Source organism: Telmatherina bonti (assembly GCF_933228915.1).
Source record: "Telmatherina bonti genome assembly, chromosome: 1".
Classification (NCBI taxonomy): Eukaryota; Metazoa; Chordata; class Actinopteri; order Atheriniformes; family Telmatherinidae; genus Telmatherina; species Telmatherina bonti.
The window spans coordinates 34,090,104-34,149,819 of record NC_136619.1 but is presented as its reverse complement, the minus strand read 5'-3'; the positions used below and the strand labels follow the sequence as shown (position 1 = coordinate 34,149,819).

General features: G+C 37.7%; 3 protein-coding genes across 3 annotated transcripts in view; 2 read left to right on the top strand and 1 right to left on the bottom strand.

Annotated features, from left to right (window-relative positions):
• Nucleotides 1–551: 551 nt before the first annotated feature.
• coro2ba (coronin, actin binding protein, 2Ba) lies at nt 552–16,448 on the top strand. Its single transcript, XM_079243630.1, has 12 exons — nt 552–644; nt 4,131–4,331; nt 9,950–10,066; nt 10,754–10,903; nt 11,112–11,276; nt 12,324–12,440; nt 12,535–12,639; nt 13,509–13,605; nt 13,991–14,103; nt 14,590–14,680; nt 14,946–15,085; nt 16,051–16,448. Exons 2-12 carry the CDS (start codon nt 4,131–4,133, stop codon nt 16,183–16,185), a joined length of 1,431 nt encoding a protein of 476 aa, XP_079099756.1. The 5' UTR covers nt 552–644; the 3' UTR covers nt 16,186–16,448.
• Nucleotides 16,449–17,934: 1,486 nt separating this feature from the next.
• On the bottom strand, nt 17,935–24,782 carry anp32a (acidic (leucine-rich) nuclear phosphoprotein 32 family, member A). Its single transcript, XM_079240470.1, has 7 exons — nt 24,276–24,782; nt 21,675–21,824; nt 21,466–21,588; nt 21,165–21,363; nt 20,944–21,053; nt 20,770–20,824; nt 17,935–19,545 (listed from the first exon to the last, which is right to left on the bottom strand). The coding sequence occupies exons 1-7, from the start codon at nt 24,327–24,329 to the stop codon at nt 19,478–19,480; spliced, it is 759 nt and encodes a 252-aa protein (XP_079096596.1). The 5' UTR covers nt 24,330–24,782; the 3' UTR covers nt 17,935–19,477.
• A 29,344-nt stretch (nt 24,783–54,126) lies between these two features.
• glceb (glucuronic acid epimerase b) overlaps nt 54,127–59,716 on the top strand; it is a 57,765-nt gene continuing 52,175 nt past the window's right edge. Inside the window, exon 1 of the mRNA XM_079256042.1 lies at nt 54,127–54,271. The gene's annotated coding sequence lies outside the window, so the exon portion shown is untranslated. The remainder of the gene's footprint in view (nt 54,272–59,716) is intronic.

The following is a 59,716-nucleotide window of genomic DNA, read 5'->3' as shown; positions in this document are numbered from 1 at the left end:
ACTTATTTTGTAGTGTTGAAAATGTTTTCCACTCGCCTTTCCCACAGCTGCAGCTGCCAATGAGGTTCATGCAGACATCCACCTGGAGTGTACCTGCCTTTATGTAAATATAAAATAAGCAGGTTTGCTCTCAGTGCAAGCAAAGCATTAGACTGTAGAGTTATAGTTCAGAGATTTGCAGAGAGAGAAGAATGTGAGGTCTGAAAAACTATGAGTGGTCCTGGGTATCAGCCAGGAAAGGCCTTGTGATGCCAAACAAGCAGTGGGTGGGAGAGGAAAGAGGATGAATGGCTACTACTCCAATACTTCTGCTCTGCTTGAGCTGGAGATCGAACTGCAAAAGAGATGCAGAGAGCTGACTGAGTGGCAGGATGAGAGAGAGGGGTAAGAGGAGGAGGAGGTGGGGGGTGATGGCCCTGCAGCTATCAGTTCTAGTAGGAGGAGAAGAGGGTGGGAAGAGTGAGTTTAAAGGGGAGGAGGGAGAAAAACATGAGAGAGAAGGAGGCAGAGCAGACACAGACCGCCTGCTTACATTCGAAAGGGAAGGAAGAGAAGAGATCCTGGCAGCTCATTTAGAAAGGAGGGTGGATGTTTGTAGTTTGAAGAGGCTGCAGGGATTCTGTCAGTGTAAGGACGCCGGTAAGGTAAGGTGACAGTTTCAGAAGTAACATCTACTAGATCTTATAGGAATCCAACTTTGCATAAAAGTCCTGTGGTGAAAATATTCTAAAGCAGAAACTGCCTGCTAAGTTAGGAAGGCCTCAGACTGTCCAATAAGAGAGGGGCTCATGCTCACAACCCACAAGTCTTATGATGAGTTGGATGCAAACTCATCTCTTCTTTGGGTGTTTGTGTACGTGCATGCCTTTGCTCATGATCTCTGTGTGTGTGCTGTTGTGCTGCAAACCCTCGTGAGATAGGAAAGACACGCTCAGACAGAAATGCTCTCTGTGCCAGAAAGCAGTGACCAATGAATGAGCATCCTTGTAAAGAGAGCTCAAAGCAGGCGAGTTTCCTCTGTCCGTCTCCTCTAACTGTCCCTGAGGCCACTTTCTGCTGCTCTTCTGTTCTTCATTAATTCTATAACAAGCTGACATTATGCTGCTCATACAAACAAGGCTTCAGAGAAGGTCATGCACTGCTTACTGGATATATCATCATCTGGATATTATACTTGCTGTTCGGCGCTTTTTACAATTGTGATGCAGTGTTTATGCTGGGTATTGCCAGACTTTACTCAAATAATGTGTGTCATTTATTCTTTTATTTTTTGGATACCTTATTTAAACAATATCTTCTTTTGTTTGTCTGTTTTGTTTGTTTGTGTGAAACTGACAGCAATGCGGGCTTGTAAGCCGGCAGCTGCACAATCAGAATACACCTGGGAGGGATTTCTACAAGAGCAAAGGATGATGGGATGATAAGAGCACAGGATGATGAGAAAACCGGGTTTCTTTATATATATATATATATATATATATATATATATATATATATATATATATATATATATATATATATATATATATATATATATATATATATATATATATATATATATATATGATGATGAGAAAACCGGGTTTCTTTATATATATATATATATATATATATATATATATATATATATATATAGATAGATATATAGATATATATATAGATATATATGTGTGTGTATATATATATATATATATATATATATATATATATATATATATATATATATATATATATATATATATATATATATATATGTATATATATATATATATATATATATGTATATATATATATATATATATATATATATATATATATATATATATATATATATATATATATATATATATATAGATATATATATATATAGATAGATATATAGATATATATATAGATATATATGTGTGTGTATATATATATATATATATATATATATATATATATATATAGATATATATATATATATATATATATATATATATATATATATATATATATATAGATATATATATAGATATATATATAGATATATATGTGTGTGTGTATATATATATATATATATATATATATATATATATATATATATATAGATATAGATATATAGATATATATATATATATATATATATATATATATATATATATATATATAGATATAGATATAGATATATATATATATATATAGATATATATAGATATATCTATATATATATATATATATATATATATATACACATATATATCTATATATGTATAAAGAAACATAGAAATATATACATATAAAATCAATATATTTACTTATATATACATTATTGCATGCTGGTTGTTTAACCAGTTTTTAAAGAGCCTAGAGCATATCCCAGCAGGTCGTGATCGTATCGTCATCCTACATGCTTTTTTTGTAAAGTATTCATGTCATGATTTTATGAAAACTTCAGGTACTGTGATAATTAAATATTCTGTTTTTATTCTTTACAAATATTCAGGTGTTCACTGGAAAGTGGTGTAACAGGGGAATAGACAGAGACATATGACATGCAGCAAAGAAGCAGATATTGCAAAGGCTTGCTGCCATTGACCTTTGACCTCCACAAAGTAAAGCTAAACATGTTTAAGAAAGAAATGAAAAAATACCATTTGAAACCAGTTAAGTACAGCAAGAAGAACTTGTGCAAACTCATACAATGCACATGTTTTTTGACAAGATTAAAATGAAGACAAAGCCTAAGTTTTGTCTTGATATGTGATTTTGAATAGTTTATTTAGTTGTTCCACAAAAAAAACTAATACTTTTATCATTAAAGGATCATTAAATGTAGAATACAAGAGTTAAATTTTTATGAACATTTTCATTATCAGAATAATCGCAATCTATAAGTTGCAGTGAGAACAATGAGATCAGTCAGTCTCGTGTAGACAGTTGATGCCATCACTCTAGTCTGATTTGAGACAGGGAAACACAACAAGGGTATGGTCAGAGGATGTTTCTATTTGCATGTGAAGGCCACTCCCACCGCCTCCCGTCCTTATCTGTAGAACAATGCTGAATAGAGGATAGCCTGATGTCACTGCTACCACTGATCTGACAAGAGTCATAAATCCTCTCCCCACAGTTCCTGTCGTGTACCAATATAGTCTCCATCATTAGTTTCACTGAAAATATGCTCATAAACACATCCTGTTCCAGAGAATTGCTCAAAAAGTGGTTGCATTCATTGCCAAGACATTCCCACAGCTTCTGTCCTTTTGGGGCAGAGGTCATTAGACATCCACGTCCTGCGGCTGTAGGCAGCTAATACCAAAAATCAAGAGCTCCACATGAGCATTCCTGTGGCGAAGTAACCAACAAAGAAAGAAGCATCCTGAGTCAAGCAAAACCCTCTTCTCTTTTGTTGCGTATGGTAGCTACAAACAATGGATGCTTTTCTTTTCTGCAAGATCCAATACAATGACATGCATTTAGGAATTTTGCAATCTGTTGTGTTTGTCAAAATCTTTTTTTTTTTTTTTTTTTTTGTGATTAGCGTGTTTGGAGGCGGTGTCTGTATTACTGCTTTTCCTGCCTGACACATTAAACACAGCCTCTAAGGCAATGTGAAAATTTTGTTTTCACCCTTCAAAAGTCTCACACCCATCACCAGTTTGGATGATTTCCCACTACAGCATGTGTGACTGTTATCATGTCTGCACAGATGGGACAACCCACCCTGTGACGGCGGGTACAGAGGATGTGAATGAAACATTAGATCTCACTGATTCTTTCTTTATAATCATTATAATAAGAATACAGAGTATATTAACTGATGATACTTGGAGAAAGACAGTTTATTAGCACACATTGTTACAAGTAATTATTTCAGTGATCATACCAGCAGATGACAAGCTTTGCTCTAACTCAGCAGCATTACACAGTTATTAACACTTAAATTTTTTTAATTGACAATTTTACCAAGAAACCAACTTCTAAAATCCAATGCTTAGCATTTTTCCTCTGATATATGTCCTTAAGTGTTTTGGAAAAAAGCCAGGGAATTAAGTAAATATCTGTGGCATTAGCTGTTATTTTTCATGGTCTGTCAAACAACTTGTACATACCAAGTATTTATCTTTGATGTGTTGTCTCTCCCTCAGATGTCATGGCGTCCGACCTACCGAAGCTCCAAGTTTCGAAATGTTTATGGCAAAGTAGCCAACAGGGAGAACTGCTACGACGGCATCCCCATCACTAAGAACGTCCATGACAACCACTTCTGTGCCGTCAACTCCAAGTTCCTCGCGGTCGTCACAGAAAGCGCTGGAGGGGGCTCCTTCATTGTTCTACCTGTATCCCAGGTAACTGAGATCACTGTTTTGTCATGACACATGTTGCAGATTGCTGCGGATGTTTGCTTATATTTCAACTTTATTGTTTTTCTGTTATATTTCGTAAATATGTTCTGTTTCCTTCGATTAAGCACATTTTTAAATTATATATTAACAAGTCATGATTCTATTTTTTTTATACTAAATTATATTTTTGTGCCTCTTTTGGATCATCAGTAGAACAAAGTATAATTCTAGGGAAAGTAAGTCTGAAATTTATGTTGACCAGCCTTTATTGGCTGTGTGTGTGTGGCCTCTTGAAGAGACACTATGCCAAGGTGCTTGAAAAGCCCTTTGCTGCCAAGCAGGGTGGAGAGAAGCTGTTATCTGGCAGATTTCTCAGCAGTTTGCTGTCTGAAGCAGCTTCAGCTGCATTTCACTTTACATCATCCAAAGCTTGGGTGCACAGTCCGAGAAAGCACTTGTAACTGTGTTTGTGCATGCATGCTTTGTGCCATTTAAATGTCTTTTTTAGCTTTAAAATCAGACAATAATGTTCTCAGATCAATAAACTGTGTTGCCGTCTGTTATCATTATGCTGCAAGTAAATATTTCCAAATATTATCAAGCAACTGCTTCAATTACTGAGGAGGCTTTCATCCTTTAATGCAGTTGGAGATGTTTGTTGGGCTGGGAGTTTGGTTACAGCACGCAAATCTGAAGGAACCAAGACATAAGACAGTTGACTTGTCTTGTCTGAGTCTCGTCCTCATGACAGATAACATGCTTTCCATGTCGCTGTTTCTGAGATCCATTTGGCTTGGAGCTGTTGAGTTTAAAGTGGCTCTATACATAATAATGTGAAAATCACACCTACTGGCATTATGTTGATTTATTCAAGGTTGTTTGATCAGATAAAAGTAAAAAGCCATATTATGTGGTACTATGAAGAAAAAGAGATGATTCATACTAATGCATGTAAAGTGAGGGTATGTATTTTTTTTAGGTTCAGTTTTAAAGAGGATGGTCTTCATGACTCAGACTTAATATGAAGAAAATTGGATTTTGGTAGATTTTTGCTCTTTAATCATTAAAAGGGTGATTATGGGAGGGTCAAAGTATCTTTATTTGTTATTTCAAGAAACAAAGCAATCTGACTAAAATTATTAATAAGTTGAATTCAACCACATTAACTTTAATCCTATTTAAAGACTCATAACCTCCTAAGACTACTGTATTGATCTGGTCTTCTCAACATATTGCACTTCCTTGCATTTCCTTGAGTTTCTGCTGAGCTGACAAGTTCAGAAATCACATTTTATCATCTTTAACAGGAGAGCAAAAAGAAGCTGCTGGTTGCAACTTTCACTGGTCGACACAGCAAATCAGTAAATCTCACATTAAGACAGACATTTCAACATTTGTTTTATAGAGCCCAATGTTACATTTCATAGCACCAGTATTATGAGGAAATTATGACTTCAAGGAGTGTTGTCACCCATTTTATGATGCTGAAAATTAAAAGGTTTTTCAGTTATGAATTCTTCTGAAATAAGGTTTATATATTTAAATTGTTTTTATGGCTATGGTTTATTCATAGTCCATTTACTTAATGAAAAATGAGGATTGTATTGGCTGTGGAATAAAAGGCAGATTATGCAAAGTAAACCGAGCAGTAAAAAGTGAAGTCTATATTGAGCTTAGCAAAGGAAATCCCTTTGAACAGATACATGATTATGTAAAAGGAAAAGTTTCAACTTGAGACATTAACATTTTGAGGCATTTTGAGGTATTAAAAGACAGCAATAAAGAAAATCTAAATTCTTTTGTCATGAGTTTCAAGTTTAAAATAAGCTCCTGCCTCTCTAGCTGGTAAACAAACACAACTGAGCTGGGTTTGGCTAATGTTGTGGTAAAAGCCTGTCTGACATATTATGATGACAGGTGGCGAGACAGCCATATGTTCACACGCAGACAAAACCACAGGCGAGTGGATGAACTACCGCTGGCGCCACCTGGCACACTGACTGGCTCAGAAGATGAAACACAAGGTTGCCAAAAATCTCTTCCCATCCTCGAAACAAAGGGAAACAGCCCAGTGGGTGTGGTACTTTTACATCAGCGCTCCAACTGCTACTGCTATTACTGTCGTTGCTATTACTGTCGTTGCTATAACCAGCTGTTAATGTGGTGCAGACTGGTTGACTTGTAAAGTGTGAGAATTACATCTACTGTTTTCTTAATATGACTGCAAGTGAATACTTGATTTGATTCAACTAAACATTTGTTGACATTCTTTTTAACATTTACAGCCATTGGTGGTGCCAGAAATTATATTATTTGGGTGGTCTTGCTGAGGCCATTATTCTAGTAAGAGTGGCACAAAAATGTTTGTCTATTGTTTTTTCCTAAGTGGCCATTAGCTTTTGGTCATAATTGTTTATTTTTGTGGTCAATCTTATTTAAGTAAAGATGCTTACCATAGAGGTAAACCATGTTTATGTGACTGATCTAATGAGTCAAAAACTGTTTCTAAACCCGTTTTTAATGCTTCATCTGATTGTTTCTTTGCTTAAAAACTTTATATGCAGATTTGTTGTTATTGTTCTATTAAAGAGTGTTAAGAATGACAGGCATTCAGTGATAAAAGTGAGCATAGAAATTACTTTAAGCACAGTTGTAAATGTATGGATTGTGGCCAAAATTCTTCCAGATATAAACATGTTTTAATACGTGAGTGGATCCAGTGACTCCAGGCGTAGCAACAACAGCACTTTCGGTAACAACTTCAAACTGTCTCATTTTATGTGTCTTTTGTGGTATTATTTATCCTAAATGGTGTTATAGCAGTTACCAAACGAAGCTGGTACTGGAAATTTAAAACCTTTTGGGGTTGTTTGTCCATTTAGAGACACTATAGTAAAAATGGTGCCACTGATACGGCAACTTCTATGTATGTGGACCCATGGCAAGTAGATGTGAAAAGCTCATAACTAGAAAAGTGATTACATAAACTGAAAAAACACAAGGTTTTATTATGTATTATTTTTATTATTCTTGATACACACTGTACTCTCAGGTGAATGATTGATAGAATAAGAGTTTCAAGATTCAACTCCAGTTACATGAGTAGACCTCTAAGAGAGTTTACTATTGGTCGAGAATGGTGGCTAGAAAGGTAGAGTCAAGGGGTGACCATGGGTGGGAGTGGAGCCTATTCAGCTACCATCATACATTAGGCATGATGCACCCTGAACACTGTTTGTCTGTCCATCGCTGGCACAGAACATTGTATGCTATGTAATTACATAATGAACATTTAGGTACTCGTTACTGTGATGTAGAATGACTTCCTGTGTATTTTTTGTTTGGCTATAGAGCTAGTATAGAACAGAAATGTCCAACACAGAGAGGACAGAGTTCATAGTCATGAAAGAGGACATCATTTTGTTATAGTACTGGAAATCTCTCACTCTGAGGTTACTGTAAACAAGGTCATACTGTCCAGTGAAAAGCACAGCGCAGTGATTCGGTTACAGCGACTTGACTGAGTGTTGCAAGCAGAGGAGATGTGCATAAAACAGCATTAGCTGCAAGATTTACGTATTAATGTAAGATCAGTCACAACCGTATGACGGTTTGTCAATTCAGCTTCATAAGCATGAATCAGCATGTGAAATATTTAATGTATTTAGGTGTGGCAGGCCATGTGGAAGGCTGTTTAGCTGAACATAAACGTCCTGTATAATATATAGTTTTATTCAACATACAGAAAGACTAATGTTTAACAGCATCTGGTCTTTAAAGAAAAAACTGGCAATCATGGCAGCACAGAAAAGACAATATAAGCTGTTCACTTCCTGTTTTGTCTTTCTGATAATATTTCACAGTAGAGAGCGATGAACCATATTGTATTTGCTTGCTGTCAGAAGTGACTGTGGGAGACTGGAACCACAAAGCAGCAAGTGGTGATACATGGTAGTAAAGATTTATTGGAAATTACAGATCAATAAAAGTTGGTTGCAATCAGGTTGCAGTGCCTGTGTGTATTGGAAATGTTCACTGTATGTGCGTCACTGGGAACGTTCATCTGTGCAACAGCCTCAGGAAATAATGTAGTCTTGTTTTGTTTTCCTGTCAGATAATATGCTGGTTGGTGATGGACAGTTTACAATTACTTTTTTTCATTCATTTCCATTAAATTCTTCTGAATTAATTACGATTCTCATTATGAATTTGATTTCCTCAAACTACCTCCCTGACCTTGTGAACTCTGTAGTTCCCAACAGATATTATTTCTCTGTGCAGGTAATTAGTTTCACCTAAATTAAGAGTCCCTTGGAGGCACGGTCATTAACAGTCAGTAATGTTTTGAGGCCACATTTAAAACCTGCCAGTCACTGTAACATTTATGAAAAGAAAAAGTTGACTCTGTCATCAGAGCCCACGGTTTTTGTTTGTTTTGGGGTTTTTTGTTTGTTTGTTTTTATATTTACCACTGAAGTCTAAAAGGATGACGTTCATTCTTGTTATTAAAACGTAAATATGAGGTTCCATGTAAATGAGGAGAAAACCAGTTGTTTAGCAAAGTTTATGGACAATTTTAACAGATTCCATTAAATCTCATTTTGTTGACTCTGTGGCCTGTTGTAATGAAATAATGAAGAATATCTGAGTTAATTGAATGGCTGTCTTGCTGAGTCACTTTGTCCCCCACCACCATCATTTTTTTTCCTTTTTGCTCTTCTCTCAAATTGCCTGAATTGATATTCTACTTGACAGATGTCATGTTTTGACAGAAAGCAACTTCAATTGTGGTTTTGGCTTTTGTCCATGGGGCTTGTTAGATAAACCTTCACTGTTTTGGCTCTGTGGTACTTTGACACTTAAACATTTTTCTTTTGGCAGCTGAAAGTCAGTTTGCTTACTTCATGTTGATTTATCCAAATCTTATTTATTATTTATGTACATTGCTGCATAAGGGGTACAAACTGAGGCTTAGATTTACCGTCTGAAAGCTGCTTTAATTAATTTATCCTTGGCAAGGCCTTCTGACTCTATCTTAGCGTTTTGTCTTCTGCAGCTATAAAATTACTTTAATACTGATGTTTATTTTTCTTTTTAGTGGTTGATGTTTGCCCTCTTCAATAAATAATACATTGTCAAAAGTAAAGTGTGATTCAGGGTTCACAAAGGACAGAGCATGCATTATGTGGTATAACCTGATGCAGCTGAATAAATCTCAGAGGAAATAGAAAAGAGGTCAGTGGACTGAAGAGGCATCAAACATTGTTGACGTCATGGCTGACTCTGAGAGCTGCCTGTCATCCGTTACTATGAGCCACTGCCCCTCTGTGGACCCGCTACGTTATTGCAGTAATGTGCTTCAGACATCCCAGCACAATAACCAGGTGTGTTATTGTTCAGGGTGTATCAAGCCATCTCACTGAGTCATTTCAAGCAAAGAACAGATTTCATTATTGTTGGTCCTTGGGCATGAATATAAATTATTCAATATTATTTTGTGCAATATATTCTATTTTTCTCTTTCTGTTGGAAGATGTTTCCATTTCTTTCACCTCCATATTGTACATTTTATATCACAGAGAGTGAACGTACACTCATGCATTCATCTGACTATTTTTCAGTCTGGCCGTCTTGACTCTCATCAACCGAAAGTGTGCGGTCACCAAGGCAATGTGCTGGATATCAAGTGGAACCCCTTCTTTGAAAACATCGTAGCCTCCTGCTCTGAAGACACCTCTGTGAGTGACCCATGACCTTTTTACGCCTGTAATCTATAGCTTGATGACTTTGAAGAAAGTGTGTGTAACAGACATTGTTAGACACTGAGGATGACAGCCAGTGGCCCTGATGGAGGATATATTGCTACTTTAAAATGATCACAGGGTCACTGGATACGCGCTTGTGATTGGATTTCTGCTTGCAGCGGCTCTATTTACAGCAGTAATGAGGCGGGGCCATAAAATGGCAAATTACAGATGTGTAATATCTTCTGCAAAAGACTTGGACATTAGATGTAGTATCAAATCAAAGTCACTGGTTCTCTTTATTCTCTTGATGCATTGCTTGTGCAAAGTCCGACTGGACATATTTTCCAAGACATGCACATGTTGCATTACTCTACTAAGCTCAGTAAAGCCATGATGGCAGTGTGTTTGTCTGTTTAGTACTTTCACTTGTTGAAGGATAATCTCATCTGGTCTAACACAGAGCCTCTAGCCATAGCTGTAATCCATTCTAATCCTAATGTAATGGGTTACATTGATAGCTTGTGCTATTTTAGATCGGATGGATCTCCAGTTGTCTGGTCATCATAATGGTTTTAGAAAAAAAACAAGCAGTGACTCCTGACAAAATGACAACAGTTCATTAGTTACACAGAATGCCAACCTGTTTTCATTGACATATAGTGGCTCTGAATGTGACAGGTCCGAGTATGGGAGATCCCGGAAGGAGGTTTGAGACGCAACATGACGGAGGCGGTGCTAGAACTCTACGGTCACAGCAGACGTGTGGGTCTGATTGAGTGGCACCCCACCAGCAGTGGCATCCTCTTCAGTGCCGGCTACGACTATAAGGTACCTCATCAATCAGACATGAGTTACCACTGGAAATGCAACACCAGTATGATTTAACTTACGTTAAACTGCTTAACTACAGTACTGTGGGATTAATCAGTCAGTTCTCTCCAGAAAACTGCTCACAAGCTAACAGATAATCACATCATTGATGAAACCTCAGCCACTAAATATATTTTCTGTTCCACAATCTTTCCTGACATGTCAGATCCTGATCTGGAACCTAGAGATTGGAGAACCAGTAAAAATGATCGACTGCCACACTGACGTCATCCTCAGCATGTCCTTTAACACAGACGGCAGCCTGCTGGCCACCAGCTGCAAAGACAAGAAGCTACGTGTCATTGAGCCACGATCTGGGAGAGTCCTTCAGGTTAGGAAGAGGGGGTAGACATTTTGTCGGACTGTGAATATCATAACACCAACTGACAGGGTTTCATGCTTAAAGGCTCATCGTTTACAGTATGATATGCCAGCTACTTATCATATTAACAGTTTTAAAACCAAGGAATCAAACACGACATATCCTGGATCTCTATACATACTCTGTATTTTGGACTATTTTATCATTTTATGGTTTTAAGGCATTTGAAATAACCATTTTTATTTTATATAACTGATGCTTCAATTAAAGAAACGGGATGAAAACTCCAACTTGGAGCTGAACAGGACAAATTTCTGACAAGCAGATTGAAACATTAGCATCTTAACTCAGCAATTGCATGATGTAGAATACACACTGTTAAAATTTTGGCCTATGAGTCCCAAATATCAATAAAATGATAGTAGCTGCTTTCATTTTTCTGGTAAATAAGTTTTTGAATACAATTTTTTTATTTTTACATTTTCTTGCTGACATGAAGTTTTGCCTTTATCGTCTAAATTTTTTACTTTGGGGATGCAATTGGATGATTAACATTAAGTGAATTCTCACATCTTACACTAGTAACCTAAAACTCATGCAGCATTTTCACAATCCGACTCCAAACTGCAGGAACCTTTTGTTCAAATGATACTAACTTTTCTTTTCCAACCTTATGTCTCCACTGGGGCTATCAAATGAAGCAAAGAGACGTAACATTAAAAAAGAATAAATGAATCCTTCTAATTAGACCCATGTGCTTTCCACCTGCAGCCTCAAGTGGAGCTAATCAAGGCAGTAAGGAGAAAATGGAGTATTAATGAAAACGTTCAGTGCCTGAAAATATAGATTTATGTCCATTTACAGCGCTGCTTTTTTATTTTGTTCATTCTGTGATCTAAAATTCTTCCGTTTGATTGTTTAGTTTCACTATCTCTTTTTTACTCTCTATTTACTCCTCAAATAATGTACAGAATAAATACATTTAACAATGAGTATAGGTTTCTCTTGCATATCTTGCAGTAAAGCCTCACTTTAATATTGTTGCTGCTTCACCAGCAAGCCAGCTGCAAGAACCACCGTGTAAACCGAGTGGTTTTCCTGGGCAACATGAAGCGACTGCTCACCACAGGGGTTTCTCGCTGGAACACCCGGCAGATCGCTCTCTGGGATCAGGTTAGACAACACATCCATATGGCTGGAGCCCATAATGCCACAGCGGGGTGGAGCAAGTCGTTGGTTAATTCCCTGTATGTGTTGCTGTTCCCAGGAGGATTTGTCCATGCCAATCGTGGAGGAGGACATAGATGGCCTGTCAGGACTGCTTTTTCCTTTTTTTGATGCTGACACACACATGCTGTACCTGGCAGGCAAGGTCAGAACTGCTGCTCCTTTTCTGCATCGCATATTGTGTGATGCAGAAAGGAACACTAATATCCCAAACACAACACAAAGGAACTTAAATATCACATTCAATGGTAATTGAATTAGATGGAGATTTAGGGATGGAGATGGAAATAGAGGAGATAGAGATAGAGTTATAGATATAGATATAGATATAGATATAGATATAGATATAGATGTAGATATAGATATAGATAGAGTTAGAAATTCTGATACAGATGAGATAGAGACTGAGATGGAAATACAGATAGAGATAGAGATAGAGTTATAGATATAGATATAGATATAGATATAGATGTAGATGTAGATGTATATATAGATATAGATAGAGTTAGAAATTCTGATACAGATGAGATAGAGACTGAGATGGAAATACAGATAGAGATAGAGTTATAGATATAGATATAGATATAGATATAGATGTAGATGTATATATAGATATAGATAGAGTTAGAAATTCTGATACAGATGAGATAGAGACTGAGATGGAAATACAGATAGAGATAGAGATAGAGATAGAGATAGAGATAGAGATATAGCAACAAATACAGATACAGGTACAGATGGAATTGGAGATAGAGATAGCGATGGAAATGTAATACTGATAGAGTTAGAGTGCAGATAGAAGCAGAGATTTTGTAGTTTGGGTTTTATTTATTACATTTTAAGCTTGGTATAAAGAACAGATAATCTTATAAATCTGAAATGAATGTCATGTACTACATTTTTGGGTAAAGAATAAAAAAATAGAAAAACAAGAAACTTTGTGTTTACTGAAAGTAGAGAAAATTATGCCTCACACATTGACAGTGTAAAGGCTGGAATCTGACGTGTTTGCAGGGTGACGGAAATATCCGCTACTTTGAGATTACTACAGAGAAGCCATACATCCAGTACCTAATGGAGTACCGCTCCCCTGCCCCACAGAAAGGACTTGGTAAGTCAAGAATCGATCAACAACGTGTTTTTTTTTTCTGCCAGAGCAAAAAGAGAAATTGTATTACCAGGTTTTTTGGAGGGAGGAGCTGAATCTGCTCAGCTTCTGTGCTGGTTTACAGGAGGTGTTGCATGTCTTAAAGGATCAAATGTATGTAAAGAAAAATAAGCAAAAGTGGGTAAAACATTGCCTTGAAGGAGTAAAATGAGTGCTGAACAGTTGTGCATGTGTGTGTGTTTGTGTGTGTGTGTGTGTGTGTGTGTGTGTGTGTGTGTGTGTGTGTGTGTGTGTGTGTGTGTGTGTGTGTGTGTATACTTTAGGATTCACTGAGTTGATTTAATGTTAAGATGATTGTGTCACCGCATGCTTCTGTTCCCATCCACAGGGGTGATGCCAAAGCACGGGCTGGATGTGGCAGCCTGCGAAGTGTATCGCTTTTACAAACTTGTCACCCTGAAGGGCATGATTGAACCTATTTCCATGATTGTGCCCAGAAGAGTGAGTGGGACTGATTTTGCTCTGTTCTCTCATTATCAATCATTTGTGCAGGCTATTACCTTTACTCAGTTCCAATAAGTTAAAAGGCTTTTAAACATTTGACTTTAATTAACATCCCCCTTTTTTATTTTTAACACTTTGACATAAAATATTCTGGCATGTGATGAACTGAAATGTGAAGCTTATAATAAGGGTTTAAATCAATAAAGCATTTGTATTACATTCCAATATAAAAATGTTTTGTTTGTTTTTATTTATTGTTTTAATGTTAGAACAGGACAAAAGTAGGTTTCCACATTTGTTTATAGAAATCTTTGAAGAATAAAATTATGAATGAGAGTGCAACTCATTTCAGATATGTAGAGAAGTTGCAGCTTTTTTTTGTGCCTTTTTATATAAGCTTATGTTGCCAGGCGATGAAATCCATAAGGAATACAGATACTGAAAACAAATATGATTAAAATTTCTAAAAATGTGTGTTTACAGTCAGACACATACCAGGAGGACATCTACCCGATGACGGCAGGAACTGAACCTGCCCTGTCAGCCAGCGAGTGGTTGAGTGGGATTGATAGAGGTAAACAACTCACTAAACACCCACAATATATGAACAAGTTCAACTTTATGCAAATATATTTACACCCAGGATGTGACATTGTCATGGTCCAATAAAAATCGATTGATGTGTTCAAAGATAAGGACTGCACGTCTGTCACAAGTACAATGTATCAGATCACAGCTAATAAAAGACTCCCCATGTTGATCTGTGTCGGTCTCTCTGCGCTTTGTGTTGATTTTTCACATGCACAGCAAAAACTGTTTGTGTTGTATGTTTTAAATAGACCCAGTCTTGATGTCCTTGAAGGAGGGTTACCACCGACCTAACCAGTTAGTGTTCAAGGCCCCTGTGAAGGAGAAGAAGAGTGTAGTAGTCAACGGGATTGACCTGCTGGAGAACGTCCCACCCAGGACAGAGAATGAGGTCTGTGAGTCAGTGTGTCCACATATGTTCATAAGCCAAGCCTTTTAACCGCCTGTTGACACTATGAACACCCTGATTTGCTTGATGATGGTGGTATAGGCTTATGCAACAACACCCACATAAACACCAGCACAAAAAGTTTCCCAGTTTAACATGAGATTCTCAGTGTTATCCACCTGAGATGGAAATGGTTTGATGGCATGACTGACACATAGATGCACCGCTGTCTGATTTTCAAATAGTATCTAAAGATCTATTCATCTTTTAACATACCGGTATATATAAAATATAAAAAGGTTTTTTTGCATGTCCCTAGACTAAGTTACCAATAAACTCACAGAGGAGGAGCTAAATAAAAGTTGGAACCAAAAAATCTGAGAAATTCTGGTTGATTCATGCATTCACTGTGAACAGGAGAAATCATCTAAATGAATGTGCATCAGATGGAGAGTATATCTTGTGTTAATTATTAAAGTAGCTGAACATGTAGATGGTTTATATTCTTGTCACTTTAACAGTAAAGCAATGCAATGTTCTGATGTGACAGGACTCAACCAGGGTACTAAATCTGATTGTACTTTTAACTAGCAGGTTGGTGTCTTCAAACAGTTCAGAAAAAGATTATCTGTCCTGTTTTAGACATGCAACCTTCAGTGTGACTTTTTCCCTCATAGTTGTAATCGGAGGTGTATAATCCAGGTGCCATGAAGTAAAAGTCCTGCAATGTTTTTGGATCTACCTGTGCATTTAGAACAGGTGTTTTCACTGACAGGCTCTTCTACCTTGCAGTGGAGCTGAGCCACTAAAACCCAGCTGGTTAAGTGACTGGTAAACAGCTGCCAGAAAGGATTTTTACTTTCTGAACCAGTAATATCCATCTCTAGTGGTGATAAAAAAAAGTTTGCTTTTCTGTGGAAGCATTGTTTTATGCAAACTTTCGCTTGTCTTTTGTCTTTTCTTTGTAGCTCCTGCGGATGTTCTTCCGGCAGCAGGATGAGCTGCGGCGGCTGAAAGAGGAGCTGACCACCAAGGATGTGCGAATACGCCAACTGGAGCTGGAGCTCAACAACCTGAAGAACGTTAACCCCAACAATGTTTGACCTCTAAGCCTCCTGGACTGGCAAAGCTGCTTCCTTTGCCCCCAATTCTGACCTCTGACAGGCTTCTGAGCCTTCCCGCCATGCTTTTTTGATATAAATCACATTGTATCATAACTTCATTCCTGCTGCCCTGCATAGTGTAGACATGATAACATCCTAACTGATGCAGTTACTAGAATATCGTCATAGTGATGCATATAAATAACTTAGGCAGTTCAGGGATTTCCAGTTTAAAATGAGATTGATGATTAGGCAGTCAAGAGATCCAGTCCATTTTAATATTTTCTGTTTTGTATTCATGAATATTTCTGATTTACTGCATTCTTAAGTGTTATGAGCCCATAATCCTGCACTTTGGTATTTATGCTGGTTCAGTTCTCCATGTGGCAAAACCTGGATCACCCAGCGAAAAAAAACCCTCATACATTTCCTCCAGAACTGATAAAAGCCACCTTCGAGTTCTCATTTTTACTTCACAGCAAACCTGGAGAATGCAAATATTATCTCTGACTCCTGCTTTTCTTCCCTAAGGCCTTAGACCCTGCTGCAGACCCACTTTGCAGCGAGCTGCAACATGATTTCAAAATGGCGGACGAGCAGAAGTTTTGTACCTCTCAGAAGAGACTTCTGCAGACATGGCTCCTGTTTTTCACAGAGCTGCTTATCCCATAACTGCCTCTCTTTCTCCTACAAATGTTGCCTGTAAATTGACACTGACACATACATAAAGCTCCCCAAATGCAATTTGCTTTTCCCCCAAGGAGCGTGAATTGTTACATTTAAGTTTGGTTTTTTTTTACTCTGTATTTTAAACAGTGGGAAATCAGCAGTGGAGACATGGAACCACAGATGGTGGATGTGTGTAATCTACTCAAACATAGTCTTAAGAGAAGCTTTGCTGGCGGTTTTTAGGGCTAATTTTGGGGGAGATGTATATTTGCTTGTATTTATTTGCCACCTTTTACCTTTTTTAGCTATGACTTGTACATTTGTTAATCCTGATGTTTTGTATGATGTGGCTGCACAAACAATGATTGTGATGCTTGATAGATTCTGTTGAATGTTTCTGGTTGAAAATGGTTTTAACATTTGTGTGGAATGGCACCTTAAACGGTATTAGTTTTTTGACTCCAACAACATAACTTCACATGAGTTATGCAGTTGTATTATTGCCTAAGCTTGACAGTATAAACTGTAATAATAACCTTCCTTTTTACCTTTAAACCAAGTATATCACTGGTTGAGATGTGTTTGCCTTTAGATGTGTAAATTTGCTTTAAAGACTCCAGGTCAGCTGCTTCTTCTCCACTTGTATCAACAAGAAACTTTGGTCAAATTGCAGTTTAAATGCCTCCATTTTCCTATAAAAAATTCTTCACATTTTAGCAATGATGGACCCAAAATTACACCTGAATGGTACTATTATGACTTCCAGATTTTTCAGCCCTGGTCAAATGTAATTTTTCCTTCTGATTTCCTTGTTTCTGTTTTTTGGAGCCCAAAATGGAGAGAAATAGGAAGAATCTGGTCCATGTGTGGAAAGAAAATGGTTTTTAAGTTAAAAGTAAGACAAGGACAGAAGGTCACAAGTCTTCCCTGATCACATCATAGCTGGAACGTAAAGGTTAAAGCTTCAGATAAAACAATCTGAAAAACATGTGAATTCTTTACATGGAAACAGGAAAAAGCAAAGCATTAGAGGTAAATGGATGTGTATTACAGAAAAATCTGAAGGCTGCAGAGAATGTGGATACTTAGAAGAAGAATCAGCAGTGAACCGGGAAGTTGCAGCCGGGCTTGTCGCGTCAGGGCGCCTCATGTAGGCAAGTAAACTGTTGACTAGAAATGACTGAAACTCTTTTAGCAACTGCGAAAAAGGCTGTTTGGATTTTATATTCTCTTCACAAACACATTTACCTGTAGTTTCATGGCTTAGTTTAGTCTTAATTTAGTCTTTACTGTATGTGTGTGATAAAAGGAAGGCTGGTATCACAATTTCATGAGCTTAACCTGGACTTTTTTCATTTTAACTTCTTGTAAAAGGACCACAGACTTCAGAAGTTTATGTAAAAAGGATTTATTGAAGTGAATGGGAGGGAAAAAGAAACTAGATTTGGCTGATGACAGTGGATTTAACAGAGTGAAAAAAAGGACTCATTGAGGTAGGCCAATTTGACCATTGCGCATACTTAGAGAAAATAAAAAAGTCCAAATAGCTGACTGTCAAGAGTTTACACGTTGAAACAATAAATTTTCAATGCACATTTGTTGAGGTTGTACCCTCCATTTATAGCGAGTACTTCTCTACACTACCAGCACTAATTCAACATCACCACCTGTGTGCACCAGAAAAGAAAATAGAAAAAAAAGCAGTAATGACCTCTGATGCTGAAAGTTTTCTCTTTATGGAAAGATTATGCATACAAAGTTCAAATTCAAGAAATTTCACACTGCGTATTTGAGATAAAGCAGCATACATATTTAATATCTTATTACAATTCATAGTTTCACCTAAGTTGTCTGTTCGATGTCTGCCGTCATCAAAGAGAATACAAAAAAATAGATTTGGTCATTATTTACAAGAACACGTAATTTCCGAACTATCAAAGCTGAGGGTTTGAGGAGGAGGAGCGGCTTTGACAAGGGCAGACATGTTTTTTTGCTAGGATTTAAAAATATGCCCTGTGAGGGGTCACACTGTGCATGTTCAGACAGGAAATTTCACGCTAGGACAGCAGAGTACTGGCATACTGGTGACACTACAAAGACATAAGTTAAGTTTAAAGAAAAAAAAAAAAAGAAAAGTACAATGATGCAAAACAATAAGTTTACGATGGGGAGAGGACAGCCATACATGAAATCCAGTAGTTGACTTTAAAATGTATTAGACATGCACTCTTTTTTTTTTTTCCATTTTGCTTTTGAGGGGAAGGTCATAAAATACATAAGTCATCAGAAACTGGTCTTACACAAATGGTGAGAAAACAAAAACATTTCTCAAAAAAGGTTTTATTTTGCTATTATTTCATATTACAAAACTGGTGTCCACAAAGCAGTTAAAAGTGGACCATATAGACTAGAACACGGGAGCATCAAAGGTACAGAAATCGAACTTTTAAATTTTTCTCCAGGTAACCTCGTCAAGCTGACTGGCCAATAACAAAAACCACTCCTACTGCAATATGAAACTGGGGAGGGGAGGGGGAGAGGGGGTAAAGATACATGGGTCTGTGGGGAAGTGACTGAGAGATACAAGTTTAAAACAGTTCACAACTTAGCTAACAGAGGATGCTCAGTCGTCTTCATCCTCCTCCCCTTCTTCATCCAGTTCCCTTTTTCTCTTCTGACCTCGTTCTTCCTCTGCAAAAGACTCACAGTTAGAAACACAAAGACGAAGTAGATGTCCCCCCCCCCCAACAATGACAACAACAGTAGCTGGAATGAGAGTTTACACATGACAGATAGGTTTAGATCTCTGTAGTTTTAGACTGAATGCTGTTTCTTATTCTCCTCTTCTTTGCCCTTATTTACTTCGTTTTAATAGTTTGATTCCCTCGCTTTCTTGTTTCTGTTAGACAACAAAAGGAGTAAAAATCACGACTAAAAAGCAGCTTATTAAGGCGACATGCTGAACTAGAAAAACTGACTTCTATAACGCAGCACTGAGATGATCTTCACAGATAACGGCTGTGCTTTGACTCAAGATGAATTTACAAATTAAACCGGAGAAAGTCAAGTCAGTGGCAGCAGCTCACAGTTGGTGTGCTGAATGAGCTGCTGCCAGTGACAACCTCACAGACAGAAAAATATGTCGGAAGAAAAGCAGGTCCTCACGTTGGCAGAGCCGCTCTTGCCACTCCGCACCAGGCAATAGCTCAGGTTTGGCAAAAAAAAAATAAGTTGCTAGATTTGGAACTAAATATAGTTCAAGCTACTCTAAGATTGTCCAGACTTACAGATTTTCCTCTGCACTTAGACAACAAACACTGGCACAACTTTGCAGCTTCATAATTCAACATCAAACTGTTTAGATCAATTGTTTCACTTTATGCCTCATTTTAAATGTATTGCTGCACATAGAAGATAAGCCAATCAACTGTCAAGCCATAAATCCCACAATATAATAAATAATATATGTTATAATTTCCCTTCAGGAAGGATTCCTTTATTACAGAAGGGACTAAATTACAATTACATGCATTTCAAAGCCAAACAAGGAGTGAAGGAGCTTTTAAAGTTAGATTAGTTACAAGATTTCTAGTCTAAAACCATTAAACTTTTTCACAACTGGATCCTTGTTTTGACTGGATTATACACAGCCTGTGTGTGTGTGTGTGTGTGTGTGCGTGTTCATACGCAGCATCATAACAATTCCTCCTCCTGGTTTTGTGCTTGTGCCATCATACGGCCGAAATAAAAACTAAAAGCTACAAAAGCTATGTGAAACTTTAAATATCTAATTAATTCTGAATCAAAGTGGATTTAACGTGGAGCATAAATGTCCGTCGATTTGCTTTCAACCAACAGTAACAAATGACATCCAGATGAGAGATCCAAGGTAAAGCTAGCCACTGTTTTACTGACCTTCATCATCCTCATCGTCAACTTCTCTGTCATTCAAGTCTTCCTCCTCTTCCTCCTTTATTAAAAGACAAAGCAGCGTCAGCATGATCATGTGATCACCTCAGAATAAACAATCCAAGACAACTGCAGAGGGGAAGTCTCTTTTTTTGTTTTTTGTTTTTTTTCTTCACCCACCTCCCCACTCAGGTCTTCCTCTTCCTCTTCTTCATTCTCCTCTTCATCTTCCTCTCCCTCTTCATCCTCCTCGTCTCCAGGTGGTGCATCCTCATCATACTCCTCCTCATCTGCAAGAAAACCGCTGGTGGTTAATTCTCCGTCAAAACTTTCCAAAACCAGCGACTCAAACTGAAGCTGAAAATGAGCCCATTTATCCACATGCAAGCAGGTAACCTTACCATCTTCATCTTCCTCATCATCATCCAAGCCCTCCGCATAGACTTCGCCGTCAGAATCTGGCGCCTCTTTGTCGTCTTTATCGTAGCCGTCCAGGTATGTGAGCTGCGGTAATAGCTTGAAGACGTTGTCTCTGTATTCGTTCAGGTTTGTCACTTCACAGTTAAACAGATCTAGGCTTTTCAGGGCCCCCAGTTCTTTCTGTCAGTAAAAAAAAAAAAAGTTTGATGAGCAGTTCAGACACCTGCTTTCTACGCAGTTCAAACATTAATCCATGTTTAAGTAGCTCAGGCTGTTACTTACCAGTGGTTCTATTGTGCTGAGGTCTTTTATCTTGTTGCCACTGAGGTTGAGATGTGTGAGGTTGGGGCACTTCTCTGCCAGGACTTCCAACCCACCTGAGATCCTGTTATCACTGAGTTCAAGCTGTTGATCAATCAAACATCAGATCAAAACATGCTAAACCTTAAACACTAAACATATGTAGTCATCTTATGAAGAAAACCACCCACCTTTTTGAGTTTCTTTAGCTTCGGCAAGTGGGCAACCGTCGTCAGACCAACATTGATTGTGCTTAGAAACTCCAGCTCCTCAAACTCATCTGTTAACCCCTCGATCTTGCCTTCGTTCGAACGACAGTTGTCTAGCACAAGTTCTTTGACCTGTAGAGCAATGCAATGTGTCCGGTCAGCACATGTCAAATATGAGGAATCACATTAGTGAAACGGTCAAACAGAGAAGGTCAGTATTTTAATCGTGCAGCTGAATGCAAAGTTAAAAAGAAATGTTTAAAAAATCTTGTGAAAGTATTGCTGCTGCTTTTTAATGTAGATTATATCTAATTATCTTCATAAAAGTTCTATTTTCTCCATAAAATGGGAGGGGTATGGTCGCAAAAATTTAGTGTTTTTATGTATTTTTCACTATTTGATACAGCTGACTGACAATTAAGAGCCTTTTTCAGAACATAATCTGCTTAAGGCTGTTGTTTTTGGTCGCTATTCCTCCCTAAATTTTTAGGTCATCAAAAGGATTTTTTTTCATAACATGAGCATAATTAGCAATTTCTTAGATTTCTTACAAGCTGCAGTTAAAAGCAATATTACCATTTATTTTGTTCATTTTACCAAAAAGAAAGTCTGAAATAGTAAAAACATTAACTGAAAATCCAACATTTTCCAGATTGGAGTTGGTCCTCACTGTATATGCTAGCACCTCTGACATAATTGAGAAAAAGATATACGCTAATTAAAAGTTATTTGTTTGTAAGCTTATTTCTTTTGACTAAACAAATTCATAACTTTGATTGTCCTCTTACCAAGTCACTTTGGTCCCTACAATTTACAGTAGAAATGTAATGTAGTTTGGTGCACTTTGCCAGCAAGTTGGCAGAAACATTCTGTTTTTATAGTATTTAAAGTTAAATCCTGGTCCATGCCAGCTAAATTTCCCAGTAACACCTAAGTGTCTCCATTTAAGTTTAATGTAAAATTTAACTGTAAATGCAGTATGTTTAATGATGTTACACTATATTTATTTAATCACATTCAACTTTAGCAAGGTGGAATCCCAGCATTTCTTCTAAGAGAAAGAAAGCAGAGATAAAGTATCATATTCTTGAAAAGCATTAGCTGGATGGATTCTTCGTTTGACAGTGACCACAGTGAGAGAAAACAGGGTCTATGTTGGCGCAGTGATATTTAAATCGTGTAAAATGCGGCCACAGGTGTGCTGTTATCGGATATTTCCACTCGGCCTTCAACATGACTCAGCCAATCAGCAGCGAGGACCAAACTGTAAAAACAATACTGTCCATCATCAGAACACGTCTCACCGCCGTAGATATCGCGATGCTTAGGCTCTCCTTCCATTACGTAAATATGACATTTACATTGTTTTTCGGTCTAAAAAAACACATAATCAAGATTTTATGTGGTTATTTCGATGTTAACCGTGCTTAACTGCAATAAGAGACGTGTGTGAGCGATTTTAGCGGCGCATACGCACCTTAGTCAAAACAAGTCGGCGCTAAACAGACCTACGAGTCGTGCACAGGGTCATTTGTGAGTAGGAGGGGCCGCTAAAGCCGATTAGATAGCTGCCAGGCAAACGTTTCATTGTTGCTTGTGCTAAACAGTTGCCGATTGGACTGATGGCGAGTGTATACTTCTTAAAAGAAGAAGGTATGATGAATTGTTCGTCGTTTGTGTCGAATGAACGGGCTTTTTCGGTGTATTTCGAAGTGCCTTTGTTTGTCAGTAAAATGGCGGCTTGTCCTAGTTCTGGAAAACTAGAGCAGCAACGCGGTTCGCCCATTTGTTTTCATTAGGACTGGATTCATCCAAACCAACCACGACAGAACAGACCCGATTAAAGGTCCGGACGAGCACCCGGCGGCTCATAGCGGCTCATCTCTGCGTGTTTTCGCCCAGCATGGTGGCCGCTCACGGTGCTTTATTTGGGCCATCTGTGCGCACTGTGGCTCCTGTTGGAGACTGCATGAGCTGCAGGCTCATCAGTTTGAGCTGCTCAATGTTTGAATGCACTTCCTGCAGAAATAAACCAGTTTACTGGTCCAGTTTGAGCAATAGGCGCGGGTTGCAGATGCAAAACGATAATTTGAGGGTATGATCTTTATGCATCATTGATAATTCGATGACTTTGAGTGTCCGCATCTCTAACCCGCCAAGTGCGCGGCGTAAAATGTTTAGGGGGATCAATTTGCCAGTCAAAGCCTACGGACACTACATTAGACACCGAGTGAATAACAATAAAAACGTAGCGTTTAAAAAGAAAAGGGATGAATTCGTGGATGAAAAGTTACAAATATGGCTTCTCATACCGCTTGCCTTGTTTATACAGCTGGCATAAAACAAGCCGTGCTGCATTCGCAAAACTGCACATCAAAATGTTGCAGCCACACAAAAGTTCAAGCAGCAGACCTGCAGCACCTGCCGACTGTAAACACGATCGCAGAGCAACAATGTGACCCGACGTCTCCATCATCTTTTTAACTTGGAAGAAACTTTGTATCCCCACGCCAAGGCATCACACGAAATATTCTCCATTAGCAGAGAGTGGAAACATCAGCGCGAGCTGTGAGGCCAACTTACATCTGACGGAGTGCGGTTCCGCAACTCTAGATGAATTCTTTTCTTCATGTCCATCCTGGATCAGCGCACCCGTGATACGATACACACTTTTAATAATTACTGCAAATGCAACTACCACCTCCAGAGCAGACTGCTGTTGTTCATTCAAACTTGATCCGCTCGGTGGGCGGGAGCACGTTTCAGGATTGTCGTCACCGCCAGCCAATGGCGCGAGTCAAATAAAGAGGGAACGGATTTACAGACACACGAGCCAATCAGGTGGCTCTTATAAAACTGGGTGGGGTTTTGTTGTGGAAGTTTGGTTGTTTTGTTAATTTAAGTTAACATGGAAATTGTTATATTGGAGTCTTTTTCATTGAATTTATGTATGAGTGTAAAAATGTCAACATTAAACCAACACTTGCAGTAAAACCTTGTGCTAAAGGATTGATTTAAAACACGTCTGGGGCTATATTTATACCCCACAGAAACACATGCACACAATAAGATTCATCCTATTTTTAAATACCACATGTTGCAACAAAAGGGTAATGAATAAATGGTAGCAAATAAAATAAAAACAAAATACTGGAAATTGGGATTAGGCACAGGTAAAATTAGTAATAACAAAATACTGTTATATTTAACAGAAGTAATCTTCCCATTATAAAATCCAGTATACCATAGTAAAATACATCAACTTCCTCTCTTGTTCTACATTTTAATAAATTCATTCAGACTTTAAAGGAAATAATGATGTAGAAATGTAGTTATGAAAATATAGAAAGTTTAATAATCTTACAGTTCATTTATTTATTGATCTTAAACTACCCTTTGCAGACATGGCATGATAATGTCACAAACAGCAGCATCTAAATAAACATCAAAACCGTGATCTGCAGGAATGTTGTGAATTTGTCAAAATGGAGAGGAAAAAAAGGAAAAACCTCAAAGGCGGATATTAAAATGCAAAAATAAGTGCAAACTAGTATTTTAAAGATGAAGAATAAAAACTGAAAATCTATTTGGTGAAAGACTGAAAACAGGTTTGGCAGCTATGATTAGAGTTGTGATAATCATTTCAAAGGTAGTTTTTTTATGCTACATAAAATACTATAAACACACTTGGGAACTGATTTTGGACTCACTTAGGTGGGCAGTCAGGTTTCCTGGTTGGTCTTTAATTCTCTCTCTAGTGCTGACCGATAAAAACAGATAAACTGATTCCAGTGGTGTACAGACCATCCCCACAAGAGGGGAGCAAAGCCTTGATCTTGCAACCAGATTATAGGTCATTCATTCATTCATTCATTCATTCATTCATTCTTTTATTATCCTAACTGCTTATTTCAATTCAGGGTCGCGGGGAAGCTGGAGCCTATCTCAGCAGTCTTTGTGCAAAAGGCAGGGTACACCCTGGACAGCTCGCCAGAACATCACAGCAGATTATAGGTCAATTTACAAAAAAGAAAAAACACGTAAGCAGAGGTAAACGATGAGATTCCTGAGCTGCTGATACAAGGCTGCAGTGTTGATCTTCAACTCACCTAAAAGCTAATTATGAACCTAAAGAAAATCAGAACCTAAAAGTACAGTTTTTTCACTTTTGCTTATGTTTTTCCCAAATATAAAAGCTACTGGTTATCAAGCGGTCAGACTGTCTCTGTCTCCTTACACGCCCATGTAACTTGTATGTGATAAATGCATGTGACTGATAAGGAAAATTTAGAGTAACTGCCACTCTTGCTGTTTCGTACCAGCCCATGTGAGTCTCATCGCCCCGTCATCCCATCACATAAAGTACCAAACTTAACTGCAGAATGTAGCAGCAACTCAAAATTCAGTAAAATCTGTCATGTTGAATTGGCATTTTAGTTATTTAGTTTGTAAAGTTATTTCTGAATCGTAGTGACTGTCAAAATCAACTCATATGGAATAATATAACCTGCAATTTGACTTAAGATTTAGATGGCACCTTATATTTTAAAATAAAAAATATATATATATATATATATATATATATATATATATATATATATATATATATATATATATATATATATATATATATATATATATATATTATATGGTCACTAACAGATTTAAAAATATTGCAAAGAGACAGATATTGTCACAAAAAAAGAATCTTTACCTTTTAAGAGCTGAATAATAACAAATGATGACCAAAACGGATACTTCCACAGAAAAACAGAAAAAAGGCAAGAATATATCAATTTGCCAATGAAAGATGGACAATGACAGCAAAATGAACCAAAAAGTGGTTCCTAGTGGTCATAAAGATAATCCTAATGTAATATTAAATAGAAACAGGAAGAAGAAATATTGTCCTTTGCACCATCAAAGAAAGGAAAAGTGACAATAAAAATATTATCACTATCAAACAACTCATCTCTGCCCAGGGTCCACTGGATGCGCTAAATATTTCTGATCCAGAACAAGGTTTGGAAGCAGAACAATTTGGACCCACCTGAGGTGAAGATGTGCTGAGCAGAGTGAGGTAAAGAAGCTGCCACTAGAGGGCAACAGAGCCCTTCATCATGCCAGTGTGTGATCTGTACATTTACACCAGTCAAGCTAGATACGTCATACTTGTCTTTAACACACTTGCACGGAATAAAGTGCTCATTAGTAGGCAGCAAAGAACTTGATGAAGAAAGTCAATAATCTGGTTCAGGTGTTTTGGAGCAGGAACAATATGTCTAAAATATGCAGGGTGGGGGTCCTGAGGACCTGCATTGAGAAACATTGATGTATATATATATATATATATATATATACATCATATATATATATATATATATATATATATATACATATATACATATATATATATATACATACATATATATATATATACATACATATATATACATATATATATATATACATACATATATATACATATACATATATATACATATATATATATATATATATATATATATATATATATATATATATATATATACGTTAAATAACCTGTATGATAGTTTCAATATTGTTTTTGGTCCTGGCTTTTTCACTTTATCATTCCTACTCATGAAAATTAAGTTATGGTCACTAAAACATCCAGGAACAGAAAATATTGTTTTACATAATTCTGGCGTATTCATAAAAATGTGGTCTGTACAGGCCGAGGTAATCGTACTGTCATTTTTTAAGCATGTCCTTGTTGGATTGGTAACCACCAGAGTAAAACCAAGAGCCTTTGTGACAGCTGACAATTTGTTTTTCATGAAGCAGTTATCTGATGATCAATATTTAAGTCGCCCAACAAATATGTTTCAAAACCCAGAATGCTGACCTCATCAAGCATTTCACAGATAGAGTCCAGATACTAGCTGTTTGCAGAGGGAGGTCTATAACAACCTCCAAGTAATATAGGTTTTAAAATATGTGAGTATATTTGCAGCCACAGCGCTTTTTGTCTTTCCTAAATCTGACTGGTATATGATCGTTTACATAGAAGGCAATTCCCCATCCATTGGCATTTCTGTCTTTCCTAAACATCCAGTATAAACACTGTATCCCATAATATTTCACTATCATCAAAAGTACTTTCTGGCACTCCCAAAGCATGTATATTTTATTAAGTAATGCAGAAATTTAATTTATTTTGTTTTTAAGGCTGCTAATATTGATGTGAACGACCTACAAAGTGACAGGACTGACTCAAGGAATCAAGCCCTCCACCACCATAACATTGTGGCTGCAAGCCTGAACGCCACTTGAGGGTCCATAACAGGTATGGCCGACAGACAAATTCTTCGGGAGGAACTGTAAGTCCCTGTGTAGGACATGAACATTGAAGTGTATTGCTGCTGTAGACTTACTTCAGTGGTTACTCCACTCATTCCAGATGAGATTAATGGTCGGGACGATCCCTGTTAAAGAAGGGGGAAGTTGTGAAAGTGACAGAACTATAGTGATCAGCTAGCCTTGCCCCTTTGGTTTTGGTTTTATAGTTTTTCATGTTTTTATGACAATTTTATTTACTGTGGATTTTACTTTGTGGGCAAGGTCACTGATTTCCAACTAGCCGGCATTCCTCTGGCATTCCTCCTCCCTGCCACTAAAATGGCAGGGAGTTAATTGGTCAACTGGGAACAGGTGTGAGGCAGGTTGAAGGCACCAGTGGAAAAAGGCAGTTTGGAGGAAGGAGAATGTGACCACAATGGAACGCAAGCAGCTTGGGCTGCACTGTCCTGATGGGCCTCGAAAGGACTGGCGCCGGCAGCAGGAAGGAAGGACAACAAAGTGAGAAGGACTATGGCGGCGGGAACCCGAGAAGGATGGTGGCTGGTGATGCAGAGTGGTGCTGTGGTGCTCACCAGCCAGACTAAGAAACAACACAATGCCAAGTCAACAGCAAAGTTAAAGGAAAGTCGGCACATCTAGCTGTTGTGTGAGTGGGCTGGTTCCCCTCACTGATGAGTGCCCTATCCCGTGAGTGGGCTGGTTCCCCTCATGGAAGAGTGCCCTATCCCCTGTTCTCTGTTTCCCTCCTAGCAACTGTGTGGCCTAGACTGAGGCGGGAAGCGACGCATATCCTGGAGTGCTTTGAGGTGGACATGCCCATACCTTGTCTACAGTGGATCCCCTCCCCTTCTTCTTGAGTGTGGAACAAGTTTTAACAGTTTAAAAGGAGAAGACACTTTTTTTTCTTTTTCTTTTTTTTTATCCTGGGACTTTTAATAAAAGAACTTTCTCCCCTGTGACTCTCTTCTGGTGTTCTGTTCCTTTAGCTGTAGGGAATTGACTGGAATTGCAAGAACCCTGCGTGACATGATCCTTAGCCCCTTCGTTGCAGATCTTTGATAAGTATTGAAGGACATATGGCTTATCAAAGAGATTCATTGTCATTAACATGAATTGTGGTGGACATCATCACTGACACTAAATTTCAACTATTAATCATATTTATGAATGTGGCGAGGAAGGCTTCCCCTTCCCACACCAATCTGCACTGACCAGGTGTAAGCCATTGAGGCCAATCAAGGGGCCTTATAGATGGGCAGGTGTGCATGTTCTTCAGTCTGTCTCCTGGTTCTACTTCTTGCAGCATAGCAGCAAGCGTAGTCAGTTCTACTCATTGACAAATTTGTGGGAGCTTGTCAGCTGTGGCTGCCAGGTGAGCTGAGCCATCCAATTCTCCAGCATCAGTTGGCCGTAAATCTGTTGGTTAGGCTGCACTTGCCTTCCAGGCGTACTGGGGAGGTGTGCACCACGTGCCATTGCTCCAGGTCCCCTTGGACACTGCTGTCTTGTCTGGCTCACAACCATTGGAGCAGACCTGCTTCACCCTGGGGAGAGACTTCTCCTAGCGGCTTTGGTTTCTGACGACTAACCATTTCTGCCCTCCCATATCTGGGTGTTTTTGGGCACGGCTGGGACTCATCAGTACAGAGGCAACCTGCCTTAAACATTTTGTATGGTTTGCTTAAGTTTTCATGTTTGATTTTGATTTATTTAGTTTTGCTGTTCTGCATGTTTATTTCAGTTGGCAGGTTGCTCTCTTCTGCAGGCCCACCCCTGTGCTCAGCTCCAGGCTGTGGACTCGCAGGGTTTTATAGATGTTTTTTTTATTTAGCTTTTAACCATTTGTTGTATTAAATAAACTTGGTTTTTATTGTGAAACCCACAATCACTGTCCGGGCTTTTATCAAATTTGTGGCCGTGTTGGCCGATTGCTAGGGAGTCACCCCTAGCTGGCGTTGTGGGACTCGTCGTCCTCTCTCCACTCGCCATATGAAGTTATATCGCTTACATTTTCTGTTGCAATTTTTGGTTTAATAAAGACCTTATAGTTGGCAGTCCATGGAGGTTAATCGGATTTTGCCCTGTTTTCTAAGTAGCCTTCCTTGCTTTGCAACGTCTGTATTTTTCTTTGTGTTGTTTATTAATGTAAACCTTAAATCTTTTAGTTTCTTTCCTTGTAGCTCCACTTTATATTTCCCTGTTAGCAAAACGAACAATGATAGTTGGTACAGAAGATTTGATTTTGTTTGGCAATGTGAGACAGGCTTCAATATTTTCTGTATTTAGAGAAATATTTTTACCGGTTCTTCAGTTTTTCTTCAGGCTCATCAGTATCCTCTAAATTTGTGCTTTTTTTGCTTGTGAGTAGCTTCTTCATCTGAGCACGGATTCTGAAATTATAACATTTATTCGGGAGTACTGCCCAAATTCTGCCACACAATTCTCCAGATAAACAATTTTCTTATCTTGTTCCATGTTTTATGTTTTAAGCTGTTTTATTTCATTCATTATGACAATAATAGACTGCTGCTTAATCAGGGTAGCAGTGTCAACAGACTGTACTGAGTGATTCTTCAGATCTTCAATGTCCTTCTGAACCGCATTTAGAGTTTATCTTTTGCTAGCCCTGACCTAATGGAGCTCTATTAGAAATGGTGAAAAATGAAGTATACCTGGCCCAGTCAAGTAGGTTTGGCCTGGCTGCTACACCTGGGAATTGTGGCTTTCTGTGGTAGCTGGTGACTCCCGGGCATGGTGGACACTGGTGGCTCTTGGCCCTGGTGGAAGCTGGTGGCCCTTGGGCCTGATGGTTTCTGGTGGTTCCTTGGCCCGACTGTAGCTGGTGGCTTCAGGGCCTGGTGGAAGCTGATGGCTCTTGGGCCTGGTCGTAGCTAGTAGCTTCAAGGCCAGTTTAATCAGAAAAGAAAGCTTTGATAAATGTTCAGAGAATAACCATCTTATTGACTGTGACAATGTTTAATGTGTCTTTTGGTGTCATTACATCTACTTTTGTCAGAGTTGCTGAACAGTTTTTCATGTGTGTGTCCAAACCAGGGGTCCCCAACTTGGGTCCTTAAGGGCTACGTGTTACAGTGTGTAGAGATCTGGACCCAATTTCATAATGGAGAGGCAGGAAGGCAGAGGAAGGACTTAGACCTGAATTTTAATAAATGAAACAAACACCAAACCAACAGATGAAGACAGAAACCAGGTAGTATATGAAATTAAATTAAATGAAAAATACTTTATTAATCCACAATATAATATGTAATGTTAATTGATAATGTTAATAATTTTAATTTAATATGTACACGGAAAACACAACAAGACACAGGTACATGGTATTAGTTGAAATTTGGTAAACTAATTAACAGGAAGTGGAAAAAACTACAAAATAAGACAGGGAATCGGAACTAAAGACCACATGCTAAACCATGAAACTGCAATCCTGCATGTTTTAGTGTTTTCATGCGTTTCTCTGAATCAGTTAAGTAACATTGGTTATTTTGGACTGTGGACTATTCTACCAGGCATATTAAAGTTGTAACCAAATCAATCTTTTACCACCTGAAGAATATATGTAGAATAAGGGGGGGCTGATGGTTCAATAATTCGTGGGTTTTGCATATTGGTGGCAAACCTGCCAATATGCAAAACAAAGAATATGTCATGGCAAGGCCAGCGCTGTCATCTGAAATTCCATATGCAGTCATTTCTTCTATTAATCAGTGTCAAATACACACAAAACACAGTATTTTTACATCTACTCCCTGTAAGCAAGTATGCAATTTAGGATTTTACTATTTTCAAATTCAAATTCATTTATTTTTGAATCCATGCAAAACGCAACAGAAAATCTAGATTTTGTACTCAATTTGATCATTAATTTGCACCACAACCGACCTTAAGCGGATGTTCCAGTTGTTGTATTTCTCTTTGAGTTTTCCTCCTTCTTTATAAGGTCATTCTGTTTGTAAATGTACATTTTCAGGTATACAACAAGTACACTCATCTATATACTACCATTGTACAAGTTATTTACTTCTAGTCCACATTATAGTTTTTTTAAGTATGCTTTAAGTATATCGCAAGTAAACTCTTTATTGTACTAGTTATGAATAGTTACTCCACATTCTAGTTTATTTAAGTATACTTTAAGTATACTTTTATGAACTTAAAAATCTTCCATTTTTGAAAAAAATCTTAAGTTAGAATACTTTGTAGTACTCTACAAGTACATGATCCATAGTATACTTGCCATACTTAAACTTACACTCAAGCATACATAATAAACTTCAAGTATACTCTTTTTTGCTAGAGGAAGCATGAGTCCAAGACTTGACCTTATTTTGTACTTTGATAAAGATATATTAAGTAGTAGTACTATATGCAACATAAAAACTTAAAAGTAAACTGAAGTACAAGTATAAGCTTTAGTATTAAACTATAAATGTAAGTTGAAGTATTCATGTATCATCTTAGACTTTATATGTTTCAGTATAAGTCAAGTATACTTTACTATACTATTCTTATGTATTAGAAATATAGTACATAAAAAGTAAACTTCAAGTATACTGCCTTGGTTTTAAAGGTATACTTGTATTACACTTGAATGATCTACATTTTGCTACTGGATACTGGCATGCAGTATTGATCCTGAAACCACAGGAGAATCTACGTTTAATTTTTATGCTTTCAGTATCTGGAACAACACCAGAAAATCTAAAAGTCTTAGCTATTTTAAATCAGGTTTTAAAATTTTCCCCCTTTTTTGGCCACAACCTTTAATTTAAAAAGTAGGTTTTTTTTCTTTATGAATTTTTTTTACTCTCATATGTGCACTGATGCTGCTGCTGATGATTAAAAGTTTTACCCATTGAACTCTCTTTGTATCATGTCTTTAAAAAAAGAAAGAAAAACAGCACATTGGGTTATGTAAATAAATATGTACATAAATACCTTGACCTTGCCTTATATCTGATTATATATTTTTTATTTGTATCTTTTTCTGAAGTTATTGCTAAATGCTTTGTCGCACCTTGACCTTACTGTGATGACCTATGAGCATAGAGGTTGAATAAAAGTATCATAGCTTACAGGAGTATTTGCATATACAAAGATCGTTCATGTTATTAGTAATGGCTCTGCAACCACCATGGGTCCAATATAAGACAAAAAAAAAAAGCCTATTATTGCAAAAACTTAACTAGGCCTATGTAACTGGAAACCTGTCTTCTTCTGTAAAATCAGCTGCAGGATCACTGGAGATAATTGGATGAAATTATACAAATTAAAATAAATTCATGGGACATGTGCTTGTGATAGTGCTCTTGCACCACAAGAGGGCAATATTTCCCAAGGAAAAATATCACATAGTATTTGAACGTTAAAGGAAGAGGAAAGGAAAGGTTGAGCCAAATGTGTAAAGATAATCATTGTCATTATTCTGCTGTTCACTTTCCTTTAATACTTAAAAATCAGCTGTTTTGGGTTTTTTTTTAAGGATAAAGTAACCACGCTGTTACAGTGGTACATTGCTAATGAGGAGGAAAAAATGCAGCTCTTCCCAGCTGTTAGCTCTTTATACCAGCGTTTATCCACCAGTGCAACAGATTTTGCATCAAATCTTTGTCGTGTTTGGAACTAATCTCCCACCAGATGCTTCCATATTCAACAGAAAACCCGAACAGACCCAGTTAAAGTAAACACAGTTGCCATGTTGGACTTTGGAACAGTGTGGCAGGTTACCTGGACACAACTTTCAGATACAGAATTCAGACAGGTGTGATTAATTATGTGTGAAGTCAAAGCAGCTGCTGTGTGATCCAAACATCATTTACAGCCTGAACCTGGACGAACAGCAGCAGAGCTGTTTCCAGGTGACCTGGTTCTGGGCTCTACCTTTAAAAAAAAAAAAAGCCTATTTTCCATGGTCAAATGAGCTTACATACCTGATGGTATTTGACACCTTTAGCTTTGCCCAGATACAATTACTTTTTTGGATACATCATTCATTAAATTTTTTAAAGTGCTCCTTGGTATGATAGTGCAACATGCAGATCTACCAACACAAAACTGCACCATGGCATCAATTAATGATGCAGCTCAAGCATTTAAGCATGCTAATAAAGAATTCTGAATGTGTTTAATATAGCAGCTCATTAATCCAAACTATTCGATTAGCATGTCATCTGCTGCTGCTGGTTTAACAGCTTGACGGTCAGTAAAGACTTTTAATCATTCATCATTTGCAAAGTCAGTGGTCAAAATGTTGGCCACATTTGGTTTATTATCTGCTGAAAATACTGAACTGACTGAATCCAAACAACTAATAATTCCTTGACTCTTCTTTGCCTACATCAGGTTAGAGTTTCTACTTAAACTCCTTCCTGGGCCAGGAATAGGTCCACTCTCCATTAAACATGCTTGTTTACTGTGGTTAACTTGTCGTCTCTTGATTTGTATCCAGATCAATATAGTTCAATCTGACAATTAAAGACAGAGTTGGAGACAAGAAAGGTGGGAATAAAAGAGTCTTACTTGGAGAAAGTGAACTTACTTTTAAGGGATGAGTTGAAGAGATTTATACTCTCCATCTGTGATTCTTTCACCCGGTGATTATAATCTCTCTAAAAATAAATTTGTTTTGTTTTGTTTTCAGTGGTTTTGTTCTGAACTGGGTGTAAATATTTAAAGGCTCATCATATAGTTGTGTGCTAAAAAAAAAAACAAAAACACTATATGTAAGGCTAGTCGTCAGGATCCCTGGATATAAAAGATTTATATACATGGCATGTAGTTAAGCCATGAAGTCACACATTCCTCCAAATAATGTAAATTTATACTCTGTGTGATGTTATGGTTGGCTGCATCTGAAATTCCACACTTTGTATCACCACTTAGCTTATTTTAGGTGTGAACAAACAGTTATATGCATAATTTTGGACACACATTTTATGTTGTTTATGATTACACCAGTGCTTTAGAATATTATTCTCCAGCTGGAGGAATCCTAGCTGTTAAACTGGTACCCTGTTGCTAATAGGTTCACTGATCAAAACTTAGAAAAAAAAAGCAAAGTTACTCAATTGTTATGTTGTGGGAGGCAAGTAGAACATGATATATTTATTTAAAGTGCATTTGTTATTTGTTTTTAGCTGACCTCGTGTTTTTATTAGCTCATATTGCATTGCACTGTGAGAATGTCATCAATGCAAAATGTTTAGCTTCTATATAATCTGAAACTTTCACAGAAATGGTATGCTAATGGCCCACTGCCAGGGTGTTTAAATAATAATAATCATCATTTTAGTAAATATTTAATAAAATGAAAGGAAAATCACTGGTGTCTAAAATTTTGAACTGAGTTTTAACGTATTACCTCCATGAGATTATAATCTAATTTTTTTTAAAAATTTATTTAGCCTTTATTTAACCATGTTATTCCCTTATTAACATCAAGGATGTTTTTTCTTTTAGGGAGACAGCTGAGATGGCAGCAGCACGGTCACAGTAAAACAACAGATAACACATAATATTTGCTACAATAAAACGTGCTGAAATAAAACACGTGCACACAGACAGTACAGGCGTTTCACCAGCGCTTTAAACTCATTCAGTGTAGCAAGGGCTTTTTATGTCCAAACTTTTGACTGGTAGTGTAGGTGTTAGGCTCTCCAGGATCCACCCTGCCTCCTGTAGATGCTGGAACAGGCTGAAGCTTCTCCACCTCCCTGCATTGGAGTAAGCAGGTACAAACAATGACCGGCTGGTTGGTGTGTGAGTCCTCCAGCCGACGGTGCTTGAGTGTGTAAAGTGATCTTAGTGAGGCGAATAATGCCATCGATGCGTCTTGATTTAATGGATCACTTCCCTTTTAAAGAGCAGTTTACGTTTGTGGTGCAGTGGGAGAGCAGAGTTTGTGGTGCGTGGCTTGTTGAGAGAGCATGCGGTGCCTTTAACCTTATAAAGACCGTCTGAGGTCATATCTGTCTCCTGTAAAAGAATTAGCTCCTTGTACCTGCTGCAAAATTAAACTGCTCCGCATGTGAGGGAACAATGGGAGCTGGGACAAAATGAGCACTCAAGACCAACAACGTCAGTAGACATTCATTATTCATGCTAATTGATTCTGGCAGTTTGGAGACAGTACCTTGTAATGCAACACCCGTCCAGGACAGAAGGATAATAAACACTTAAACTCTCGTTCAGCATGAATACTGAGCAGGCTGCATCCTTGTTAGCCAACTCCTCCTTTTTATATAAAACACAATTCTGTGACTGAATATTTGTGAATGTAAAGTTCCTGCTAACAAATGACTTAAACTGAAAATGTTTTTTTGTGTTTTCTACCATTTTTTTAAAGAAAGTTTGTGATCTTTCTTTCATTTCTGTAAGTTGTTTCTCTTTAATCACTAAAGAGGACAGATGAGATGCACAGGCTCGTTTGGTAGAAGGGAAACCAAAGAAAAAAAAAAAAAAAGAAGGTGACATACATCTTGATGATGGCATTGCACTCAACATCGTGCTGCAATTAAAATTTAATGAGGCCTCTCCATCCTGCTCTGCTAGAGCAGTCAGATGTTGCTGTGTGCTATCTCTCCTCTTCAGCAGCTTCCTCTTTTCCTTACAGCATCCCACCAAGCTTGTTTTTTTCTACTGGTGTGCTTTTTCAAAACAAGCCACATGAAAAATAAATCTAACCGGCTTTTTAAAAGGAATTATGCTCATGTAGGTCTTTGGAGGTGGCGCTTCTGATTAATCGACCTTTTCGAATGGGAATTCTTTAAATTACAGATGTGAGATCTAGTCCAGACAGCAGGGGAATATTCCAGACCTACTTTCCTGTTTCTGAGATGTCAGAGGAAATAAGGACTATTAATCAGATTATCCACCTGCTACTTTCACAGCTTTTTTAAAACTATTTCTTTACAGTTTCTTTTTGTTCACTTTTATGATTTTTTCAGATGAGGGAATTTAGCCATTTTAACTCAGGTGTGTTGAGATGCATCTAAAACTTCCGGGTTCCAAGTGTCTTTCTTGTGCATCTATCTCGGAATATGTTCGAGTTAAAAGGCTTAATCCAAGCTTCTGTTGGTTGTTCCAGTTTTATTCAGGCATCACTGGGAACAGCAACAAGGACCAGGTCAGGGTCCTGAAAGATTCAGCAGTAAAAAAAGAGAGTACATGTCAGGTGTGTCCAAAGTCGGTCCTGTGGGTTTTCCATGTATCCCTGCTCCAACACAGCTGGCTTCCCTGAAACAGGAGTTCTGCACAATGACTGATTCATTTAAATCAGGTGTGTTGGAGCAGGGATACATCTAAAACCTGGAGGATTGTGGCCCTCAAGGATCAGAGATAACAATGAAACTGCAAATGGTTTTCTGACATCAGGTCATTCTTGTGCCGGAACATAAGCAGAGACTGAAGACATAAATTATGTTTTAATATTTAACACAACACAAACATGGTTCTGTGGGTGAATAAAACCAGGGATTTTCAGGACAAAAAAGAAAGAAAAAATCCATTTGTCCTGCTCCAGCACCATCTGTCTGAGAGTTTTCAGCAGCTGGGTTTTTCCTCAGCAGGCTGAGATATTCATGTTTACCTTGGTATGACTCATAATGAAGCTTATGTCCAGTAAAAAAAAATCTTCTCCATCAAACCTGCTCGCATTATCTGGTTTTACAATTTCTCACCTTATTTCTCAATGTTAGCATCACAACTCTGCTCCAGTTCTTGCCTGCTGTCTTCAAGTCTGATCCTCCGTTTCCTTCTGTCATCTCGCCTTCCAGGCTGTGTGACACGTCTCTTTCCCATTTCTACCTATTCCTCATCCCAGTGGAGCCCCAACAGCAGCTCATCCACCACACGGAGAGTCCAGTTCTCCTCCCTCATTTATGTTGTAGATTGCTTCAAAATGAACTTTTGCAAGTTATAAGAATTTGTTCCATCTTTTAAATTGGTCCATCTGTGTTGAAACAACTTAGGTCAGCATCAATTGCTTAATAGTGGTGTCCAGTTCCTGATTTATGACTCAATTATTGCAAACTAAACCTTTTTTTTTTTTGTCTCAGCTAAAGTGAAATAGTTTGCTCATTAATCCTCACTAAAAAAATGAAAAAAAAAAAAAAAAAAAAATAGAAACTAAAAACAAAACAACAGCAGGCCAGCCTAGCACAAAACATATCGTCTGTGAATTAAGCTTAGAGTGCAGGAACAACATCAACAATGCTCTGCCTTGTAATGACACCACACTACTGAGCATCAGTTACTGTGATTGATAGTATCCTATTTCTGCATTAAAGACATGTTTAAAAAGTCTTAGAGGCAACTACAAACAAATAATTTAGTCATAAATACCAGTCTGACAACATGATAATGTGTTTTTCTTATACAAGCTAGTTTGGTGCTTTTCAAGCGATTGTAGGCAGTAATGCTAAAATGATTTGAAGTTTCTACCAGCAGCTTCTTTTGTGTAATTTGATCCATTTTAGTGTCCGCTTTAAAAGCAGGACAACACTGAATGCAAACATATAATCACTTGATCAACACAGCAAGCAAGACTGAATTTATATACCAATATGTAAAAATCTTCCAAAACTAACAGAGGGAAAATCCTGACAAAATAGCTACAATAGATGCATCTTCCCCCAGTTTGCACACTGTTTTGTTATCTTTTAAGCTTTTTACAAAAGTGACCTCAGTTGATTGATAAACATTTCTGACAGCAACCACATGCTTTTTTCAGACAGATGCATTGTGTCCTTGGAGTGCAGCTCAAAAACATTTACTTTCAGTGGAACGTCTAAGAATCACCGCAGGAAAGTAAGCAAAATGAGTAGCCATGGAGATAAAAGTCTTATCATTTTTCTGGCATCAAGAACTTCAGTAATTTGCATGACTTCTTACTGTGTTCATGTTTTCAGAGACTGCCTTTCATTTACATGGTGTCCATTATCCGTCTGGAATACATTCCAGCTTCATAAAGCTGCTCGGCTACTCATCAGTCTCTGCTCTCAGCTTGCAGAAAAGGAAACTGCTTGTTTTGTTTCACAAAAAAAGCTGCAGTTGTACTGTTCCATATTGATTAAAGTTTAACAACTTAAACCACTTACTCAGAGAAATTGTTGCATGTTCATTGTTATATTATGATTCCATGTCGTTCTTTCACAGCGGTGGAGATGACACGTTCCTCTTCACATGCAATGCTTTTATGAAAAACATGAAACAATGTTGTGTGTAATTCTCTGTGGGGGTCATAATCTTCTTTTACAAAATGACAACCCAAGAAATTCAGGCACAAAATTTACAATGGCTTGGGACCCATATTCTCCAGCTAGCACCCTGCCGACAAGCATACAACACAGACAGTAACTCTTGTTGTTAACTGACTAAAAAGCATCATCTATCCTGAAGCGTTTCTCCTTCATGTGTTCAGTGCTTCGTGCTCAGTGCACGTTAATATGTAACAATGGCGGTAACTGATTTGATCTCACACTACAGCTGTTTTCCTCCTGTCTTACTCTTTATGTCTCTTGAGCTGTTTCACAGAAGAGGTTCAGATACAGATAACCATTTCTGCAGGAAAACAACATATTTTTTGCTAGTGGAAAACTTATTTACAACAACAATCCAGACAAACAATAAGTGAGAAACCTACTGTTTAGTTCCAACCATTCTCACTGTCTAGTTTTACTGCATGTTGAACCATGAGCTCCTCATATCAAGATCTATGCTGAGCCAAGAGTCTGGACAAAGAATAATAAATCTGAAGAGGTAATTATTTTACGATGTATTGAACTGCTTGTCTTTGCTATTTAGACAAAACACCTAACACTTTGTTAGTGTTGCTTTGTTGTGTGTATTTGTGTGTTCACACTGAAGTCAATGCTTTGTGCTTATGTTTATGTCTAATGAAGATCTCATGAGTGGGGAAATGTGTGTGGGATGATGATTGCTTTAGATTTTGAACACCCAAAATACATGTATATTTAACTAATCTGAAAACATTGGAACTAAAACTGCTGGATCTGGTGTAAAACCAGCACATGGTGAGAATCTTCTCACTTTTTAATCTGATCAAATTTGAGATATTTCTGAAATGTATCAAAGATTTGAAGGATTTCTCCTTTTTTAAACATCTGACATTAGAATAGGTCAGCATTTAATGCTGTCCATGATCTATGAGTTTAGTATAAAAAAAAGTTCACCCATTCATTTTAATAGAATCTCTTCAGATGGCATAAAAACACTTTCACTAGTTAGACATGGAACAAGAATTTGAGGGTGCTTCGTACCAGGAGGTAAATCCTTTGAGTGTTGTGGGTCGTTAGGTGGGAGGTTTATTTTCCACAGATGTAATCAGATTCTGCCTTTCGCCCAAAGCCAGCTAGGATAGGCTCGAGCTTCCCCGTGACCCTGGATTGGATTAAGCAGTTTAGAAAATAAATGAATGAATGAATGAATGTAATCAGATTTTATGAGATTGGTATCTGGAGAATTTGGACGTCAGGCAACACCTCATCCAGTTTTTCCATTTTTTACAATGTTTCTAAGGACCTGTTTACATTATTCAATTCAATTCAACTTTATTTGTATAGCGGCACTTCACAACAATGTCATCACAGGACACTTTACATACACATCATGTCAAGCCAGTTCATACATATCCTATAATAGAAACCAACTGATTGCATCGATCCAATCCCCCATCCTGAGCATGCACGCGGCGACAGTGGGAAGGAAAAAACTCCCCTTTAACAGAAAGAAAACCTCCAGCAGAACCCGGCTCAGGGAGGGCAGCCATCTGCCTCGACTGGTTGGGATGACGAGGACAGGAAAGACAGATCAACATGTACAACTGTACTTACCCAGGAAGACCTGCGGAAAAAAGGATAAATAAGTTAGAGACGGCAATATTGGCATATATTTATACATTAATACATTAGAAAAATAGTGCAGGGTACATCTCTGTGCATCAGGTGACGTCCCCATTGCTACATAAGTAATGGATGGCTAGACTACAATGGTAAGACATCACATCCGCATAGTCCGCTAGACTAAAGCTTGTTACATACTCCACAAGACGCAAGAACTGAGTTCTTGTTCTCGAGGCTGCAAGAACAAGGAAAAACGTCTTGTTCGTCAGGTCCATACATCCTCCACGAGAAGCATGTCTGCAGCGGGGAGGGATCACTGCAGGGGGGCAATGTCTGCTTTTATGTGCAAACCCAGTTGTTACCTCCGCCGAGGAGGTTGTTTTCCCCGGCATCTTTTTGCTCAAGATAACTTAAAAGGTTAGGGATGGATTTTTATAAATATTTCAGGAGTTGTTGCAAATGTAAAAATGAAGAACTGATTAAATTTTGGTGGTGATCCGGATCACCGTTTGGATCAGGAATTTTTTAAAAGGATTCTTTAGCATTGTGCTTGGCGGAGGTTTCCGCTCTCTGAGTGCTCTTCTAGTTTCATACTTAACGAGCAACTTTGTCCGCGGCAGGGCGGGTCGTGCACACGCAAGACGGGTTGTGCACGCGGCTGGGTCTGAGTGTTTTAATGCCACATGTAAAAATGTTCGTACTTTCTCACCACCTCGATCAGCTGTTTTATCAAAACAATCCGTTTTGCCAGCAACAGCAAACACACTCTGCTTCATGCTTTCCCCATGTTAACAACGCCCACCTCCAATGTCCAACCAATCACACGATACTTCTAGCAGCCCCGCAAGAAAAACGTTCTGCCAGCCCGGTGTGTCAAGAACTGTCTTCAAACACGTCCGCGAGAACAAAATGACGTCATTTTCTTCTCGGAGCCTTGAGAACAAGAAAAAAGTTCTCGCTTCTCGTGGAGTATGGAACAGGCTTAAGTCTGATTGTCGACTCGGCTCAGTTTGCTGAGCCGGACTGAGATTGCATTCACACTGCACTGTGGTCAAACGAGCTGAACCATTAAAATAATATATTCCCAATCTCACCAAAGGTGGCGCTGCACTAGTATTTAGCAAAAGAGGACAAGACCCACATGAAGACGAAAACTTGGTTTCCTCCACTTGCAAGTTAAACATGGAGACGAAATTATCGCTGTTTGAGGTTTTTATTTTGTCTTCAGCATGTATTCTGTAGACATACACTGTAGCAATGGGTGCAGTATGAACAACAGACGAGGCAGAGGACTCTTAAAGCTACCAAGTCCGCTTCTTTAATCCGAATCAAATTTTTTTTGCACGTTCACATTTTCCCAGACGAAGCAGACTTTCCGAGCAAACGGACTCGGATTCAAATCAAAAAGGCTGATGTGCCTTAAGTCAGAAAAGTTTATAGCATTCTGACCACTCGTTGACACGGTTACAGACTTCCGGGTGGATAAAACCTGAAAACTTTCTTGCAACGCAATGTGAGTCCTGTCTGTGTAAACAGGAATCAGAATCTTTGGGTGACGTCTGTCATCTTTCACATGTGCACTCAGACCCTGTTTAACCCATGAAAAGCTCAACAACGTCCATGTCACGTTTGTGCAGCTGCATGTTTTTAATTCATTTTGCTCAAGAGAAGCAAACCCTGGTAGAACATTTATGCCATCAGCGAAGACACAAAGGTCACATGCGCCAGATAACTGGCGGTTTGCTAGTAACAAGCAGTTGGTTGGCATGCAGCGCTTATGCTCTCTTTGCTTTATTACCTGCACCGAGATAGTTGTCATTCCGCTGTTGTGTAAATGCTTTATTTTTTTCTTTAAATTAGGCCGTTTATGGTGTAAACATTAGTTTAAACATCACAGCGTACCTACGTATTGTTCCAACCATGTCCATCCCTTTATTACTACAGTGTACCATCTTCTGATGGCTACTTCCATCACTAACAGAGCACCTCTGTAATGTGGTAGAGAGGCTGATTTGTATCACAAAATGCATACAAGCAACAGAATCCCACCTGCTTTCTTTCATTCTTGTCACTGAAACAATACTTGCTTCCTAAGCTGACCATCTGTTTACATCTGCAAACCCTCACAAAAGAAGTGAAAAATCCAATAACCTGTACTTTCATGATGACATGAACACACAAACTCACACAACAGCATATATTCTAAACATCTCTTACGTAAAACATCAGATGAAAGAAGCAGGTTTAGTAAAGCTTTGTGAAAACATTTCAAATTGACTACAAACATGAATAATTAAATAACAAACATCCATCATTAACCAAACAACTTAAAACTTAAAAGTATTAAGGCTAAGTTTTAAAATATATAAACTAAAAGCTTATCCATGACCGACTACAACTACTGGAAGAGAAAACAAACACTGAATTCGTGTGAGTTCAAAGCAGGAAGCCCATTGCACCGAAGGCAAAATGATGAAGACACAAACTTTACCAATGAGGCAATTAAGAAAAAAAGAGGAACGCAATGGAGACTGCTCCAACGGGGGGCAAAAACCAAGATGACCTGATTGCAAAGCTGAATGAGAGGACTGAACAGATGATCTGAGAGGGACAAGATGACCTGAAGGTGTGAACAATATTAAAGGTATTTTTTCTTATTATTACACTTGTGTTGTGCAAGTGTAATAATAAGAAACAAGGGGCAGGTAGTGAGCAGCAAGCTGGAGAGAAAAGAAAGACACCAAGGACTCTGATGGATGGAAAAGGCTGACTTCAGGTGACAATGTTCATAGACAAAACTAAAAATCATGACAGCATCCCAGTAGGTGTGTGCACCTACATGCATAGATGTGTCTGTTCGCTCGCATCTGCTGCTTGTGGGAACGCCTGGAGGGTGGTCTGTAAGGGAAGGAAGGGGCCAGTGACTCATGTGCTTAAATTATCCCTTCCCTGCACACCAACCTCAGTTATCCAACCATCACTCTTCATAATGGTATTGTAGCAGCACTATGTCACCTCTGTTTTTGGAACAATCGCTTTTTAAATTCAACCCTGAAGCTACACAAAATCAGCATTACTACACATTAGAGCCAGTTTAAAAGCAAAATATCTCCACTGACACTAGATTAGCTCTTTAAACAAATCATGACAGGCTTCCTTTAGGTGGAACCGTGGACGATAAAAACATATGCACCCTCTGAAAAATGCTCAGGCTCAAATTTGTCAGAGTGCGCTTTAGCACGGTGATGGATTGCAAATGAAAAAGCTGAGCTTTCCCTTGGCTGTCAGGAGGTGCTGCCAGCTTCAGCACTTCTATAAGCTCTTAAAAAATGAGCTGCTTTATGGTAATTGCCACAAAAGTTGTAAGGTAATAAATAATAAAAGTGAAATGCTCCAAGTGTTTTGACCAAAGCTAGTAATCACTCTTTAGCTACGTTAGCTGCTGCAACAGCTGAGTCATATTATTGTTGTTGACTTTTGCCCACACTTTGTCAAATAAATTAAGGCTAAATATGGCATATGCATTTCTAAGAAGACTATTTCTTCTCTGTAGTTTTATATAGAAAAGTAATTACAGTTCATTTAAATGCAGATTATTCAATCACTGAGTTCTTTAATCAGTAAATATCAGAAGCATGTGAATAACAGTCCTCTCCTGAGCAAATGATTTTGTTTGAATCTATTGAAAGGGGGCACAGCAAGCACAAGCATGAATTTGCATATGAGTGCATTGCATATAAATCCTTCCCCCCCTCATTCCTCAGCCTACTTTATTCCACTTTGTTCCAGTTAAGCGGAGTTTCCTGCAGAGAAGAAAAGTGGCTGAATATTTATAAAAATAAAAACTAACCTCTTTAACTTTCTCGGTTTCTTTGTGCAACGTTCTACTTAAAGTAAATGAAATAACTCTGAAAGTCACAGTACATGAATCCTTTATGACACCGGGACAGCTCATAAAGAAGGAGACAAAAGCAGTTCTGCTCATAGAGCACTCCGTCTGGACACTGGCATCAATCAAAAGTCAGTCAGACAGACTCACCTCTGTGTGGAATCTTAATCGACTGTGACTCAGTGAATTTGAAGAGAAAGTCAAGTACTAAAGTGATGCTGCTTAACACCAAAGGACAAAAATGGCATCTACAAAAAGACTAATGACATATTTGGAGTATATAATATGTCACTTCCTTGCACAGGTCGTTGTGTTGCTGTGCAAATTTAGTCAAATGAGGTAAGATGTGATGCTGCAATGGATTTGTAGAAATATCTCCAATATCGTTCACATTTAAGATTTTTAGCCCGGGTTTTGCATTAGAATCACTAAGTAAGTTTGTTTTTTTTTTTGTTCATTTCATCATCCGTAGTTGATAACCATGTTAAAATGATTTAATTAAAGTACAAATAGCTTATTATGAAAAGCAGGTAATGTGAGGAGTGCTAACCTGACCAAACCATCAGGGGCAGTTAGAAGATATTTTACTGTGAAAAACAGAAGTTTGCACCAAGTATAAAAGATGCTCTGGACTTGCAACCACACTTCTTCCACCAGCTCTTTTATTTATTTTTTATTTTTTTTGTTAGTCTATTATGTTAAATCACAAAGATGCAAAACCACACCAAAGCATGAGGTACACCAGATATCACAATGCTGGTTTTTGTTATGGGTTTTCACAGCAGACGTGAGGACCCAGTAGCAGGACAAAGAGGCAGATGGAAGGCAGGAAAAAAAATTATGAAAACAGAGCCGAAAGACTTTGAAGGAACCGAAACAGCAGATAATCTGACAAGAAAAAACTAAAACCGAGAAGGATAAACACACTGAGGAACTAGAAACAGGTGGAAGGAGTTAGCTAATTAAACCCAGGTGGGCTGACAAACAGGAAGTAAAATAAAAACACACATGGTGAAGAACATAAATATGAAATCATACCTCTCAGCCTAACAAAGCCAGAATCCACAGCTTACTACAGATTTCGACATCTGATGCCACAAGCTTGTAGATGGATATCATAAAGTTGACCTGACACATCTTTTCCTGGTTAACGCACAGAAACTAAATGATTAGCATGTTAGAATAACTTCATCAATACATTGTCTATAACAGTTTAAACAATATAGGTTCATGATGGGGGACAGGAGCCGATTCCAGCTGCCATGATAACATCCCTGAAGCGGAAATATCTTCTTTTATTACTTGGTGTGATGCAAAAAATATGATGCAAAAAAGATTGATATGAATTATTATTTGATACCAAAGGGTCCTGAAAGGTGGCATGTTAATGAAAAGAAGCTGAATAACACAAAGACAGACAGAGGTTATAGTAGGCACGTTACACAAACAGGCAGAAAAACAAGGTGGTTCAGGGTGGGATGGTCAGGGCATGACTTGCCCTCTTGTTTTTAACAGCGTCTGAATTACAAGGTGCCTTTATGCAATGAGTTGTTAGCTGTAGATACAAAATATGATGGCCAGCCAGAAGAGGTGTAAGCTAATCACCAGCATAGTGAAGCATTTATACTATATTCAAGACATCTGCAACTTATGAAATGACATTAAATGAAATGAAATGAATGAAAAATACTTTATTAATCCAATTCAATGTATCCTATCAGTTTTCCATCCATCCATTCATGTTCTTAACCACTTGTTCCAATTAAAAGTAGATCCATTTTCATGAAACAATGCATCAAAGTATTTACTGAATGGACCTCATGCATGATCCTGCAGCTTGACAACAACTCCAGGAGACAGTTACCCTTCAGCATACAAGGTGAGAGAATTGTTGTCCAATTTTCATGAGTGGATGGGCTTAGTTTGGAAAGCAAGAGACTCATTCACTAAATGCAGTTGTCTCGCTGTTTGTGGGCTGTATTGATTGCAAAGCCGGAATCTCTCCTGTAGCTAAGGTTAGCTTTATATGCTTATTCCCATTATAAGTCAGGCATCAGATTTTTGCTTTTGAATATGGAAGATTAGCCTCACCCAGTTCATAACACAGAGTGTTTTTTCTTTGCTGTTCTTCTGGAAATAAAAGATTAAAGGCAGTCATCATCACTTCTCTGGGTACCACTTCTCAGGACAAAAACACATCTGGGAGAAAACTGGATAAAAGTTCAGATATCCAACAGTCAACTCCACATTAAAAACCACTGACCACTGACTATGCCAATGGAAAGTTCTGTTTGGAAACCTGCATACTTGCTTTCACACAGACATTTCACATGTACTCTCACACCTATAGAAGCATTTTTTGCAGACCAGTCATTCTCCATGGCAACAACACTCCCCTTCAGCCGTTGTCTTCCTTAGAGGGACTGCTCCTGGAAAACTTTAATGAGTCTGAGACATTAAACCAGACTCTAAACTCCCCAGATATCAATCTCATGGATCTGATGATGTCTGTGGGAAGCAATCCCAATCCACACAGACCCAAACCCACAAAGCCCAAAAGATCTATTAACCCCCTGGTACCATAAACGGCAAGAAACGCCCTCATATTCCTCACACATCCACACACTGTCTGGTCAGATGTCTTGCGGCTGGATGTGAAGGATCTACTCAACATTGGGAAGGTGATCATGATGTCAGGGTTGATCAATAATAAATAGAAGCTGGTTAAGAATTTTGAACGTGTGAAGCTCAGTTTCTGTGTAATTTTTCCTGTCACACAGACTTTTCCAGCTGTGATGAACTCCCCTGATCTCACCTTTTTTTTTTCTCGCTGTTGATAAAACTGCTTGAGTGTATAAATTTTAACAGAACACCTTGCAGGCTTGTTAATTGATAAGCTAACTACACAGGTCTATATCAGTTATGTCCCATGGTGTATGTGTGAAAATTAGAATTGGATTATTTCCCTTTTTTCCTCTTCTCCTTCTATTAGCAACACAGCTTCACTGTTGTCAAGGACTACGAATGTAAATTAGCAATCTAACTAATAAATTACAGCTATTAGAAAGGTCTGTGGGCTTTGGATGTTTTATAAAGCAGCCGAGCCATTCATTACCTCAAATTGCATTACACTCATCCCAGTTTGGTCTGGTGCTGAAAAACCAGACTTGTGGAAAAGAAATTACGAGGTCTAAATGGTACAGTTGTGTCACTTAAGTTTCATTTGAACGTCTTCATCTACAGGGAGACCTCCTCTTCTCTCACTATCTCCGTCTGCACAGTCCTGTCAGTCAATTTATTCCTCTTTCTTGTGCCCGAGGTTGAAATCAGATTCACAGAGCACATTAAAGTGGCATTTCTATCCTGCTTTTCCAAAAGTTATAACGAGAGACATAGAATAGAATACAAATAGCCAGAGATCAAATGAATGGTGGGGATCTGAGCACTTTATCTCCCTCAGTCAGTTCGGTCTTGGTGCTTGTTACAAAGACCCAGAGAGACTCAGAAATCGTCCCAGCCAGCCCTCTGGCTTTATGGCAAAAAGGTACAACTTGCACACATTACATTAAATTTTGCTTCAAATATTTTGTCCTGTTTTGATAGCTTCTTATGTTGCTGTTAACATTTTCCCAGATTTCCAGCCTTATTTGATTCTTTTTTTTTTTTTTTTTAATGTAATTCCATCTGACTTGCAGTTTTTATGAGGAAAGTTTGACTTTTAAGCCTGAGTATTAAACTCACTAATCCCTATTTTATGCTGCCATTGCTTTGAAATGATTTCTGACAGGTATTAAAAGTACAGCTGATGCTTCAAGTTCTTTTTAAACAACTTTAAACTTCAAACATGGGGTTTCAAAAGACTTTCAGTATTTGAGCCACAAATAAAACTCTGCATATTTTGTCTGTTGTGATGTTTTATCAAATTTACATTGTTCCCACCTAAAAGACCCTTTTAATGTCCAGAAAATCTATATTTTTCCTGGGAGCTGCTGCAGCTTGTCATATTTATTATAGAAACATTGTGGAGTTTTGCAAAAACAAAACCATCCCTCATCCATCCATTCATCCTGTCCTTCGTCCCTGATAAGTCATCTTCTCTGCCCTCCACAATACATTCATCCATCCTCCCCCATCCCATCCTTCCTTTTTTTATCCATTCTTTTCTTCCTCATCAATCCATCAATTTCCATCCCTTACTCCTTCATCTTTCCCCACCCATGTGACCCTTTCTTATCCATCCTGACATCCTCCCATCCTCTTCTTTGATTTATTGTTCCTTTCTTCATCTAATTTAATTGTTTTTGTTCTTTTGTTTTGGTTTTTTGTTATTTTTAAGGATCAGAACGTAGTTTGGATCATTGACATCCTGATAAAGAGCCCAGAGAGAGTCTCCTCCTCCCAACCTTCAAACATAAGACACCCCAGATTAACTAATCAGAGAACTTTGAAATATCTCCATAACTTCATTGAAACTTGTCATAAAACTCATAAACCCACAGTGTAGTGGTTTGCTCAAAGATTATCTGGTGTGAACTGTTTAATCAGTAGAAAATGACACAGAAGCTAATCGTTTCATCCCAATAACCTTGCTTTCAGATCAGCATATAAGCAACATTCATTTTCAAAGTACAATCTCATGAATAAATAGTTCAAAAATCTAATTATCGTCTGCAATACAACCAAATATCCATTTTTTTTCTTCCCATTTATTTCTCATTAGATATTTTACAGCAGTTTTCTTACTCTTCTCTGTCCAGTAATAAACTAAAAAAGATCCTTTAATTAACATAAAGTACCTGAGCAGACTAATCACTGCACAGGGAACAGGAAACCTCTACGGTCTGTTTCTCAAAGTTATTCTAGAAATAATATCACCTTGGGTTATGACATATTATTATCAGCAGCCTTATGGTGGAGTAGCACATTAGTAAAAGGATAAAATTAGAACTCCTGCTTAGATTTTTTTCTGCAAGAAGAAATGCAAAAGCACCTCATTAAGCATGCTCTTATCTCCATCTGCCTGACTAATTTTAGTGGTCATTACATCTTTACATTTAGCTATAACTCATTCAGGCTCACCTTCAAAACATATTCAAACCACTTAGTTTTGTTTGGAAACATGTACATTTTTGAAGACACTTGAATCGTCTGTATCTAGTAAGAGCTTTAGCACTCAGAAAATAGCCTGGCAAATAAAACCATCTTTCTTATTTGTAAATAATCAGCACTAATCAATTTATTAAAGACAACCATTGTGTGGGTTTCCAGAAAAATGACAATAAGCCTGATGAGATGTTTTACATCCAGCCTCAATGGATTAATGAATACAAATCTCCAAGATGTGATATTTTAGCCCTGTAATGTAAAGATTAAAATGCAGGAACTTCAAATGCAGGAAACAGCCACATAATATCTAAAAAGAGAACAGAGATTGTGTACGTGTGATCAGTCCATAACAAAAACTCATAATCGGTTTACCCTGCATGATCATGAAATATCATGAGACAACTCTGGCCGTTTTACAGGCTCATGGTGACAATGGGAGCTGTTCAACACAAGCTACTGTTAGATATTTTGATAACAGTGTGTGTTGCTAACCAAAAGGAATGTTGCATTAGTGTATTTAATATTTTGATCGAGTGAACACTGTAAAAAAAAAAAAAAAAAAAAAACAACAAAAAAAAAAACATGCTTAAATAATGATGGAAGCTAAAATAAAATATGGCTTGTGAAATTAAATAAGTACATTTTCTTGCTGCAACAGAGGTTCTGACTCCAGGATGCGAGCTCTATCTGATACCACCGAAATACAAAGAAAGATGAAAGAATTAGAATTTTTTTAAGTGAATTTGCATGGAAATAAATATATCACCACAAGCTCAGCTTGTATTTGTTGGCATATTTTCTTGGCAGCGAGGTTGGACTGTACACAAGTTCATAGGAGGAGAGCAACTTTAAAATGTAATTCATGGTCTGGCCTTAAAAAAGACCCTAAATTCTTCTTCTATTGTCTCTGCTGTGATAAAGAAGCTGCTGCTGATTTTAAACAAGATAGAGGCAAGTATGGACAAGCCTGTACCGGGATGTGATCAATATCACAAATAACTGATTGTGGTCACCACCACACTTCTTCAGCTAAGTAAAGACAACTTAGACACCACCACCTAGAAAAAAATATTCAAAAATACGATTAAACTGAGCCAATTTCACAGAGGTTGAATAAAAAGCATCCTAATTGTAACTGTAAACAACAGACACTGATGTGCATTTCACAAGACAAGGGAGCTTTACACAGGGTAATTAAAAACTACCACAAACATCATAAGCATCCATGATATCACTGAGAGAAGGTAATTGCACAGGACTCAATGGACACTAAAAGTGAAAAGAAAAGAAAATTTCATTGGCAGTCTCTTTACCTTCCTGCCACATGCAGTTTCTTCAGACTGTGAGACTGGTAAATGCATTGTCTAACTCCAACTTTCTGCCTCTGAATTGATCATTTATTCACTCTTATGTAACATTGTCCTCTTTTGTAAGCAGCACAGGAGCATCACATTTTGTTCTATGACTCCAGTCGCAGATCATTAAAATGACTGTTGAATCCTGTGTCTTTTTCTATCCTTTCAGCTAAAAGTCTAACATTTTTTTTTAAAGTTATGGACAAATGTCACAGAAGATGAAATCCTGATCTACACATATTCAAGCGTCAAAATACCATTTTATGTATGATCACAGTTAAGACATCAGCAGGTTGAAGTTTGAGTTCTTTTAATGAAAACCACGTTGCAGAGCTGCATCGTGCTTATGCTCATGCTCTTCCTTGGATTCTTTTTTTTTCTTGTGAATATATATGAATAATAGGGGAGAATATTCCCTTATTTTCCCTGCAGTCTATTTCAGACTTGACAACACTGTGTCCAGAAGAGAATAAAAGTTCTCATTTATTTATGTCTTTAGTGGAATATTCTAATACTGCCTCTCAAAAGAGACAGAAGAACTGAAAGAAAGCTAGAAACTGCACTTTACAGATCACACTTGAGCATTTCAGAGGTTTTTTCACTCTTTCGTAAGATACTGCAGTAGTCCCTGTCTTACTCATTCACAGTAATGTAGGAATGATGTCTTTTTCTTCCAAGTTTTTTAAGGTTGCAGGAAGAAGTGGAATACATAGAAAAGACACCAAAGGAGAGTCCAACATTCGCTATTTTGTGAGCAAAGTTGCAATACTTTCCATTGTTCTTCCTAAAACAAGACAATAATTTTCACGATGATACAAAAAAGTCATGATGTCAGGTTGGAGAGAATGCAAATGCAGGTTCAAGGAAAAGAGGTTGTTGTGTCAGTAAAGTCTCTCTTTTCTAAATAACAATGCTGATGGGTCAGAAGAAATGTAATATAAAAATCACAAAATTACTGACAATCAAACATCTGACTGAAAACTATGCAAGACGAGACTAAAACATAACAACTAGGATATGGTACTGAGCAAAAGAAACACCTGGAGGATATGTATCATGGGAGATTTTTAGAAATGAAAGCAGGTGTGGCAATCATAAATCGCAACCCTGATATGACCCAGGAACAGGTTGTAAGTTTATTCAAAAGTAAGCAAGCTTAACTAGAACATTAAACCAGAACAATTACAAAGAATCCAGACTGACACAACAGAACAGAACACAACGAAAATCATGAAACACAGAAAGCAAAACCTGAACTTCGGAATCTAACTAGCAAAAAGACAACTTTAAACAGATATCTAAGCTTCAAACCAAATTAACACAGATTATCTGAAACCTCAGTGACAAAGTAACCAAAAACTACAGATCATGAATACACACAAAAAAACCCCACATGAATCTGAAAGTGTCAACAAAAGCTGGACCAGAATAAGCAAAGACACTAATAATCGTCTATTCAACGAGAAAAACTGAAGAAAAACTCTTGAGGAGAAGGATGAACAGATGCTCCTCAAATAAGGATAATAAGGATAGCATGGAGGACATGAAGGCATGGATAAGCACCATACACTATCTTGAGGGCAAGAGGACTGTAAGATGTCAGGATCACTGTCTCTTCATGCTACCTTAAAAAAAATTATTTTGGAAAAATAAAGGTCACTGTGGCTTCCGTGTCGACTGCACACGCTCACAATTGTTTATGACAGAAGAATATAAAAAAAAGCAGCATCGACTACTATTGTGAAGGACAGATATAATGGTGAAAAACATATAAAGTATGTTCTCCCATTATAAAATTCTATAATCTTAATTTAAATAATACTATATTTGTTCTATACCCCCAGAATCATGCTTTACTTTGTGAGCTTTTATCCCCGCTATAAAATGAACAAGACCTTTTGGCTTAAAAAAAGTTTATTTCATTGTGACGCAAAAGTTAGACATAAGCAAATGTATAATAAAGGGAATCCGTACATGATATGTTATTCAGCTTTAATGTGACCAGAAAAAATCAAGAAGGTAATGATTAACTAATTAAATAATTCTCTTTGCTACTTGTTATTGAGTATAATTATAGCATTATTCAAGATCACGGTAAATCTTACATGCCACCTAAGGCTATGTTAGCTGGTTTTGCAATATGCACAGGATTAATCCCTGAACTGAGCATAGGCATAACTGCAATTTTGATGTTTAGTTAAAGAAAACCAAAAAACTGCATTGAAAATTAAGTATATGGAAATACATTTTCAACCATTTTCATTTCCAACACACAAAGGGAATATATTAATTTATCACACAGTGCTGTTGTGTAAGTTCATCTAGACACTGTCTTCCCTCAAATATTGTCTTTTGTTATTAGAATTATTTTTCACCATTAAAGCTAATATGAAATTAAGTATTGATTAATACATATTGGCAGATTTTCTCCACTAAATAATGTGCTGTAATGATTTAATAAATAAGGTGTAGTATTTAAATAAGCCTTGGGCTTCCTTCTGCTCCTTCTCAAACAAGGTATAATGTTACACAAATGTGCATGTTGTTGTGTTATGTGTTTGAGATAAATAAAAGAAATAAATAAATAAACGCAATAAAAAACTATGATTGTGATGTATTGAGTTCTCTTACTTCTGATAGTTGTTTCAATTTCAATTGATAGATAGATAGATAGATAGATAGATAGATAGATAGATAGATAGATAGATAGAGAGAGAGAGAGAGAGAGAGATTGGTGCAATCGGCTAATTTGATTGGTCGACAGATATCCCCTTGTTCTCGTCTTATCTCGCGATACCACAAATCCTTCCCAGTGAGAGGCAGCCCGACACTGAGCTCAGTCGCTGTTGTGGCTGCATGGAGGAGCGGTTTGCTTGTGTGTTTGGTTGACCGTCATTCAGCCGGAGGCGTAACGGGAGTATCTTAAACTGAGCGAATAACCGAAAGCAACAACTACTGGTGTCTCTGAACCAACTCCAGCTAAGCACAACACAGTTAATCTGGCAGGTAAGGTTGCTATCTAAACGTCCTATCGCTGCTTCTCTTCCGACACTCATATGCAGTGCTAGCTCATTATTTGGAGTTTTACATCAACAAAGCAACATTTAAGTCCCACCCGTCTTTTCTTCATATTTCTGACTCATTTGTAGTTGCACTCGTGGAGCAGTTTTGCCCTAAAATCAGCGCTTTAAAACACCCGGCGTGTCGGCTTGGGTTAACCAGAGAGGGAATGTGGGAACTTCAAAGCTGACTGCTGAATGTGTGTCAGGAATGCATATCCCTGTTAGCATGTATGCTAACGATACATCTGCTTATTATAAAGTAGCTGGGCTGCCTCCCAAGCTAGCTGGCTGGGTCGCCAACTCTGCACAATAACATCAGTTTTACTGTGCTGTCCTGTTGGACACACAGTGGTGTTGGGGGGCTGTGCAAAAGACCCATGACTTGTTTTTAAATTTTATTTATTTATTTTTGTGAATGAAACTAACAAACTTATGGCAGTGGTTAACAGAGTCTTAATCTATGTCACTGTAGTAGTTTAGATATTTTTTATCCAGTTTGATTTTACACACGCATTCACACACATATATTTAGTTTCCAAGCCTTTGAAAACAGAATAACATATTTTATTCCAGGCCCCTCAGTATTTCATGCTGCCGTGCATCAACTACATCCTTAAAGATTTGCACCCCACCCACAAGCCTCGCACATGTTTTCTGCTGTCCTGTTATTATACACTGAAAGTAAATGATCACATATGTGCAGTTGTGTGTTGTGAGTACAGTGCAATAATGGAAGCACTGACTTCTTGTTGGTTTTTTTGTTTTTTATTTTGTTCAATTTATTTTATTTTATTTTTATATTTTTTTGTGGACAGTTGTAGTCTATATTTTTTCTGACAAACCTTCACAGCTAAATCCTATTTTGCTCCGGCACACAGCTGTTTAAAATGGTGCTTTGTAATAGCTTTTCTTGCATTTGTACTGGACCAGTCTATATCTTTTAAGGCTTTACATAGAGGACAAGAAGGCATTGTACTGACCTATTGGAATTTAGTCTGGGAGATCACTATGCAAGGAAAATGTGATGCATGGGAGAAATTATCAGGCCAATATGCACTGTAAGGGCTTCTTATATTAGTTTGATTAATATTGCTTTAAATTGTAAAAGCATACATTGATCAAAGTTCTTTCCTAACCCAATTACAGGATTTGCCAATTTGATCAAACTGAAATAAATATCACCCTGTAAATTGACAATGAACAATGTTTTCAATTTTGCCCCAGAATTTCTCATTTTGGTAAGTTCAACCTGTTTGGCAATGATTTAAAAAATTATATTTTTTAAACAAAATTATGACAAAATTGCATTTAGGTTGCTTCGTGGCTACTTAAAGTGAATATGATTAATATGTTAACTGTCCTAAAATATACTTGAAATTAAGCTTGTATTTAAAGAGAGATGGAGTTTGAGGGAGCAGAAAAGATACCGTCTCATTATGTGAACAGTAACATGTTTGACAAAAAATCACTGAAATGATTCCCTTCCATTTAATAACTAATTTAATTTAAGGAGGGTAGTGTTCAGATTGCAGTGAGGAACTTTGTTCAGTATTCTAGGTTTTGATGCAGAGAGATTCTGTATGATTCCACACAAGAGGCTAGACAGGATTTTTTTTCCTGTCTCTCTTTGCTGTGCTTCAAGATACTAAATACGGTAAAAGCTTGACATTTTGTTCCAAAGTCACCTGAAAACACATTTTCCCTCTTTTTTTTTTTTTTTTAGAAATAATTTGCTCATGCTATATGATGCATATTTGTGTAATTGTTAGCAGTTATCATATTTCTGTGTAAAATTGACATGTTTTGTACATTTTGTATTCTCTGAGGGATAAGCTCCCATCTGTAAAGACCCTTTGCATGATTTTTTTAATATAGAAAATGAATGAATGGATGGATTGATATGTTTTCTTGGTCATTAGTTCAACTTGCATTGAAAAATTAGGGGCGGGGTATTTGTGGACTTCACCTGTAAATGATTGACAGATGAAACATTCTGTCAACATTGGTTGCTATTATTGATTCCTGGTAGTTAGCTAATGTTCCTTTCTGAAAACTTCTGTCTTGCTTTTTTGGTGCTTTGATTTGCTGCTTTTTTTGTATTTTTGCTTTTTGATATTTAGACATGAACCAAATAAAGATATCAGTGTAGACACATAACATTTTCAGACAGGTTGGTATGCTTGAATGAAGTGCAGTGTGACACCAACCCAAACAAAAGCAGGTGTGAAATTTTGTAGAATTTCCCACCTGATTGAACCAAATCCCCCAGACTATCCTGTTGTAAATTCACACCAAATCCTGGTCTGCTTTAACAGTTAGTGCTGTTTGTAAGAAGTAATGTGAAAGCTCATTTGCACTCTGGTGTGCACCAAGCACAAACTCTGGTCCACTTCAAAAACCCATTTTCTCGGTTCACTTGCAAGTGAACCCTGGTGCAGTTTGCTTACAGTGAACAGAAGAAGTTCCTCTTGTTTGCATTAATCAAGTCAGATAAAGAGAAAAGAATTTCTATTTTCAATCCTAATTTCTTCTTCCTGCTGCTTTTTTTCATGGGGCACATTCCCACCAGCTTTGACCATAGACTCAGTTTGATTTGGCGGGTTATTCTAAAAATCTTTGTACTCTGGTTTAGTTTGCTTTGCTTTTGTACTGCACTTTCGCAAGCTGTCTAAAACATCTCGATCATCAGCTGCTCACTGGGGGGCTGTATTCCCTAGAACGACTAACTAACGAATAAGAAGGAAGAAATTGTGGGTTATTGATTAGCCAGGGGCCCTGCAATGGACTGGCGAGCTGTCCAGGGTGTACCCTGTCATTGCCCAAAAGACTGCTGGGATAGGCTCCAGGTTCCCCGCTACCCTTAAGCGGACTAAGCGGTTAGGATAATGAATGAATGATTGGTTAGGGGAGAAACTTGCTTGTTCACCACAAGCTAACCTTTTTTGGATTTCTATTTTTACAGGATTTGTGCAGTATGAGCAGCAGGTAAGAAAGCTAGATTTTATATATGTTGCTCTGCGGCACGTCATGTCACTTCCTTTTTTTGATCTGCGGATGGTCCATTTGCTTTCACACTGTCAATGCACTGAACCAGAGTTCACTTGGACAAAAACCAAGGACAGAGACCCCCAGTTTGTGCCAGTTTGAATCCGAATGCATTCCACTCTGCTCCAAAAAAACCACACTGTCGGTTAAGGTAGGCCAGGGTGTGCTTTAAGCAACATAAAACAGTGCCATTGTCAATGCACCCTTGGGTAACACCACCTCAAGTGAGCAGCTGTTGTAACAGGTGGCTCGGTCTGCTTGAGTAAAGTGCAGTGTGGCAGCAAACCAACTTGCATAAAGGTGTGACATTTCTCGGCTTTCCCCAACCAAATTAACCAGGTCCCTCTGACTATCCTGGTGTAAATGCAACCTCAGGCCAAACGCTTTAAAATACATGTCAACATCTAAAAGGAAAATCTTTCATCACTAGTGTTGATCAACAGCTTTATACTCACATATTTCCTTTTTTATGCTGTTTTCTTTTATTTAAAAAAAAAAAAAAAAAACCTCTTCAGCGCTATGTGAAAGTGTTGAATGAACATTTGGTTGTGCTTCAGATGACTCTGTAGTTGATGTGTTTGTTTGTCTTTTATTCATAAAAAGGGCTGAAGCCCATTAGCTTGAATGGAAACATTCACATAACTAATATCCGTTTTGCATTCTCCAGAAGAAACGTGGATAATACTTGGCGCGATATTTTTCTTTAGATACTGGCCTGTTGTGGCATCTTATTTTGTGTCTGCTTACACCACACTGTTTGTCGTTTTTTTTGTCAGTAACTTGCTTTACTCCAAATGCAAGTTACTAATATTTAAGATGGAACATCTATGAACTTGAGTTAAAGTGTTTCAATCTCATATCAGCTCCTATTTTGAGCTGTCTGGTTTGGCATTGAGGGGCCTCTGCAGAGATTGTCTGTTGGGTGACCTCCAGCTCAGTTCCCTGTCTGGGCATGTTGTGTGCAGACACGCCAAGCAGTAAAGGTCCAGTTGAACTGCTCATTTGCTGCTCTTGCTATATCACATTTGTAGATGTGGTGTTAAATCCATGTAATGCATGAATCCCCCGTAGTCAGTCCATTATTTTCAGTAAATATTAAACATAGTGCTCCATCTAGTGATTTGTGCTGAATCCTAGCTGCGGTTTTATATGGCTGTACTGTGATTTACTGTTGATGTATGTCCTTCCAAACCATTTTAGTCTCTTGTCTGATGAGTGCCTTTAATCAACACATTTCACAACACTCCATGGAGCAGTCAAGTGTCCTTGTAGCTGAAGTTGGCTCCTCTCTTCAGATGTGAGAGTTTAAAACACAGAGGAGCACAGTACAGAAATCTGTCAAATGGTAACGTTTCATAAATAATTCTATTTATTTTTATCATCTGTGGCAGTATCACAGAAAAGTGGGAGCAAAGTGATCATCATCTATGTAACTTCAATAATTTCCTGCTTACGTCACTATATCATTGACCATTCTTAAATCTGAGATCAGGCTTAGTTGTCTTTCATCTTTTTTGATGGTTTTTGAATTTGATACTGCTCATTCTTATAAACCCTGTTCCATGACAGAATATTTGTTATTCAATCAAAAATAATTTAATAATGAACAAAAGCCTTTAGATCAGAAGACTTTACACAGACACCATATGGAAGAGAGGCATTAACTATTCAAAGTGATGTAATATTAAGTCATATTTGAAGTGTTTGAGTGCCTTCTTGATGTGTGCCTAATTTTGCTTTTCCTGGACAAGACATGTGTGTTAAGTTAATTGCTATGGTTAATTGATCACTTCTCATATGTAAGTTGCTTTGTATAAAAGAGTCTGCCAAATGACTGTAGAATAGAATAGTTGGACTCTTTTTTTGTTTATTTTTCATTGCTACATTTCGAGTTAGATCAAGGCTTTCAGTGAGAAATTGCTCTGATTAGCTGTTCAGTTTAGAAAATGAATGGCCTAGAAGCTCTTTCCATGCTGCCATGCTGGAGACCCAGTGGGGGAACCTCTCATCGCGGTCCAGTTGGTTTGGTGTAAAATACCCCTCAGAGAACATTTGTTCATCTGTGGCCCTATTTTTCGTAACTGGCCACTCCTCTGTCAGATTTTCCCCTTGATTTTTCCAAACTGAGTGCTCTGATCACTTTTCACCCCCATTGACAGACTATTCATGTATATTTAAAAAGTATATTTAAAAAAAAAAAAAAAAAAAAAAAAAAACTACAAAAAGAAAATGAAAAAGAATAAAATTAACATTTTTAAATTGTAAATTAAAACCAGTTATTAAAATGTGGTTTGAGTTACTTTCTACTCAGTGGCTATATTTAAAACCTCTCGGGTAAAAAAAA

Coding starts and splice junctions, on each gene's coding strand:
- coro2ba (XM_079243630.1), top strand. CDS start 4,131: ATGTCATGGCGTCCGACCTACCGAAGCTCCAAGTTTCGAAATGTTTAT. Junction 4,332..9,949: donor TTGTTCTACCTGTATCCCAG/GTAACTGAGATC, acceptor ACTATTTTTCAG/TCTGGCCGTCTTGACTCTCA. Junction 10,067..10,753: donor CCTGCTCTGAAGACACCTCT/GTGAGTGACCCA, acceptor TGAATGTGACAG/GTCCGAGTATGGGAGATCCC.
- anp32a (XM_079240470.1), bottom strand. CDS start 24,329: ATGGACATGAAGAAAAGAATTCATCTAGAGTTGCGGAACCGCACTCCG. Junction 21,825..24,275: donor GGAACCGCACTCCGTCAGAT/GTAAGTTGGCCT, acceptor ATTGCTCTACAG/GTCAAAGAACTTGTGCTAGA. Junction 20,825..20,943: donor AGGAAGACCTGAGTGGGGAG/GTGGGTGAAGAA, acceptor CTTTTAATAAAG/GAGGAAGAGGAGGAAGACTT.